Source organism: Oncorhynchus mykiss, chromosome 26 (genome assembly GCF_057628025.1).
Source record: "Oncorhynchus mykiss isolate SJ-2025 chromosome 26, ASM5762802v1, whole genome shotgun sequence".
NCBI classification, from domain to species: domain Eukaryota; kingdom Metazoa; phylum Chordata; class Actinopteri; order Salmoniformes; family Salmonidae; genus Oncorhynchus; species Oncorhynchus mykiss.
The window spans coordinates 32,780,777-32,852,865 of record NC_143047.1 but is presented as its reverse complement, the minus strand read 5'-3'; the positions used below and the strand labels follow the sequence as shown (position 1 = coordinate 32,852,865).

At 44.2% G+C, this 72,089-nt stretch overlaps 3 protein-coding genes across 4 annotated transcripts in view; 2 read left to right on the top strand and 1 right to left on the bottom strand.

Annotated features, from left to right (window-relative positions):
* The window catches only part of LOC110506143 (monoacylglycerol lipase ABHD2), a 23,175-nt gene extending 19,828 nt beyond the window's left edge, over positions 1-3,347 (top strand). The window contains exon 11 of the mRNA XM_036964041.2: positions 1-3,347. This exon is cut by the window's left edge and continues 1,932 nt beyond it. The gene's annotated coding sequence lies outside the window, so the exon portion shown is untranslated.
* A 16,920-nt stretch (positions 3,348-20,267) lies between these two features.
* LOC118944455 (lysM and putative peptidoglycan-binding domain-containing protein 2) lies at positions 20,268-35,998 on the top strand. Its single transcript, XM_036963874.2, has 3 exons — positions 20,268-20,806; positions 22,365-22,714; positions 34,691-35,998. The coding sequence occupies exons 1-3, from the start codon at positions 20,555-20,557 to the stop codon at positions 34,740-34,742; spliced, it is 654 nt and encodes a 217-aa protein (XP_036819769.1). The 5' UTR covers positions 20,268-20,554; the 3' UTR covers positions 34,743-35,998.
* Positions 35,999-36,537: 539 nt separating this feature from the next.
* On the bottom strand, positions 36,538-67,848 carry LOC110526920 (secretogranin-3). Of its 2 annotated transcripts, none has more exons than XM_036963859.2 (12): positions 66,920-67,848; positions 66,077-66,132; positions 65,803-65,845; positions 60,742-60,981; positions 55,410-55,552; positions 54,517-54,675; positions 54,053-54,314; positions 53,488-53,604; positions 48,460-48,543; positions 47,488-47,601; positions 47,290-47,379; positions 36,538-38,113 (listed from the first exon to the last, which is right to left on the bottom strand). In XM_036963859.2, the coding sequence occupies exons 1-12, from the start codon at positions 67,011-67,013 to the stop codon at positions 37,995-37,997; spliced, it is 1,521 nt and encodes a 506-aa protein (XP_036819754.1). In that variant the 5' UTR covers positions 67,014-67,848; the 3' UTR covers positions 36,538-37,994. The 2 variants fall into 2 exon arrangements, with proteins under 2 accessions (XP_036819754.1, XP_036819756.1); XM_036963861.2 differs by having other exon boundaries at positions 60,754-60,981.
* Between the last annotated feature and the right edge of the window lie 4,241 nt (positions 67,849-72,089).

Sequence of the window (72,089 nt, the reverse complement as noted above, 5' to 3'; positions counted from 1 at the left end):
ACGTAGATAACTTGCTGTGATTACTGGTTTATCACCTCTGATGTTGAACCTTTCATTGGCGAGGGCACTGTACAGACATGAACATACAATCATGTAGATGACTGGTATTATAGACCATGTGTTCATGGGACCTGAGCTGTGAGGTGTGCTGAGTAGGATGGCCATAATCATTGTGTTAATGACTTCCAACAGACTCCATTTTGTTGAACCAAAAGTCATCACAGGAAAGTTTTTTTTTTTTTAGTTGAGCAGTGGTCGAATACTGATAGAATATTGGTGGCAGTGTTGAGGTCTACCAGAGAGGAAGTTTATTATACATGGGAATGGCCCAACTTTGTTGCTAGGGAACATTATCTTTCAAAGGGGGAGAGAACTACTTTCCATTTAGTTTTGTCAGGACAGAAGATCTTAGCACACACGTTTGTGTTTGAAGGAATGCTGGAATGTTAATGCTGAAAGATGCTGAGGTGTATGAGAACGATGTGTAGGTGAGAATCTGATGAGGTTTGCAAAGACTCAACCCCGAACTCAAGGGGGAGTGGCGCAGAAGATCAAGTTTAGATGTTATGGCTGAGACGTCATAGCTGTCCGTGTTTCCTCTTCTTCTGATATATAATGGCCATGCATTTTCCCTTCAAAGCCTGCAGAGGCAGCCATTCTGGTGGTGTGTTGTCATGACACGTCCAGTCCAGAGGTCCAGCCAAGTGAACTGCAGGGAGGTAAAGCTGGTGATTCACTGTACATTAGTGGTTTGTCCCAAATGGCACCATATTCCCTATATAGTGCACTACTTTTACCCTGAGCCCTATGGACTCTGGTCAAAAGTAGTGCACTATATAAGGATTAGGGTGCCATTTGGGATGCTATCTAGGCGTATCAGTCTCACCCAACCCATACCTTCTGTGTAGCATAATGAGCTCTTTCAACATCACCTCATGCCAGTCATTTGGCTGGCTGAGTTCTTTCAGCCTTGTAAACCGTCACTCCCTTCTCGAACAGTCAACTGGCATCCAAACACAAGGGTGCCATCTGCAGGCTTGGAGAGCAAACTACAACATCTGTCTTAAATCCAGCCAGTAGGTTACTGTACTGTAGTCCTTTAGACATTATTGATGTTAACTCAGTGAGACCAGATTTTAATACAGCTGTTGAACTGACGTTTATTACCAATGTTTGTTACCAATTTTTAAGGACACTTCACAGTTTTAGTTAAAAGTTCATAGAAAATCAATTAGTCGGTGACTCGTCCAGTCTAACCGATAGTCATGTGGTTCTGAGAGATCCCAGCGAGTAAGATCTGCGTCTCGATACACCAGCATAACAAGCTGTCTTTGCTATGTCTAGAAATCCACTTATCCCCTAACTTTGCACAGAAATGCAGGTTTGGATTGTATCTCTTCAAACTACTTCCAGAATTGAACATTTAGTTTGTTTTTCAGATGTCTTTTTTAAATGTGTTTTGTATTTTGTATTGTTACGGTGACTTATTCTTTTCTTGTATGTGCAGATCAGAGTGAGTGTATATGAATGAATGTAGGTGTGTATGATGAGTCCTAACACCATCTCTGGTTTGGAAAACCAAAACATGTCTTCACTTTTTAAAGATACAAATGAATTAAATGTATACATAGTTCGGTCGTTCCACCAATTCAGTGCCTTTTTAGAATTCAGCTGGTAACATTCTCTCAAAGTGCACATGTTCAACTTAATTCAAAACACTTCCCATCTCAAGAGGTTAAATAAAAAAGTGACTATATTAAGTGTGAAGTAAAGTAATAGGGTTGGTGATCATAAATAAACCATATGGATGGTATGGGAGCCTGTTGTGTACAACCGGGAGGGGCAATTGAATGCAAGCTTTTAAAAAATGAAAGTGTCAACATTTGTAGCCTGTCTATATATGGAGTAACAGGGTTGTCGTGTTCTGCTCGACCCACTCCGTTTCCCACCACAAAACACCAGAACCAGCTCACCTGCTTTTACACTGTGATTTGACTATTAGATATTAGTTTCTTTAGGTTATTATTATAGTTTCACCATTTTAAAACGAGTTCAGTTTACATAAGTAACAGAGTTAACCTTAAAATGAAGGGACTTTCTTTCCCTTGAAATGAATTACAATCTTCAGAAATGACTGCCAAAGCAACTAAATAACTAGGGCTTTACAATGGAGAAATGTTGACCTTAAGTGGGTTAAATTCTCCATGTTCATGGAGGGACATGTCAATTTTTTTTTGTTTGTGCACTTTAGGAAGAAAAAATTGGATTTATTGAATTATCCATGTGATCTATATTAAAGGGCACTTCAATGAATGTAACAGGCTTTTAAAATGCAATATTGTTACACAATTTCTACTTCAAATATCAAAGGGATGCAAAAGGCAGTCATTTGGTGAAACGACCCAGTTATATGTTACTGTATGACGGGGACCAGGGGCCATTTATAAAAGATTAAGGCAATAATCAATAGGGATTTGTTTCTCTCAAGGTGTAAATGCAAACGTGAGGGAAAGATGAGTACAAAAAGGAAAGTGGGAGAACAATCTTATTTATGCAGTTTTGTTTGGACATAGAGAATGGTCTCCAATCCATGTCCGATGTTCTGAGTTGTACATTTTAGGATTGATATGAAACAATGTATTAATCTTAACTTCCGCTTGTTGACCCTAATTGTGTAAGTGTGACTGACTATGGTCTTGCAGGTCCTGCTTTTGAGAAACAACCCTTTGAGACTGGATGAGGTCACCAGACTGAGATCAGAGGCCAAATGTAATTAATGTCTTAGAGTAGGAGTGCTGATCTAGGAACAGTTTTGGCTTTTAGATCAAAATACATAATTGGCTATATGGACATTCAGGACCTAGATCAGCACTCCTACATCCCCAGGGGTTTATTCCATTGGCTGAAATGTCCAGAACGATGCTCATAGAAAAGTAGTGCATAGAACCAACATGGTTCTCCATTCCAGAAGAAAGAAAGCCCCGGAAATGCTATGCAATCCATTTCTATCTGAAACGTTCTGACCATGCCGCGCTGGTGAACACACCTAGATATGGGGAATGGAGCCCTTTCCACCAATAAGAACACAGTGATCCATGACATCATCAAATGTTCACTAACATTCTAGAGCTTTATTCTTGTGTTTACAATCCGTTTCATTGTACGAAGATGTTAGCTGTTTTGGAAGGGTGGTGGATGTGGAAATGTTATTTTGGTGCACTGATATAATCATACAGTATGAATTCAGATCACTGGTGTGTTTTTGTAAAGAAAACCAATGGTGTGTGTGATGTACTAATAAAACAAATATGGTTGTGTTCCAAAAATAAATTATTTTCTTGTAAAAAGTTTTTTTCTTGTTATTGTCTTCATGAGCAACTGGTGATCCTCATGTTCAGTGCCTTCAGAAAGTATTCACACCCCTTAACTTTTTACATATTTTGTTGTTACAAAGTTAAATTAAAATGGATTTAATTGTATTTTTTGTGTGTCAATGATCTAAACAAAATACTAACAATGAAAAATAACATCTTGATTAGATAAGTATTCAACTTGGTAACAATTGACAACCAGCATCATGTCATAAAATGTTCATAAAACTGTCATGACATATATTGTGTTATGTTATGGCTGGTTTTGACACCTACATAAGAGTGTCAAAACCCACAAAACCTACCACACAAGGCAAAACATTCCATTACATCACAGCCTACTTATCAACAGTATGTTTGTTATGTAACATTCTGAAATGTACCATATTAAATTATTGTAATTATGCACACATTGATGTCAGACATGCACCTACCCCAATGCTCTGTTTCTGATGACTGGGATGAATGCAGGAGCAGATTTCAGGAGCAGGACGAGACCCCTTCATTTTGACTGATGCCTGACATAAGGGCATGTACGTGACAGGCCTATCTAGCTTATATGATTATGATGTCATAATGCTTCATGACAGTGTCATAAAGTGTATTATCTTAGTCCAAGTGACACAGTATAGTCTTAATGCTTCATGACAGTGTCATAAAGTGTATTCTCTACAAGTTATTTAAAATGTTATGAAAACATGACTGTAAAGAATTCATTACAACAAAGAACTTAAGAAACAAACCTTCAAAGAAAGTAAACTATTTGGCAAGGAAAAAACACATTTGAATAAATGTGGTTTTTGACACCCTTATGTAGGTGTCATAACCAGCCATAGAATAACACAATATATATATTTTTTTACATTATTTAATAAATATATACAGTGCATTCAGAAAGTATTCAGACCCCTTAACTTTTTCCACATTTTGTTAAGTTACAGCCTTATTCTAAAATTTATTAAATTGTTTTCCCCCCATCAATCTACACACAATACCCCATAAGGTCAAAGCAAAAACAAGATTTAGAAATTTTTGCAAATGTATTAAAAATAAAAAACAGAAATCACATTTATATAAGTATTCAGACCCGTTACTCAGTACTTTGTTGAAACACCTTTGGCAGCGATTACAGCCTTGAGTCTTGGGTGTGATGCTACAAGCTTGGCACACCTGTATTTGGGTAGTTTCTCCCATTCTCCTCTGCAGATCATCTTAAGCTCTGTCAGGTTGGATGGGGAGTGTTGCTGCATAGCTATTTTCAGGTCTCTCCAGAGATGTTCAAGTCCGGGCTCTGTTTGGGCCACTCAAGGACATTCAGAGACTTGTCCCGAAGCCACTCCTGCGTTGTCTTGGCTGTGTGCTTCGGGTTGTTGTCCTGTTGGAAGGTGAACCTTCGCCCCAGTCTGAGGTCCTGAGAGCTCTGGAACAGGTTTTCATCAAATCAAATTTGAGATCAAGGATCTCTCTGTACTTTGCTCCGTTCATCTTTGCCTTGATCCTGACTAGTCTCCCAGTCCCTGGCTGTGAAAAACATCCCCACAGCATGATGCTGGCACCACCATGCTTCACCGTAGGGATGGTGCCAGGTTTCCTCCAGACGTGGCATTCAGACTAAATAAATCTTGGTTTCGTCAGACCAGAGAATCTTGTTTCTCATGGTCTGAGAGTTTTTAGGTCTCATAGCAAAGGGTATGAATACTTATGTAAATAAGGTATTTCTGTTTTAGTTTATTTATACATTTGCAAAAATGTAAATAAAAACTATTTTCGCTTTGTTATTATGGAGTATTGTGTGTAGATTTCTGAAGATGTTTTATTTATTTAATACATTTTAGAATAAAGCTGTAACATAACAAAATGTGGCAAAAGTCAAGGGGTCTGAATACTTTCCGAAGGTACTGTATGTGTGTGTATACAGTGGGGCAAAAAAGTATTTAGTCAGCCACCAATTGTGCAAGTTCTCCCACTTAAAAAGATGAGAGGCCTGTAATTTTCATCATAGGTACACTTCAACTATGACAGACAAAATGAGAAAAAAAATCCAGAAAATCACATTGTAGGATTTTTTATGAATTTATTTGCAAATTATGGTGGAAAATAAGTATTTGGTCAATAACAAAAGTTTATCTCAATACTTTGTTATATACCCTTTGTTGGCAATGACAGAGGTCAAACGTTTTCTGTAAGTCTTCACAAGGTTTTCACACACTGTTGCTGGTATTTTGGCCCATTCCTCCATGCAGATCTCCTCTAGAGCACCTGTTTGAACTTGTTTGACCTGTTTGACTTTCAACTCCCTCCAAAGATTTTCTATGGTGTTGAGATCTGGAGACTGGCTAGGCCACTCCAGGACCTTGAAATGCTTCTTACGAAGCCACTCCTTCGTTGCCCGGGCGGTGTGTTTGGGATCATTGTCATGCTGAAAGACCCAGCCACGTTTCATCTTCAATGCCCTTGCTGATGGAAGGAGGTTTTCACTCAAAATCTCACGATACATGGCCCCATTCATTCTTTCCTTTACAGGGATCAGTCGTCCTGGTCCCTTTGCAGAAAAACAGCCCCAAAGCATGATGTTTCCACCCCCATGCTTCACAGTAGGTATGGTGTTCTTTGGATGCAACTCAGCATTCTTTGTCCTCCAAACACGACAAGTTGAGTTTTTACCAAAAAGTTAGATTTTGGTTTCATCTGACCATATGACATTCTCCCAATCATCTTCTGGATCATCCAAATGCTCTCTAGCAAACTTCAGACGGGCCTGGACATGTACTGGCTTAAGCAGGGGGACACGTCTGGCACTACAGGATTTGAGTCCCTGGCGGCGTAGTGTGTTACTGATGGTAGGCTTTGTTACTTTGGTCCCAGCTCTCTGCAGGTCATTCACTAGGTCCCCCCGTGTGGTTCTGGGATTTTTTGCTCACCGTTCTTGTGATCATTTTGACCCCACGGGGTGAGATCTTGCGTGGAGCCCCAGATCGAGGGAGATTATCAGTGGTCTTGTATGTCTTCCATTTCCTAATAATTGCTCCCACAGTTGATTTCTTCAAACCAAGCTGCTTACCTATTGCAGATTCAGTCTTCCCAGCCTGGTGCAGGTCTACAATTTTGTTTCTGGTGTCCTTTGACAGCTCTTTGGTCTTGGCCATAGTGGAGTGTGACTGTTTGAGGCTGTGGACAGGTGTCTTTTATACTGATAACAAGTTCAAACAGGTGCCATTAATACAGGTAATGAGTGGAGGACAGAGGAACCTCTTAAAGAAGAAGTTACAGGTCTGTGAGAGCCAGACATCTTGCTTGTTTGTAGGTGACTAAATACTTTTTTGCCCCACTGTATATATATATATCAGCCGCACCAAATATTTTCTCAACTATATTTTCTTAAAACTGCATAGTTGTTTAAGGGCTTGTAAGTAAGCATTTCACGGTAAGGTCTACACCTGTTGTATTCAGCACATGTGACACATTTTAACAGGTGTAAATATAACACCATCATGACCCATATGACATTATGACAAAAGTGTTATGACGCTGGGTTTCAAGTAAAGTGTTAACCAAATGTTTAATCTGGAACTTATTTAGTCTTGCCATAACAAATGGGTTGAATACTTATTGACTCAAGACATTTCAGCTTTTCATATTTAATGAATACATTTTTTAAAATCTAAATGATGGAGTACAGTGTGTTAGGACAGTGACAAAGCATCTCACTTTAATCCATTTGAAGACTGTAACACACCAAAATGTGGAAAAGTCAAGGGGTGTGAATCCTTTTTGAAGGCACTGCCTGGCTCACCAGCCCTGTGTCAACTTCCAGCTGAAAAGTATTCACTGTTTCTAGAGAAATATTTAGAAACAGACATTGGGTGACACTCAGACAGTACGGTTAATGATCACAGGCCATTTTGGTTTTTAAAACGTTTCTGTATGTAGACTGTAGAGGAGCAAGGCACAGATGTATAGAGGACTCTAGTGTCCAAAATGCCTGTTTTACCATGAACAGCAGCATTAAGGACTTTCACCATTTTGAAGGAGTAAAGTAGTGCAATTTGGTCCTGGACTTCCTGACGGGCTGACCTCGGTGGTGAAGGTAGGTCCTACAGTCCAGTCACCTATGACTGCGTGGCCATGTACCATGTGTCTCCAACACAATCAGAAAGTTTGCAGATGACACAACAGTGGTAGGACTGATGACCAAAATCAATGAGAGCCTATAGGGAGGAGGTGTGAGACCTGCTGGAGTGGTTCCAGGGAAATAACCTCTCCCTCAACGTCAGAACGAAGGTGCTGATCATGGACTTCAGGAGAGAGTAGAGAGCAAGCCCCCATCCACACTGACAGGTCGGCAGTGGATAGGGTGAACACTTCAAGTTCCTCAGCATACACAAGAAATTCGGCTTGGCCCCTAAGACCCCCACAAACTTCTACAGATGCATCATTGAGAGCATCCTGTCGGGCTGTATCACCACCTGGTACGGCAATTTGCCTACAACTGCAGGGCTCTCCAGAGTCACACTGCCTGCCCGCCAGGACATTTACAGCACCCGGTGTAACAGGACGGTCAATAAGATCATCAAGGACCTCAGTCACCTGAGCCACGGCCTGTTCCCCCCGCTACCATCTACAAGGCGAAGACAGTACAGATGCATCAACGCTGGAACCAAGAGACTGAAAAACAGCTTCTATCTCCAGGCAATCAGACTGTTAAATAGTCACCATTAGGCTTCCGCCCAGTACTCTGCCCTGAACTTAGTCACTTTTACTAGCCGGCTACCACCCAGTACTCTTCCCTGCACCTTAGAAACTGCTGCCTTATCTACATAGTCATTGAACACTGGTCACTTTAATCATGTTTACATACTGTTTTTACCCACTTTCATACTGTATGTATATACTGTATTCTAGTCATGGCTCATCCTATATAACTACTGCTGTACACTCATGTTCTATTCATATACTGTCCATACTGTCTATGCACTGTCTATGCACTGTCTATGCACTGTCTATGGTTGCAAAGGGTTGGAAACTTTCCAGTAAATTTCCAGAATTCTTCCATGGGAATTTCAGCCCTGGAATTTTGGGAATTTTGCTCAAATTCATTAAAATAGTTAGCTTATAACAGTGAACCTTTTTTGTGGGATACACATAAGGCAATTCTAGGTATTGGGATATATTTTGGTTAAACTATCCCCAATTCAATGGAATTACAACCTTCTGCATGCACAGTGCATTCTTCCATCACATGTACAGTGCATTCTTCCATCACATGCACAGTGCATTCTTCCATCACATGTACAGTGCATTCTTCCATCACATGCACAGTGCATTCTTCCATCACATGTACAGTGCATTCTTCCATCACATGCACAGTGCATTCTTCCATCACATGTACAGCTGATTCTCATCTTGCACACTAATGAGATGCTATTGAAACCACACTACTACACTGTCTGAGCCAAGGACTACATGCTTACTGGTAAGTTTTGATTACAATACTGGTTGGGGTGAATATATTGATTACAGTACTGGGTGGGGTGAATATATTGATTACAGTACTGGGTGGGGTGAATATATTGATTACAGTACTGGGTGGGGTGAATATATTGATTACAGTACTGGGTGGGGTGAATATATTGATTACAGTACTGGGTGGGGTAAATATATTGATTACAGTACTGGGTGGGGTGAATATATTGATTACAGTACTGGGTGGGGTGAATATATTGATTACAGTACTGGGTGGGGTAAATATATTGATTACAGTACTGGGTGGGGTGAATATATTGATTACAGTACTGGGTGGGGTGAATATATTGATTACAGTACTGGGTGGGGTGAATATATTGATTACAGTACTGGGTGGGGTGAATATATTGATTACAGTACTGGGTGGGGTGAATATATTGATTACAGTACTGGGTGGGGTGAATATATTGATTACAGTACTGGGTGGGGTGAATATATTGATTACAGTACTGGGTGGGGTCAATATATTGATTACAGTACTGGGTGGGGTAAATATATTGATTACAGTACTGGGTGGGGTGAATATATTGATTACTGTACTGGGTGGGGTGAATATATTGATTACAGTACTGGGTGGGGTGAATATATTGATTACAGTACTGGGTGGGGTGAATATATTGATTACAGTACTGGGTGGGGTGAATATATTGATTACAGTACTGGGTGGGGTGAATATATTGATTACAGTACTGGGTGGGGTAAATATATTGATTACAGTACTGGTGGGGTGAATATATTGATTACAGTACTGGGTGGGGTGAATATATTGATTACAGTACTGGGTGGGGTGAATATATTGATTACAGTACTGGGTGGGGTGAATATATTGATTACAGTACTGGGTGGGGTGAATATATTGATTACAGTACTGGGTGGGGTGAATATATTGATTACAGTACTGGGTGGGGTGAATATATTGATTACTGTACTGGGTGGGGTGAATATATTGATTACAGTACTGGGTGAGGTAAATATATTGATTACAGTACTGGGTGGGGTGAATATATTGATTACAGTACTGGGTGGGGTAAATATATTGATTACAGTACTGGGTGGGGTGAATATTTTGATTACAGTACTGGGTGGGGTGAATATATTGATTACAGTACTGGGTGGGGTGAATATATTGATTACAGTACTGGGTGGGGTGATTATATTGATTACAGTACTGGGTGGGGTGAATATATTGATTACAGTACTGGGTGGGGTGAATATATTGATTACAGTACTGGGTGGGGTGAATATATTGATTACAGTACTGGGTGGGGTGAATATATTGATTACAGTACTGGGTGGGGTGAATATATTGATTACTGTACTGGGTGGGGTGAATATATTGATTACAGTACTGGGTGGGGTGATTATATTGATTACAGTACTGGGTGGGGTGAATATATTGATTACAGTACTGGGTGGGGTGAATATATTGATTACAGTACTGGGTGGGGTGAATATATTGATTACAGTACTGGGTGGGGTGAATATATTGATTACAGTACTGGGTGGGGTGAATATATTGATTACAGTACTGGGTGGGGTCAATATATTGATTACAGTACTGGGTGGGGTGAATATATTGATTACAGTACTGGGTGGGGTGAATATATTGATTACAGTACTGGGTGGGGTGAATATATTGATTACAGTACTGGGTGGGGTGAATATATTGATTACAGTACTGGGTGGGGTGAATATATTGATTACTGTACTGGGTGGGGTGAATATATTGATTACAGTACTGGGTGGGGTGATTATATTGATTACAGTACTGGGTGGGGTGAATATATTGATTACAGTACTGGGTGGGGTGAATATATTGATTACAGTACTGGGTGGGGTGAATATATTGATTACAGTACTGGGTGGGGTGAATATATTGATTACAGTACTGGGTGGGGTGAATATATTGATTACAGTACTGGGTGGGGTGAATATAGTTTATATGACATGAGTTTTTGTTAACTAGTAAATAGTAGCCTACAGCAAAGTGTGTTTAAATCATTTCTAACTTGTTAACAATTTCTGCTAGTTAATCTTTGCTACCATGTGGGTTTTAGCTTGCTTGAGCCTGCTAACTGAGGAGTGTTAATTCACCTGTTTCCATACATGTTTCATTTTAAAACATTTATCTTACAAAGGAGTTGTTTAATTATTTTTTTGTTTACAAAAAAAATGATAATCTTTACAGGAACAGGCACAATTTGATGTGTGGAGACATTTCACTGCAGTTAATGTAGAAGGAAAAGCTGTGTACATTTGCATATATGTGAAGAATGCAACAAAGATGCAGAATCATCTGGTCAAGTGCAATAAGTTCCCTCAGCACTCACAACAAGCAACCTCTGACAAAAGTCCCTCTACTTCTATTCAAGGTGAAAATGATGAATCAGACACCTTATCGATAGCAACAGCTCATGGTCCTCCTGGAATCAGACGTTTTTTGACTCAATAGAGGAATGTAGTCAGAAAAATGCTGATGAATATCTTGCTCGAGCTGTGTATGCAACTGGTTCCCCTCTGATGCTCACAGCCAATGTGTATTGGAAGAGATTTCTGAATGTTCTTCGCCCAGCATACACCCCTTCAACCAGACATGCTTCATCTACTCATTTGATGGATGCAGAGTTCAACAGAGTTCAAGTGAAGGTCAAGCAAATCATAGAGAAAGCAGACTGCATTGCAATAATCTCTGATGGGTGGTCGAATGTTCGTGGGCAAGGAATAATTAATCACATCATCTCCACCCCTCAACCAGTATTCTACAAGAGCACAGACACAAGAGACAACAGACACACCGGTCTGTACACTGCAGATGAGCGAAACTGGTCCTTGTTTGGGAACACACACACCAAAGCACGCAACAGGCTGACCTACAAGGGTTGAAAAATTGGTACCTGAAAAGGAACCATCCTCAACAAGGTTGGAAAGTGACAGTGAAGATGAGGCCTCAGAGTCTGATGTTCAAGAGGTGGACATTGTGGAGGTCCAAGGAAGCCTGAGGAAGACAACCAAAGCTTTAGTTTCTAGACTATCATTTTACAGATGTATGTTGAAAACTTTTTTTGGGAGATGCGATGGTGTAACAGTTCTCCTCGTCATCTGAGGAAGAGTAGTCAAGATCGGACCAATGCGCAGCGTGGTATGTGTCCATGTTAATATTTAATAAATCAACTGCACACTGAATAACAAAACAGCAAAGTGAAAGACAGAAACGAAACAGTTCTGTATGGTGCAGACACACAACAGAAAATAATCACACACAAAACACAAGTGGGAAAAGGCTACCTAAGTATGATTCTCAATGAGAGACAACAAACGACACCTGCCTCTGATTGAGAACCATACTAGGCCAAACACGTAGAAAATATAACATAGAAAAAAGAACATAGACAACCCACCCCAACTCACGTCCTGACCAACCTAACACAAAGACTTAGACAACCCACCCCAACTCACGCCCTGACCAACCTAACACAAAGACATAGACAACCCACCCCAACTCACGCCCTGACCAACCTAACACAAAGACATAAAGAAGAATCTAAGGTCAGAACGTGACAGATGGATCATTCAATATTTCCTTTCTTTTGTTGTCCAGTGAAATCATCCCATGTGAAGAGTCAACTCATTTAATTAAAGTTCAGTTCGTAACTAAATTGTTTTAAAAATTTATTTTGGAAGGATTTAATCATTTGCAATTATGTCTACTTATGATAAGGTAAAATGTTTATGTTTCTGTCTCCATATGATATGGTAAATATATCCAATGCAAAAAAACAATTACATTTAATTGGTATTAATATTAATTTGCATATATTACCATTAATTCCCATATATTCCTGTTAATTCCCATATATTCCTGTTAAGTCCCACAGAAAGTTTCCACCTCTGAATATTCCCTAAAATGTGCAACCCTAACACCATTATATACGTACACTGAGTGTACAAAACAATACAAACACCTAATATTGAGTTGCACCGCCTTTTTTCAGAACAGCCTCAATTCGTCGGGTCATGGACTCTACAAGGTTTCGAAAGTGTTCCACAGGGATGCTGGTCCATGTTGACTCCAATGCTTCCCAATGTTGTGTCAAGTTATCTGGATATCCATTAGGTGGTGGACCATTCTTGATACACACTGGAAACTGCTGAGCGTGAAAGACCCAGCAGCGTTGCAGTTCTTGACACAAACTGGTGCACCTGACACCTACTACCATACCCCGTTCAAAGGCACTTAAATATTTTGCCTTGTCCATTAACCCTCTGAATGGCACACATACACAATCCATGTCTCAATTTTCTCAAGGCTTAAAAATCCTTCTTTAACCTGTCTCCTCCCCTTCATCTACACTGATTAAAGTGGATTTAACAAGTGACATCAATAAGGGATCACAGCTTTCACCTGGATTCACCTGGTCAGTCTGTCATGGAAAGAGCAGGTGTTCTTAATGTTTTGTACACTCGTGTATATATTTATATTCCGGACTCTGACATTCCTCATTCTGATATTTCTTCATTCCTTTCTCTTAATGTTTTGGATTTGTGTGTATTGTTTTGTGTTGTTAGGTATTACTGAACTGTTGGAGTTAGAAACATAAGCATTTTGCTGCACCTGCCGCAACATCTGCTAAATATGTGTAAGCAACCAATAACATTTTATTTTATTTGAACTGGGTGGGACTTCCTATGGTTTAAGGAAGGATCAAACAATTCCATCCACGTCATCAGGAGGGATCAGCCAATTAATTATACTTGTTCAAACACACTCCAGATGGCAGTGGATCAGCAGCGCCACCTGCCGACAGAAAAGAGAACAGCAGTCGTGAATAAATAAAGATGCAACATCAGTATGTCACCAGCAGGGGTCAGGAGAGGCTAAGGGAGGCTGAGGGGAGAGAGAAAGAAAAAGAGAGAAAGATAGGAGGGGGAGTTAATGCAGCAGGTGTTATGGTCTCACAGTTTTAAATGTCACCCACATCTCTTATTTCGCTATCTGTTTAACGACCCTGCTCTGTTTGTCCTTTACACAATCACAGCAGTACACAGAGGAGGGAGGGGAGAGGGGAGGTAGAGGAGAGAGAGAGAACAGCTGTCTTTGCATCTTTATCCTTCTAAACAGACAGAGATGGACTGATAAGGACACAATACCCTGTCTTCCTCTGTGATGTCTATTTTTTCTACCCTTATATTTTCTTGACCCTCCTCTAGCTTGGAGCTGACATAGTGTGTCAAGTTTCAATGTCACGTGCACAAGTACAGTGAAATGCCTTTCTTGCAAGCTCTAACCCCCCAAATGCTGTAATCAATAACAATGTAATAGTCAAAATAACAAGGTAGAACAAAAACACACAAGATAAGAAATAGGAAGAACACGATAAAGTAAGTAAGCTAACTATAGTGAACAGTGATGAAAGGGATCCTGTCACAGTAATGAGGATACAGGTGTATCAGCCCAGATTGACTCTTCTGTTTACAAACTTCTGTCATAATCAATACATATGACTGGAGAGGAGATCCTTTCTGACCGCAGGAGGCTATTTAGTGATCAGATTCATTGATTATGTTTCATTTCTGGTGTTATGAGACTTTAATTCTACATATAAACCTCTGGACATGTTAAGATGGTGCCGAAGAGGATGGCTGACGTTTTACATGCTAGTAACCAACTGTGTTATCTTGTTAGTTTTTTTGAGTTATTTGTAACTTATTTTGTAACTGATTTTGTACATTATGTTGCTGCTTATGACTGGAAATAACTTGTGTGTCTTTTTGTCAGCAACAGCTAGTGTGCAACGTCTAATATTAAAGAAGTCTCGAGGTATTGCTCGCCTGAGGTAGAGTACCTTATGATAAGCTATAGACCACACTGTCTACCTAGAGAGTTCTCATCTGTATTATTCGTAGCCATCTATTTACCACCACAGACCGATGCTGGCACTAAGACAGCACTCAACCAAACAATAAAATGCTCATCCAGAAGCGCCGTTTCTAGTGGCCGGGGACTTTAATGCAGGCAAACTTAAATCAGTTTTAACACATTTTTACCTGCATGTCACATGTCGAATCAAATCAAATCAAAGTTTATTTGTTACGTGCGCTGAATACAACAGGTGTAGGTAGACCATACAGTGAAATGTTTACTTACAGGCTCTAACCAATAGTGCAAAAAAAGGTACTTGGTGAACAATAGATAGGTAAAGAAATAAAACAACAGTAAAAAGACAGGCTATATACAGTAGCGAGGCTGTAAAAGTAGCGAGGCTACATACAGACACCGGTTAGTCAGGCTGATTGAGGTAGTATGTACATATGGTTAAAGTGACTATGCACATATGATGAACAGAGAGTAGCAGTGGTGTAAAAGAGGGGTTGGCGGGTGGTGGGTGGGACACCAGAGGGAAAAGAATTCTCGACCAGCTTCACTCCACACACAGAGATGCATACGAAGCTCTCCCCCGTCCTCCATTTGGAAAATCTGACCATAATTATATCCTCTTGATTCCTGCTTACAAGCAAAAACTATAGCAGGAAGTACCAGTGACTCGCTCAATAAAAAAGTGGTCAGATGATGCAAATGCTCCGCTACAGGACTGTTTTGCTGGCACAGACTGGAATATGTTCCGGGATTCATCCAATGGCATTAAGGAATACACCACTTCAGTCATCGGCTTCATCAATAAGTGCATCGACAATGTCGTCCCCACAGTGACCCTACTTACATAACCACAAGCAACATCCGCATCGAGCTATGGGCTAGAGCTGCCGCTTTCAAGTAGCGGGACACTAATCCGGACGCTTATAAGAAATCCCGCTATGCCCTCAGACGAACCATCAAACAAGAAAAGCGTCAATACAGGATTAAGATTAAGAAACAGGCTCTGACGCTCGTCGGATGTGGCAGGGCTTGAAAACTATTACGGACTACAAAGGGAAACCCAGACGTGAGCTGTGCAGTGACGAGAACCAGATGAGCTATTTTATGCTTGCTTCGAGGCAAGCAACACTGAAGCATGCACGAGAGCACCAGCTGTTCTGGATGACTTTGTGATAACGCTCTTGGTGGCCGATGTGAGCAAGACCTTTAGACAGGTCAACATTCACAAAGCAGCGGGGCAGATGGATTACCAGGACGTGTACTCAAAGCATGTGCGGACCAACTGGTAAGTGTCTTCACTGACATATTCAACCTCTCCCTGACCGAGTCTGTAATACCTACATGTTTCAAGCAGACCACCATAGCCCCTGTGCCCAAGGAAGCGAAGGTAACCTGCCTAAAATATTACCGCCCTGTAGCACTCACGTCGGTAGCCATGAAATGCTTTGAAAGGCTGGTCATGGCTCACATCAACAGCATCCACCTGGACACCTTAGACCCATTCCAATTCGCATACCGCCCCAAAAGATCCCAATCTCAATCGCACTCCACACTGCCCTTTCCCACCTGGACAAAAGGAACACCTATGTGAGAATACTGTTCATTGACCACAGCTCAGCGTTCAACACCATAGTGCCCACGAAGCTCATCACTAAGCTAAGGACCCTGGGACTAAACACCTCCCTCTGCAACTGGATCCTGGACTTCCTGACGGGCCGAACCCACAATCTTGAGATTGTGATTTTGATTGGACCCTTTTATGAGCTAAAAGTGTGGGGATTGGTCAAAATTGCGAAAAATTTGGTCAAAATTGCTCTCGCATAATTCCGTGCTGATTGCAGAATCCTGGAGGGACCGAAATAGGGCTATCTTCTGTATACCACCCCTACCTTGTCACAACACAACTGATTAGCTTGAACGCATTAAGAAGGAAAGAAATTCCACAACTGAACCTTTAACAAGGCACACCTGTTAATTGAAATTGCAATCCAGGTAACTAACTCATGAAACTGGTTGAGAGAATGCCAAAAGAGTGCAAAGCTGTCATCAAGACAAAGGGTGGCTACTTTGTAGAATCTCAAATATAAAATAAATTTTGATTTGTTTAACACTTTTTTGGTTACTACATGATTCCATGTGTTATTTCATAGTTTTGATGTCTTCACTATTATTCTACAATGTAGAAAATAGTAAAAATAAAGAAAAACACTTGAATGAGTAGGTGTGGCCAAACTTTTGACTGGTACTGTATGTATCTCTAATGTGGTCATACAGTACATTTGGCAGGAGGTTAGGAAGTGTAGCTCAGTTTCCACCTCATTTTGTGGGCAGTGGGCACATAGCCTGTCTTCTCTCGAGAACCAGGTCTACTTATGGCAGCCTCTCTCAATAGTAAGGCTATGCTCACTGAGTCTGCAAATAGTCAAGGATTTTCAGTGGTCAGTGGTCTCTTTCTCTCTCTCTTTGCTCTCTCTCTCTGCGCTCTACTCTCTCTGCGCTCTACTCTCTCTCGCTCTGCTGTCTCTCTCCCCCTTCATCTCTCTCTCTCTGCCCATCTGCCCTTACATGTGTGTTAATGATGTGATTTCCATTAGTTGAATTTCAGAGAGAAAAGAATGTTACAAAACCATAATCTCCATATAATTACATGAATTAATCATACAGGATTCATGAATCTATTTCTCCTCTTGTTTCCCACTTGTACTGCAATATTTGTTTTTGAGTAAATTACATTTCAATATGGTGATGCATTCAGAGAAATGTGTGCATGTGTTTGTGTGCATACGCTTTCTCTCGCTCTCATTCTCCCTCTCTTTCTCTCTCTTTTTCTCTCTGTTTCTTTTTCTCTCTCTTCTTGTCCTTTCACCACCCTACTTGTTGTTACAGTTTCCCCATCCACACAATTATATAGAACAGTCAATTATAGCATCTTTATGCCCCAATCTCTCCATCTTTCTCTCCCCCTCTCTCTTTCCATCTCTCTCCCCTCTCTCTTTCCATCTCTCTCCCCCTCTCTCTTTCCATCTCTCTCACCCTCTCTCTTTCCATCTCTCTCCCCCCTCTCCCTTTCCATCTTTCACTCCCCCCTCTCTCTTTCCATCTCTCTCCCTGCTCTCTCTGATCTCTCTCTCCCTTCATCTATCTATCGCTCTGCTCTCTCTCCCTCTCCCCTTCATCTCTCTCTTTCCCTCTGCTCTCTCTATCCCCTTCATCTCTCTCTCTCTCTCTCTTTCTCTACCCTTCATATCTATTTTACTCTGCTCTGCTCTGTCTATCTCTCTCCCTTCATCTCTCTCTCTCTCTCTCTGTTCATCTGCCCATACATGTGTTTTAATGATGTGATTTCCATTAGTTAAATGTCAGAGAAAAAAGGACATGACAGAAGTATAATCTCCATCTAATGATATGAATTAATCATACAGGGCTCTTGATTCTATTCCTCCACTTTTGTTCCCTCAGTAACACAACATTTGTTTTTGAGCAAATTACATTTCAATATGGTGATGCATTCAGAGAAATGTGTGTGTGTGTACGTGTGTGTGTGTGTGTGTGTCTGTGTGTATGTATGACACATCAGCACTTGCTGGTCGTTGTGTCCCTGTGTAATCTCTGCATCTGAGACCTTGTCATCGCTACAGTACTCTCAGCTTGTCCAACATGAGCATAACAGTGACTACAATAGAATAGGAAAGTTTTACTGACTATGACTGTGATATGTGGTTGATGTTCTGGGTCTCTTCAGTATACAATAACAGAGTAGATACTGTTTAATGGTACAGACTGTTTAATGTTGATACTATACAATACAACTTTATTGTCCATATCTAACAGTGAACAATGGACATTTGTTTTCTGTTTTTTTCTCTTCCATTTAGCAGATAGCACACATCACACTGACCCACTGACCTCTCAGGGGAGGACTGGTCATAGGGCATTTCAGTTAATAATTACATAAATTGGTTACTACACCCAATAGTGTGTGGCAACAGCTGCTTGGGTTTTCCCCAATGAGGAAGAGAGAGTGGCCCTACTACCCAGAAGTGGTTGGTTGTCATGGGAATGTGTTTGTTTTCGGAACATGTCTGCTATAAAGACACATATACACTTCCTCTCAGGGGAGGACTGGTCATAACGACATTTCAGGTAAATGCCAGGTGGACTGGTCCATTTTTAGCCCTGTGGGCCTGTCTAAATTTGTGTTTTTGCGCAAAATTATCATTGTTTAACTAATATGGGGGCCTCGAGATAAAAAAGTGGTCCGGTTTCTGGTCCCAATCTGTCCCTGCTTCCTCTTCATGTCATCTGAGAAGAGACAGACTAGAGCAATCCTCTCTATGAGAGACTCTCCCAAACCAGCGTCCACTCCTCTCTATGAGAGACTCTCCCAAACCACCGTCCACTCCTCTCTATGAGAGACTCTCCCAAACCACCGTACACTTCTCTCTATGAGAGACTCTCCCAAACCACCGTACACTTCTCTCTATGAGAGACTCTCCCAAACCACGTCCACTCCTCTCTATGAGAGACTCTCCCAAACCAAAATCTCTATTGATGGAAAAAGTACAAAAACAAGATAGCACATCTTAAGTTCTTCTTAAAAATCCAGTCAATAAGAATTTGATATGTAACACTTGTGGTGGTCACTGGGTTTGTCCTCTCTCTCTCTCTTTCTCTCTCTTTCTCTCTCTCTTTCTCTCTCTCTCTCTCTCTCTCTTTCTCTCTCTCACTTTCTCTCTCTCTCTTTCTCTCTCTCTCTTTCTCTCTCTTTCTCTCTCTCTTTCTCTCTTTCTATCTTTCTCTCTCTCTCTCTCTCTCTCTCTCTCTCACAAGTTTCAAAAGAATAGACACATTTCAAATATTACGGCTATTTACAGTGTTGTAATAGTTAATAGTCAATTCAATTGAAGAGGCTTTATTGGCATGGAAAACATATGTTTACAAGTGAAATGAATAAACAAAAGTGAAATAATTACACACACTCACAAGGAATCACATTGGTGACGTGGGTTGCTGAATGTTCTTTCCACATGAAGATGATTTCTCCCTACCTCTACCCCCCCCCCCCCCCTGTCCCTCCTCCCTGCCCCTTTGTCCCTGGTCGTTGTTACATTCCACAGACACACAGCTCACAGGGACATGAAACTTACCATGAAGGATGACCAGGCAATAGCAACAGCCCCAGGCTGGTAGGTAGGCCCACAAACCACTGTTGTGTCCTTGAGCAAGGCACTTAACCCCAAAATTGCTCTCCATCCATGGATGCTATTCTAATCAAATCGGCAATAAAGTATATATTCACTCTATTTCACAATGGTTTGGTGTGAACATATATTTTTAAAGTAGACTGACATTATTTTCTATCAGATAGGCCTACTGTAAAACAACATCTGCATTGTTGGGCCCTAGCTAGCAGTATGCCAGAACTGTGCTCTGAAATGACACTGGTGACGTCACAAGCTTGGAGCGGAAAAGACACGCTGGAGTGCGTATCCAATTGCATTGCCCCAAATTCACACGGCGCGTTTCACGTTGTTTTTTTTTTTTACGTCTGCGACGTAAGTAAGTCACGACTGTCTGTCTGTTGCATCAAACAGCGAACGGCTCGGTTTTGCCTGACCTGAAATATGCCACATTCACACAGGATCGACATGTGTCACCAAACTAGAAATGGCAATCTTCCCGCAGCCTGACTGAGTAAGCTAGCCAGCCACTTGGCTACCTCCTAGCCCAGGTTAGCTGAGTGCAGTCGGCGCATCACGAACCAACAAGCAGCTACCGAGAGAAGATGGCGGAGTACTCGCCTGTCCTGCCGATGAGGGATGGTGGAGCGAGGTTTGGTATCGGACAGCCCATCTTTCCCCGGTCCCGGTCCGGTTCAGAATCCGATAGTGAACTGTCTCAGAGTCTGGCCCGAACCAAGATCCGGTCTTACGGGAGTACGGCTAGCGTAGCGGCTTCTCTCGGCGAGAAATACATAGAGCATCGTGTCACAGACAGCGACACTTTGCAGGGCATAGCCCTCAAATACGAAGTAACGGTAAGGTTATTATTACCGGCACACAAACACGTCTTGTGTGTTATGGTTGTGGATATTAAAATGTGAAATCTCATTCACCGCGCATTTGTTTTGATCAACTGTCATGCATGCGAGCATTTTTTGGGACCACCTATTTGCTACGCTGTCATCATGGTCGCGTGTATAATAAAACCAGGGCTTGCAAGATTAACCTAGCATAGATCTCCTACACGATTAAATTATGCTTAGATCCACACATTTATGACTTACTCTCATGATACCTGAATGCAACGGACGGACTGGGCAGGCTTCGAACCAGAAACTTCAGTATCAGATTTCATCCCATTCAAGGCCTGAGCGTCCCTGCTCCACATTAGCTACATTGTTACTGTTACATTGTTGCATTAGCAACATGGTCATCATGACTCATAACAGAATGTGCTACAGTGTAGCAATCTTGGCTACACAAAGGGTAATGTGATCTCGTGTGAGCAACTTCAGCCACATGCAGTGTTTGGCATTCATCTTTCCCATCTCTGTAGCTCACTGTCACTGATGACCATTGTGGACTACTCCAGTCCTGAAGGAGCACAGTGTGCTGGCTTTCCTTTCATCTGGTGTGTTAGTGTTGTGGTGAAACAGACGCTTGCACACACTGTGTCCCCCCAGGACTGGAGTAGCCCATCCCAGCCCTGGGGGCTTCTAGGAATGTCTGTCTTCCTGAAGATCTGAGTACATTGCTCATCTCTCACCCAATAACAACATGTGTTACTACCTACATTTCTATCAGTATTGATACTGTTGTTACTGTCTTGTGTTATTACAATCTTGTTAGTATAGCTATTTATGTTACGGCTGCTTTGTGACTGCAGTTATTAGTACTGATGTTATTGTTTTGTTAACCTGTTATTAGTACTGTTATTGTTTTGTTAACCTGTTATTAGTACTGTTATTGTTTTGTTATACCATGTTATTAGTACTGTTATTGTTTTGTTAACCTGTTATTAGTACTGTTATTGTTTTGTTATACCATGTTATTAGTACTGTTATTGTTTTGTTAACATGTTATTAGTACTGTTATTGTTTTGTTTTACCATGTTATTAGTACTGTTATTGTTTTGTTATACCATGTTATTAGTACTGTTATTGTTTTGTTAACCTATTATTAGTACTGTTATTGTTTTGTTAACCTGTTATTAGTACTGTTATTGTTAACCTGTTATTAATACTGTTATTGTTTTGTTATACCATGTTATTAGTACTGTTATTGTTTTGTTATACCATGTTATTAGTACTGTTATTGTTTTGTTAACCTGTTATTAGTACTGTTATTGTTAACATGTTATTAGTACTGTTATTGTTTTGTTATACCATGTTATTAGTACTGTTATTGTTTTGTTATACCATGTTATTAGTACTGTTATTGTTTTGTTATACCATGTTATTAGTACTGTTATTGTTTTGTTATACCATGTTATTAGTACTGTTATTGTTTTGTTAACCTGTTATTAGTACTGTTATTGTTTTGTTATACCATGTTATTAATGTGTTATTACCATTATGTCACATATGATTCCAGATGGAGCAGATCAAGAGGACTAACAAGATGTTCAGTAACGACTGTATCTTCCTGCGTAACACCCTCAACATCCCTGTGGTCTCAGAGAAGACCTCTCCCTTCAACGGCCTGTCTCTAGAGTCCCCCGACGGAGATCCCCAGGACCAGGACTTCAACCCCCTTTGTGTGGGGCAGGACAGGGACACTGAGGAGGACCCCTCGCCACCTCTGGCCCCTGGGGATAAGGACAGTAGTAGTTATAAACGGCCCCAGCCGGAAGAGCTGTCGGCTCAAGACTTCCTGCACAGACTGGACTTGCAGATTAAACAGTCAAAGCAGGCAGCACGCAGGCTCAAAGAAGAGGAAGTGAGGTAAGAGTTGGAATACGCCAATGTGGTGATGGCCAGTCACATGGGTTTCGTCCAAAATGGCACCTCACTCCATATTTACTACATAACTTTTTTAACATGGCCAATTTATTTATTTGTATTTAACCTTTATTTAACTAGGCAAGTCAGTTAAGAACAGATTCTTATTTACAGTGACGGCCTAACCCGGCCAAACCCTAACACGGACAACGCTGGGCCAATTGTGCACCACCCTATGGGACTCCCAATCACGGCCGGTTTTAATACAGCCTGGAATCGAACCAGGGTCTATAGGCTCTCGGGAGCCTATAGTGCGCTACTTTTGACCATAGCCCTATGTTCGGAATAGAGTGCCATTTGAAATAGTGCCCTATATAGGTAATAGTGTGCAATGTCAGATTTGCCCCTGGCACACTCAGTGAACCACATTGGTTGTCAACTCAGTTGTTCAGTTCATTCACCTTATCCCTTCTGCATATCACAAGACTTGTTCGCCTGCTAAGATAATACCAATGAATCAGCTTGGGGTAGGTAACACAAATCCTCAAGTCTAACAAAGTGGTAGGAGCTAGCAGTGGTTTTCAGACTAGAAATTCAGACTAGCAGTTGTCCTTTAGCCAACTCTTGTCTTCGTTAAAAGTTGCTTCGTCCAGGTGCATCACTCAAACCAGCAGTCAAATCAGCAGACTGCCTGTGAGCGAGACGTCGAGTCAGAAAGCTGCCTGTGGAAGTGTGACGTCCTGCTTACGCAGATGCAGGTGACGGATGCCTGTCGGATTCTGAGTTCCCCCTGGCCAGTGCCCCTCTCTCCTGGCCTGCGATTGGACCCTAGGGGAGTAGGGTCCGTCTAGGGGAGTAGGGTCCGTCTAGGGGAGTAGGGTCCGTCTAGTGGAGTAGGGTCTCTCTAGGAGGACAGGGTCCGTCTAGGGGAGTAGGGTCCATCTAGGGGGATAGGGTCCGCATAGGGGAGTAGGGTCCGCATAGGGGAGTAGGGTCCGTCTAGGGGAGTAGGGTCCGTCTAGGGGAGTAGGGTCCGTCTAGGGGAGTAGGGTCCGTCTAGGGGAGTAGGGTCCGTCTAGTGGAGTAGGGTCCGTCTAGGGGAGTAGGGTCCGTCTAGTGGAGTAGGGTCCGTCTAGTGGAGTAGGGTCCATCTAGGGGAGTAGGGTCCGTCTAGGGGAGTAGGGTCCGTCTAGGGGAGTAGGGTCCGTCTAGGGGAGTAGGGTCCGTCTAGGTTCTCTCTCGGGGGGTAGGGTCTCTCTAGTGGAGTAGGGTCCGTCTAGTGGAGTAGGGTCCGTCTAGTGGAGTAGGGTCCGTCTAGGGGAGTAGGGTCCGTCTAGGTTCTCTCTCGGGGAGTATGGTCCGTCAAGGGGAGTATGGTCCGTCTAGGGGAGTAGGGTCCGCCTAGGTTCTCTCTCGGGGAGTATGGTCCGTCTAGGGGAGTATGGTCCGTCTAGGGGAGTAGGGTCCGTCTAGGGGAGTAGGGTCCGTCTAGTGGAGTAGGGTCCGTCTAGTGGAGTAGGGTCCGTCTAGGGGAGTAGGGTCTCTCTCGGTAGGGTCTCTCTAGTGGAGTATGGTCCGTCTAGGGGAGTAGGGTCCGTCTAGTGGAGTAGGGTCCGTCTAGTGGAGTAGGGTCCGTCTAGGTTCTCTCTCGGGGGGGTAGGGTCTCTCTAGTGGGGTAGGGTCCGTCTAGGGGAGTAGGGTCCGTCTAGGGGAGTAGGGTCTCTCTAGTGGAGTAGGGTCCGTCTAGGGGAGTAGGGTCTCTCTAGGGGAGTAGGGTCCGTCTAGGGGAGTAGGGTCCGTCTAGGGGAGTAGGGTCCGTCTAATGGAGTAGGGTCTCTCTCGGGGGGTAGGGTCTCTCTAGTGGAGTATGGTCCGTCTAGGGGAGTAGGGTCCGTCTAGGGTCTCTCTCGGGGGGTAGGGTCTATTTGGAATTCAGCATAAGTCAGGCCTGAGCTTGTCTCGCTGACTATGCGTGCTGAGACACAGTCACGTCTGTGAAGATCGGCAAGTTGGCTGGCACACTAACGCACGCACTCTCTCCACACATACACCCGCACACATACTATTTAAGTTCGAGGAACTGCCAAGTCAGTCCTGAGTCACGCTGGCAGCAGCTGCGGTCTCTCCCTGGCTTGGCCAGGGGCTGTATCCACAAAGTGTCTCAGAGTAGGAGTGCTGATCTGGGATCAGTTTAGCCTTTTAGATCACAGGGAATAAGGCTTACCATATGCTTCCCAGTTGAAACAGTTCCTGCATATATTGTGACTACATGTTGTATCATTCTGTTAGTTTTGGTGTTCTGCAGATTTTTTTCATCTGTTTGAACACACAGCATTTTTTCTTCTGTAGCTGAAGTCTACGATCCTTCGTCTGTGATTGGTCAGCAGTGCTGATTCTTCAATTAAGTGTTTGTTGTCATTCGATGACAGGGAACTAGTTTTCATGCACATTTTGTTCACTTGAGAAATACTGTATCTTAGATGTAAAATTGTGCGACTGAGACCTCGGCAAAAACGTCAACTAAGAAATCTGTAATTAATTTAATCTTAATTCCGACTATTTTGAGGAAGTGTACTTGCTGCTACAGTGTGTGTACTTGCTGCTACAGTGTCTCAAGAGGGACAAATGGTAATATTGATGCTTTTCTTGTTTTTAAAGCGAAGGTATTTTAAGGGAGTATGCAAGAACAGACGTTCACTTGGCCTAGCTGAGTTCTGCTAGGAGCAAACCCAACCTATGTATTTGGACGCCTTTAGATTGCCTGTAAAGGGGAACTGACCCTATAGCACCATGCCTACTCTGAGAACGTTGATACCTACGGCCCCAGAGGGTTGATACCTACTGCCCCGGAGGGTTGATACCTACTGCCCCGGAGGGTTGATACAGTGCCTTGCAAAAGTATTCGGCCCCCTTGAACTTTGCGACATTTTGCCACATTTCAGGCTTCAAACATAAAGATATAAAACTGTATTTTTTTGTGAAGAATCAACAACAAGTGGGACACAATCATGAAGTGGAACGACATTTATTGGATATTTCAAACTTTTTTAACAAATCAAAAAATGATAAATTGGGTGTGCAAAATTATTCAGCCCCCTTAAGTTAATACTTTGTAGCGCCACCTTTTGCTGCGATTACAGCTGTAAGTCGCTTGGGGTATGTCTCTATCAGTTTTGCACATCGAGAGACTGACATTTTTTCCCATTCCTCCTTGCAAAACAGCTCGAGCTCAGTGAGGTTGGATGGAGAGCATTTGTGAACAGCAGTTTTCAGTTCTTTCCACAGATTCTCGATTGGATTCAGGTCTGGACTTTGACTTGGCCATTCTAACACCTGGATATGTTTATTTTTGAACCATTCCGTTGTAGATTGTGCTTTATGTTTTGGATCATTGTCTTGCTGGAAGACAAATCTCCGTCCCAGTCTCAGGTCTTTTGCAGACTCCATCAGGTTTTCTTCCAGAATGGTCCTGTATTTGTCTCCATCCATCTTCCCATCAATTTTAACCATTTTCCCTGTCCCTGCTGAAGAAAAGCAGGCCCAAACCATGGTGCTGCCACCACCATGTTTGACTTTTGCTTTTACGCCAAACATAACGTTTTGCATTGTTGCCAAAAAGTTCAATTTTGGTTTCATCTGACCAGAGCACCTTCTTCCACATGTTTGGTGTGTCTTTTAAACAACACTTTTTATGGATATCTTTAAGAAATGGCTTTCTTCTTGCCACTCTTCCATAAAGGCCAGATTTGTGCAATATACGACTGATTGTTGTCCTATGGACAGAGTCTCCCACCTCAGCTGTAGATCTCTGCAGTTCATCCAGAGTAATCATGGGCCTCTTGGCTGCATCTCTGATCAGTTTTCTCCTTGTATGAGCTGAAAGTTTAGAGGGACGGCCAGGTCTTGGTAGATTTGCAGTGGTCTGATACTCCTTCCATTTCAATATTATCGCTTGCACAGTGCTCCTTGAGATGTTTAAAGCTTGGGAAATCTTTTTGTATCTAAATCCGGCTTTAAACTTCTTCACAACAGTATCTCGGACCTGCCTGGTGTGTTCCTTGTTCTTCATGATGCTCTCTGCACTTTTAACAGACCTCTGAGACTATCACAGTGCAGGTGCATTTATACGGAGACTTGATTACACACAGGTGGATTGTAGTTATCATCATTAGTCATTTAGGTCAACATTGGATCATTCAGAGATCCTCACTGAACTTCTGGAGAGAGTTTGCTGCACTGAAAGTAAAGGGGCTGAATAATTTTGCACACCCAATTTTTCAGTTTTTGATTTGTTAAAAAAGTTTGAAATATCCAATAAATGTCGTTCCACTTCATGATTGTGTCCCACTTGTTGTTGATTCTTCACAAAAAAATACAGTTTTATATCTTTATGTTTGAAGCCTGAAATGTGGCAAAACGTCGCAAAGTTCAAGGGGGCCGAATACTTTTGCAAGGCACTGTTTCAACCCTCCGGGGCAGTAGGTATCAACCCTCCGGGGCAGTAGGTATCAACCCTCTGGGGCCGTAGGTATCAACGTTCTCAGAGTAGGCATGGTGCTATAGGGTCAGTTCCCCTTTACAGGCAATCTAAAGGCGTCCAAATACATAGGTTGGGTTTGCTCCTAGCAGAACTCAGCTAGGCCAAGTGAACGTCTGTTCTTGCATACTCCCTTAAAATACCTTCGCTTTAAAAACAAGAAAAGCATCAATATTACCATTTGTCCCTCTTGAGACACTGTAGCAGCAAGTACACACACTGTAGCAGCAAGTACACTTCCTCAAAATAGTCGGAATTAAGATTAAATTAATTACAGATTTCTTAGTTGACGTTTTTGCCGAGGTCTCAGTCGCACAATTTTACATCTAAGATACAGTATTTCTCAAGTGAACAAAATGTGCATGAAAACTAGTTCCCTGTCATCGAATGACAACAAACACTTAATTGAAGAATCAGCACTGCTGACCAATCACAGACGAAGGATCGTAGACTTCAGCTACAGAAGAAAAAACGCTGTGTGTTCAAACAGATGAAAAAAATCTGCAGAACACCAAAACTAACAGAATGATACAACATGTAGTCACAATATATGCAGGAACTGTTTCAACTGGGAAGCATATGGTAAGCCTTATTCCCTGTGATCTAAAAGGCTAAACTGATCCTAGATCAGCACTCCTACTCTGAGACACTTTGTGGATACAGCCCCTGGCCAAGCCAGGGAGAGACCGCAGCTGCTGCCAGCGTGACTCAGGACTGACTTGGCAGTTCCTCGAACTTAAATAGTATGTGTGCGGGTGTGTGTGTGGAGAGAGTGCGTGCGTTAGTGTGCCAGCCAACTTGCCGATCTTCACAGACGTGACTGTGTCTCAGCACGCATAGTCAGCGAGACAAGCTCAGGCCTGACTTATGCTGAATTCCAAATAGACCCTACCCCCCGAGAGAGACCCTAGACGGACCCTACTCCCCTAGACGGACCATACTCCACTAGAGAGACCCTACTCCCCGAGAGAGACCCTACTCCATTAGACGGACCCTACTCCCCTAGACGGACCCTACTCCCCTAGACGGACCCTACTCCACTAGAGAGACCCTAGACGGACCCTACTCCCCTAGACGGACCATACTCCACTAGAGAGACCCTACCGAGAGAGACCCTACTCCCCTAGACGGACCCTACTCCACTAGACGGACCCTACTCCACTAGACGGACCCTACTCCCCTAGACGGACCATACCCCCCGAGAGAGACCCTACCCCCCGAGAGAGACCCTACTCCACTAGACGGACCCTACTCCACTAGACGGACCCTACTCCCCTAGACGGACCCTACTCCCCTAGACGGACCATACTCCACTAGAGAGACCCTACCCCCCGAGAGAGAACCTAGACGGACCCTACTCCCCTAGACGGACCATACTCCACTAGAGAGACCCTACCGATACCTACTGCCCCGGAGGGTCGATACCTACTGCCCCGGTGGGTCGATACCTACGGCCCCGGAGGGTCGATACCTACGGCCCCGGAGGGCCGATACCTACGGCCCCGGAGGGCCGATACCTACGGCCCCGGAGGGCCGATACCTACGGCCCCAGGTCTCTAAGGAGACCATAACCTGATCAACTTACAGCTGGGCAGCATTATGGTTCAGTGCTCTGTGATTTAACAGCTATGTTACAGGATTTAGAGGAAATGTCATGGTTTCCTTGAAGTGAAACTGGTTTAAACGGGCAATCTGGGATTAGAAAACAACAAGCCGTCACCCTGACACTTGTTTTGGTTAACAGTTGAGGGATGCGGCTGGAGAAATGTAACCACTCTCAAAATGTTTCATACAGAGCTATGGATGAAGGAGAAATCTAGTTTTAATATAGTTTTGAAGCTATGGAGTAAAGCAAGCTTTACATGATCTGAGACCTGGTAGTGAAAACTGGGTTAGATGTTCTGCAGCTGAGTACAGTTCTAGTTGGTAACAGGCAGTCTGTGCTGTCACTCTGAGACACACACACCTGCTGGTCTAATTGGATTGTGGGTTGCCGTGGTGCCTGAGGGAGTCTGAATAATGGATGAACAATGCTCTGGGAGCAGTATGGTGCTCAGGACACAGCAGCAGGCTGACCTAATCACTAATATCTAATGGTTACGGTGAAAGAAGCTTCCTCTCCTTGTCACCTCCACCTCTCCTTCATCTCTACCTCTCCTTCCTGTCCATCACTCCTTCCTGTCCATCACTCCTTCATCTCCACCTCTCCTTCCTGTCCATCTCTCCTTCCTGTCCACCTCTCCTTCATCTCCACCTCTCCTTCCTGTCCATCACTCCTTCCTGTCCATCACTCCTTCCTGTCCACCTCTCCTTCATCTCCACCTCTCCTTCCTGTCCATCACTCCTTCCTGTCCACCTCTCCTTCATCTCCACATCTCCTTCCTGTCCACCTCTCTTTCATCTCCATCTCTCCTTCCTGTCCATCACTCCTTCCTGTCCATCACTCCTTCCTGTCCACCTCTCCTTCATCTCCACCTCTCCTTCCTGTCCATCACTCCTTCCTGTCCACCTTTCCTTCATCTCCACCTCTCCTTCCTGTCCACCTCTCCTTCATCTCCATCTCTCCTTCCTGTCCATCACTCCTTCCTGTCCACCTCTCCTTCATCTCCACCTCTCCTTCCAGTCTACCTCCTTCCTGTCCACCTCTCCTTCATCTCCACCTCTCCTTCCTGTCCATCACTCCTTCCTGTCCACCTCTCCTTCATCTCCACCTCTCCTTCCTGTCCATCACTCCTTCCTGTCCATCACTCCTTCCTGTCCACCTCTCCTTCATCTCCACCTCTCCTTCCTGTCCATCACTCCTTCCTGTCCACCTCTCCTTCATCTCCACATCTCCTTCCTGTCCACCTCTCTTTCATCTCCATCTCTCCTTCCTGTCCATCACTCCTTCCTGTCCATCACTCCTTCCTGTCCATCACTCCTTCCTGTCCACCTCTCCTTCATCTCCACCTCTCCTTCCTGTCCATCACTCCTTCCTGTCCACCTTTCCTTCATCTCCACCTCTCCTTCCTGTCCACCTCTCCTTCATCTCCATCTCTCCTTCCTGTCCATCACTCCTTCCTGTCCACCTCTCCTTCATCTCCACCTCTCCTTCCTGTCCATCACTTCTTCCTGTCCACATCCTTCATCTCCACCTCTCCTTCCTGTCCATCACTTCTTCCTGTCCACATCCTTCATCTCCACCTCTCCTTCCTGTCCATCACTTCTTCCTGTCCACATCCTTCATCTCCACCTCTCCTTCCTGTCCATCGCTCCTTCCTGTCCACATCCTTCATCTCCACCTCTCCTTCCTGTCTACCTCTTTCCTGTCTACCGCTCCTTCCTGTCCACCTCTCCATCATCTCCACCTCTCTTTCCTGTCTACCTCTTTCCTGTCCACCTCTCCTTCCTGTCCATCTCTCCTTCGTCTCCACCTCTCTTTTATCTCCACCTCTCCTTCCTGTCTACCTCTTTCCTGTCTACCACTCCTTCCTGTCTACCACTCCTTCCTGTCCACCTCTCCATCATCTCCACCTCTCCTTCCTGTCTACCTCTTTCCTGTCTACCGCTCCTTCCTGTCCACCTCTCCATCATCTCCATCTCTCCTTCCTGTCTACCTCTTTCCTGTCTACCTCTTTCCTGTCTACCTCTCCTTCCTCACCACCTCTCCTTCCTGTCCACCTCTTACCTGTCTACCTCTTTCCTGTCTACCTCTTTCCTGTCTACCTCTCCTTCCTGTCCCGCTCTCCTTCCTGTCCACCTCTCCTTCCTGTCTACCTCTCCTTCCTGTCTACCTCTTTCCTGTCTACCTCTCCTTCCTGTCCACCTCTCCTTCCTGTCTACCTCTCCTTCCTCTCCACCTCTCCTTCCTCTCCACCTCTCCTTCCAGTCTACCTCCTTCCTGTCCACCTCTCCTTCCTGTCTACCTCTCTTTCCTGTCTACCTCTTTCCTGTCTACCTCTCCTTCCTCTCCACCTCTCCTTCCTGTCCACCTCTTACCTGTCTACCTCTTTCCTGTCTACCTCTCCTTCATCGCCACCTCTCCTTCCTGTCCCTCTCTCCTTCCTGTCTACCTCTCCTTCCTGTCCACCTCTTTCATCTCTACCTCTCCTTCCTCTCCACCTCTCTTTCCTCTCCACCTCTTTCACCTCGACCTCTCTTTCAACTCGACCTCTTTCACCTCGACCTCTCCTTCCTGTCCACTCTCTTTCATCTCCACCTCTCTTTCACCTCCATCTCTCTTTCACCTCCACCTCTCTTTCACCCCCACCTCTTTCACCCCCACCTCTCTTTCACCCCCACCTCTCTTTCACCCCCACCTCTCTTTCCTCTCCACCTCTCTTTCCTCTCCACCTCTCTTTCCTCTCCACCTCTCTTTCCTCTCCACCTCTCTTTCACCTCCACCTCTCTTTCACCCCCACCTCTCTTTCACCCCCACCTCTCTTTCACCCCCACCTCTCTTTCACCTTCACCTCTCTTTCACCTCCACCTCTCTTTCACCCCCACCTCTCTTTCACCCCCACCTCTCTTTCACCCCCACCTCTCTTTCACCCCCACCTCTCTTTCACCTTCACCTCTCTTTCACCTCCACCTCTCTTTCACCTCCACCTCTCTTTCACCTCCACCTCTCTTTCACCCCCACCTCTCTTTCACCCCCACCTCTCTTTCACCTTCACCTCTCTTTCACCTCCACCTCTCTTTCACCCCCACCTCTCTTTCACCCCCACCTCTCTTTCCTCTCCACCTCTCTTTCCTCTCCGTCTCTCTTTCCTCTCTGTCTCTCTTTCCTCTCCACCTCTCTTTCACCTCCACCTCTCTTTCCTCTCATCTCTCTTTCCTCTCATCTCTCTTTCCTCTCCACCTCTCTTTCCTCTCCACCTCTCTTTCCTCTCCACCTCTTTCCTCTCACCTCTCTTTCCTCTCATCTCTCTTTCCTCTCCACCTCTCTTTCCTCTCATCTCTCTTTCCTCTCATCTCTCTTTCCTCTCCACCTCTCTTTCCTCTCCACCTCTCTTTCCTCTCCACCTCTCTTTCCTCTCCACCTCTCTTTCCTCTCCACCTCTCTTTCCTCTCCATCTCTCTTTCCTCTCATCTCTCTTTCACCTCCACCTCTCTTTCCTCTCCACCTCTCTTTCCTCTCCACCTCTCCTCCCTGTCCATTTATCTGAAAACAGTCTAGGGGGAAAATTGCTTGGGTATTAGTTAGAAATGTCTGTGTTGGTAATTTGGGGTTTATGGTCCAAGCTCTACTGTAGACTATTGAGATGCATCCCTATTAGGTCACATAGGAGGCCTCAACCCTCTGCAGACTGATCTATCAGCTAATTATAGATCTGCCAGGAAAGAGAGAGGAGGAGAAGGCGTCGGAGTGTGTATCAGGGAAGCAAGGACTAAATGAAGAAGGAGAGGAAAGAAAGCCAGGAAGAAAAAAGGATGTATGTTTGGCAGAAAGAAGGGAGAGAAGATGGAAGGTGCTAAGGAGTGATGGAGAGAAGATGGAAGGGGCTAAGGAGTGATGGAGAGAAGATGGAAGGGGATAAGGAGTGATGGAGAGAAGATGGAAGGTGGTAAGGAGTGATGGAGAGAAGGTGGTAAGGAGTGATTGAGAGAAGATGGAAGGGGCTAAGGAGTGATGGAGAGAAGATGGAAGGGGCTAAGGAGTGATGGAGAGAAGATGTAAGGGGCTAAGGAGTGATGGAGAGAAGATGGAAGGTGGTATGGAGTGATGGAGAGAAGATGGAAGGGGCTAAGGAGTGATGGAGAGAAGATGGAAGGGGCTAAGGAGTGATGGAGAGAAGATGTAAGGGGCTAAGGAGTGATGGAGAGAAGATGGAAGGGGCTAAGGAGTGATGGAGAGAAGATGGAAGGCGCTAAGGAGTGATGGAGAGAAGATGGAAGGGGCTAAGGAGTGATGGAGAGAAGATGGAAGGGGCTAAGGAGTGATGGAGAGAAGATGGAAGGGGCTAAGGAGTGATGGAGAGAAGATGGAAGGTGGTAAGGAGTGATGGAGAGAATCTGACAATTTTTGTTGTTGTTGTAATAATGACAATTACAACAATACTGAATGAACACTTATTTTAACTTAATATAATACATCAATAAAATCAATTTAGCCTCAAGTAAATAATGAAACATGTTCAATTTGGTTTAAATAATGCAAAAACAAAGTGTTGGAGAAGAAAGTAAAAGTGCAATATGTGCTATGTAAAAAAGGTAACGTTTCAGTTCCTTGCTCAGAACATGAGAACATATGAAAGTTGGTGGTTCCTTTAAACATGAGTCTTCAATATTCCCAGGTAAGAAGTTTTAGGTTGTAGTTATTATAGGAATTATAGGACTATTTCCCTCTATACCATTTGTATTTCATTAACCTTTGACTATTGGATGTTCTTATAGGCACTTTAGTATTGCCAGTGTAACAGTATAGCTTCTGTCCCTCTCCTTGCTCCTCCCTGGGCTCGAAACAGCAACACAACGACAACAGCCATCATCGAAGTAGCGTTACCCATGCGGAGCAAGAGAAACAACCACCCCAAGGCTCAGAGCGAGTGACGTTTGAAACACTATTAGCGGACGCTAACTAGCCAGCCATTTCACTTCGGTTACACCAGCCTCATCTCGGGAGTTGATATGTTTGAAGTCATAAACAGCGCAATGCTTGACGCACAACGAAGAGCTTCTGGCAAAACTCACGAAAGTGCTGTTTGAATGAATGTTTACGCGCCTGCTTCTGCCTACCACCGCTCAGTCAGATACTTAGATACTTGTATGCTCAGTCAGATTATATGCAACGCAGGACACGCTAGATAATATCTAGTAATATCATCAACCATGTGTAGTTAACTAGTGATTATGATTGTTTTTAATAAGATAAGTTTAATGCTAGCTAGCAACTTACCTTGGCTTACTGCATTCGCGTAACAGGCAGTCTCCTTGTGGAGTGCAACGAGAGAGAGGCAGGTCGTTATTGCGTTGGACTAGTTAACTGTAGGGTTGCAAGATTGGATCCCCCGAGCCGACAAGGTGAAAATCTGTCGTTCTGCCCCTGAACAAGGCAATTATGGATATTTTTTTATTTTTTTAGAAGCAAGTCAGTTAAAATAACAAATTCTTATTTTCAATGATGGCCTAGGAACAGAGGGTTAACTGCCTGTTCAGGGGCAGAACGACAGATTTGTACCTTGTCAGCTCGGGGATTCGAACTTGCAACCTTCCGGTTATTAGTCCAACGCTCTAACTACTAGGCTACCCTGCCTGCGTGCGTGCACGCGTGCGTGTGTGTGGGGATGAGTGTATATCTGTGTGTGGATGAGTTTATATCTGTGGATGAGTTGGTGTGAGTGTGGATGAGTGTATATCTGTGGGCGTGAGTGTGGATGAGATGCGGAAAGTCTGCATGTGGTCAGTCCAGTTTAAGTGTGTTGATGTGTGTGTGCTAACGTGTGTGTTCTGTTTGTTCACAGGGACAGTGAAGAGGAATACACACTTCCTGTTTCATCATACCAGGAGATCTAAAGGACACAGTCGTTTACCTGAAGCCCTGATTAACACCCATCCACCCATCAATCCTTCCTACCTTTCCCTTCCTGTATCTCTTTTACCAAACCATCACACTGTCATGTCTAAGTGTTTCAACTGAGGATTCATCCTTTGCCTTTTTAATATTAGTGTCATTATCATACGTTTTATTATTAGTATTCTTCTGGTTTTGTACTGTTCAACTGCTGTCAATCATCTGAACAGCAGGTAGTCTGTTACTATGACACTCATCCACTCACTACAAGTCTACATGCTGCTGCTGTACAGAATAACTCTCTGGTCTGTGTATACCACACACACACATGCATACACAGGAAACACACAGGTGTGTGTGTGTTTGGGCGATTAGTTCGATACTGGCTTTTACCCTAACTCTGATGATCCAATCCCTCCTAGAATAGCATCAGTCCACCAGATGGATGGAGAAGCCTCCAGTATTACCTCCTCTTCCTCCTCCTCCTCCTGTCTTCCTCCTCTTTTCCTCCTCCTCCTTCTCTTCCTCCTCCTCCTCTCCTCTCTTCTTCCTCCTCTCCTCCTCTTTTCCTCCTCTTCCTCCTCCTCCTCCTCCTCTGCTCCTCCTCCTCAGTGTTTGAAACTAGGCTGCTTCCATAATGGCAGCCTATTTATACCCCACATTGTGTGCATCCCAAATGGCTCCCTATTCCCTATGTAGTGCACTACTTTTGACCAGGGCCCGTAGGGTTCACTACTTTTGACCAGGGCCCGTAGGGTTCACTACTTTTGACCAGGGCCCGTAGGGTTCACTACTTTTGACCAGGGCCCGTAGGGTTCACTACTTTTGACCAGGGCCCGTACGGTTTTGGTCAAGAGTAGTGTATAACATAGGGAATAGGGTACCATTTTGGATGTATCCCTCGACTGAATTCTCAACCAGAAGCTGTGGATGGAGCTGTGGATGGGAGGGGTGATGGAGCTGTGGATGGGAGGGGTGATGGAGCTGTGGATGGGAGGGGTGGTGGAGCTGTGGATGGGAGGGGTGGTGGAGCTGTGGATGGGAGGGGTGGTGGAGCTGTGGATGGGAGGGGTGGTGGTGTTTTGTTTACCTGTTTTGAAGCATTCATTGGTGACATAAAAGGGAAAGCTCTTTTTGAAGTGTGAATGTGCTGTTGTTTTTAAGTGTGTGAAATACTGTACAAATTAAACCATGGCTGAGATTTAATGTGCTTTTTTTTTCTTGATTTGAGGATGAATAAATGCAACTTTAAAACAGACTTCTCTTGGTTGCCTACTTGTTTTTGTTGATGATAAATGTTGTTGTACATCTTACTGAGTTCCGCTCCTCTAGTCTCGTGTGGCATCCTTCCAAATCTCATCTTGTTGACTGGATGATAAGGTGAGAAGCCTGGGCCTCTGAGGCTACCCACCCCTCTGATAGTTGAATGTTTCAAGAAAGAAGAGTTGAACAGCTTTATGTGTTTCCATAGGATCAGAGAGGATAGATGTAACTATACGGGGAATCATCTGGAATGTGACTCAATATTAAGAAAGTTATGCCTTTCTTCTTGATATCTTCTAGTAGCATCAGCTCTCTCTCTCCATCAATAACCATATTGGCTGAAAACCCTGCCTCTTAATGTCAGGTAGCAACACGAGGAACTACATTGTCTCACACAAAGTTTGCATCCCAAATAGCACCCTATTACATATTAAGGCCCATAAGGCTCTGGTCAGAAGTCGTGCACTTTATAGGGAATAGGGTGCCATTTGGGATGAAGCCTTTGATATTCTCTTTATCGGAGTCAACTACACATTAAGAAAGGCAATGTTTTAATTGCTTTTACATTTTTGGAAAAAACATCACAAATATTTACATTTAAAAATACTTAATTTTGTGTCTAGAGTGGTAGTATACATGTTGAATATACTCAGACATATTGAAGCTGGGGACAGATCTAGGATCAGCTTGTCCTCCCACAATCCTAACCTTTACCATTAGTGGGGAAAATGTACACCTGATCCACGATCAGCATCTAGAGGCAACTTCCCACTACTACCCATTTTGCAGAAATCAGATAGAGGGAAATGACACAAACAGGGCCCCCTGGAGGGCCCCAAAGGAGTTACCCCAGAACAAAGAGGAGAGGATGGACATACAGGGCTGAAATGATACTGGACAACACAGCTGTTTTTGGTTGAGTTAAAAGCCTTAATACAATAGATCTTACATTGATGCTGGATTGAAAAAATAAGAATTAGAATATGATAGGACAGATTACATAGAATGAATACATTTAGATATATGTGTACTTGTTGCAAAAGTCTATTGCAAAGACATACATATTACCTGCAATTGATGAGAAAGCTAAAGTTGGAACTCTACTATCAGACCTATCTCTGTGCCAAATGGCACCCTACTTCCTATATAGTGCACTATTTTTAACCAGAGCCCTATGGGGCCTTGTCAAAAATAATGCACTAAATAGGGAATAGTATGCCATTTGGGACACAACCTTTCCACTAGGCAAAGACATCAATTCAACGTCTATTCCAAATTGGTTCAACGTAATGACGTGGAAACAACGTTGAGTCAACCAGTGTGTGTCCATTGGGATGGTTGAACACTCATTCCCCCTCAGTAGGTCAACATTTCACTCCTCAAGGTAGTCAAAGCTGTCATCTAGTAAGTAGATCAGTCAGTCAATTGATTTGACAGAATAACTATTGAATTTCCCAATCGAGTCAGTGCCATTCAGTGACATCGGACTATTGCTGATTGTTTTCTAGCAGTATAGTTGAATATATACTTTCAGTGATATTATTACCATTATTGCATTCCAGCTTTCTGGAAATGTCAAATACAATATGTTTTTGCCTAAATGGTTTATTTTTAATACATAAAGGTCATACCTTTCCTCTCATAGAGGCCGAATCCTAACCTGAGATCCACTCACTTTACTCAAACTTTCACACCAAACTCCCACTGACATCAAGGTAAGAATTCACACCAAACTCCCACTGACATCAAGGTAAGAATTCACACCAAAATCAGTCAGTTACTTTCAGGGATCATCATGTCAAGTTTGGATTCTGCTCATTGTGAGTGAGTCGTAAAGCCAGGAGTTTTTCCAAACCATGTTTCCAGAACAGGAACAACTCTAGGCCCTATTTATAGGTTTATCAATCGTCATACATTTCCAGTGGGTTTTTTGAAGGTTGGTCGTAGGTGTTTGAAGGTTGGTTGTTGGTTATTTTAAGGTTGGTTGAAGGTTACAGGCTGCCGTAGATCCTCTTGATGGTCTCTCCCTCACCCTTCTCAATGATGCCCTTGTCAATGTAGGAGTCCACTTGTTGGTCCATGAAGTCCCTCAATTTGGACAGGTCGTAATCTGGAATAAAATACACAAGAATAGAGACAGATTACAATCTAATCTGGAAAAATGTGAACTAGGATTGTGTAAATCCTGAAACGAAACGTAGGCTGAAAATAATTAGCATGTCACATAATAGGAAAAGACACTGCATTCACACAGATTTGTCTGAAGTGCACAGTTCGGTTTTGACATCTTAAACCCAAATATATCATACTTTAACTATAACAATGATTTATTGATTTAAATGGTTATGCAACATCATGAGTAAGCTCTGGCCATCGTCTTTCAGTTTGAAAAAGTGTATTTCTACTGGTGTGGTGTTTAAGCAGCCGTAGATGAGAGACAGGTGCTTTCACAACAAGTAGTTCTGTTGGTGTTCAAACAATCATTCATCTGATAAAGGATCAGCATCCTATCAAGATACTATAGACTATACAGGTAAGTGTACATAGAAGGGGTGGGAGCTGGGAGGAGGTAGGAGGAGTATGGCGGAGGGAGGAGGAGTGTGGAGGAGGGAGGAGTGTGGAGGAGGAGTGTGGAGGAGAGAGGAGGAGTGTGGAGGAGGAAGGAGGAGTGTGGAGGAGAGAGGAGGAGTGTGGAGGAGGGAGGAGGAGTGTGGAGTAGGGAGGAGGAGTGTGGAGGAGAGAGGAGGAGTGTGGAGGAGGGAGGAGGAGTGTGGAGTGTGGAGGAGGGAGGAGGAATGTGGAGGAGAGAGGAGGAGTGTGGAGGAGGGAGGAGGAGGGAGGAGTGTGCAGGAGGGAGGAGGAGTGTGGAGGAGGGAGGAGGAGTGTGGAGGAGTGTGGAGGAGGGAGGAGGAGTGTGGAGGAGGGAGGAGGAGTGTGGAGGAGGGAGGAGGAGTGTGGAGGAGGGAGGAGGAGTGTGGAGTGTGGAGGAGGGAGGAGGAGTGTGGAGTGTGGAGGAGGGAGGAGGAGTGTGGAAGAGGGAGGAGGAGTGTGGAAGAGGGAGGAGGAGTGTGGAGGAAGAGTGTGGAGGAGGGAGGAGGAGTGTGGAGCAGAAAGGAGGAGTGTGGAGGAGGGAGGAGGAGTGTGGAGGAGGGAGGAGGAGTGTGGAGGAGGGAGGAGGACTGTGGAGGAGTGAGGAGGACTGTGGAGGAGGGAGGAGGACTGTGGAGGAGGAGGGAGGAGTGTGGAGGAGGGAGGAATGTGGAGGAGGAGGGAGGAGTGTGGAGGAGGGAGGAGTGTGGAGGAGAAAGGAGGAGTGTGGAGGAGGAAGGAGGAGTGTGGAGGAGGGAGGCGGAGTGTGGAAGAGAAAGGATGAGTGTGGAGGAGAAAGGAGGAGTGTGGAGGAGGGAGGAGGAGTGTGGAGGAGAAAGGAGGAGTGTGGAGGAGAAAGGAGGAGTGTGGAGGAGAAAGGAGGTGTGTGGAGGAGGGAGGAGGAGTGTGGAGGAGGAGGGAGGAGTGTGGAGGAGGAGGGAGGAATGTGGAGGAGGGAGGAATGTGGAGGAGGGAGGAGGAGTGTGGAGGAGGAGGGAGGAGTGTGGAGGAGGGAGGAGTGTGTAGGAGGGAGGTGTGGAGGAGGGAGGAGTGTGGGGGAGGGAGGAGTGTGGAGGAGGGAGGAGTAGTGTGGAGGAGTGAGGAGGAGGTTGTGATAATGATGGTGATATGGAGTCAAGCAGAGAGAACAGTCCATCTGTTCCTCTGGCTACAGTATGTACTGACAGAGAAGTGTCCATCTGTTCCTCTGGCTACAGTATGTACTGACAGAGAAGTGTCCATCTGTTCCTCTAGCTACAGTATGTACTGACAGAGAAGTGTCCATCTGTTCCTCTAGCTACAGTATGTACTGACAGTAAAGTGTCCATCTGTTCCCCTAGCTACAGTATGTACTGGCAGAGAAGTGTCCATCTGTTCCTCTAGCTACAGTATGTACTGACAGAAAGCCACCCTGTACCACTGCCTAGAACAAACACAACACACATGTACGCTAGCATGCACATACAGTACACACACACACACACACACACACACATCTCTAATGGAAGGAGCTGGGCCAGGGTAAATACAGTAAGTGGTGTGTTACCCAGGCAACCACTCTGTTTCCATGACTGTGTAATGTTGTCCCTCAGCTGTATTGAACAGAGAGAGAGAGAGAGAGAGAGAGAAAGAGAGAGAGAGAGAGGGGGATTGAGAGAGAGAGAGAGAAAGAGAGAGAGGGAGAGAGGGACAAGAGGGAGAGAGGGATAGAGAGAGAGAGGGAGAGAGGGAGGGAGAGAGAAACAGAGAGAGAGAGGGAGAGAGAGCGAGAGAGAGAGAGAGAGAGAGAGCGAGAGAGAGAGAGAAACAGAGAGAGGGAGAGAGGGAGAGGGAGAGAGGGAGAGAGAGAGAGAGGGAGAGAGGGAGAGAGAGACAGATAAAGAGACAGACAAAACAAACCTAATGGGTTTTAAATAAAAGCCTGCGTGGAGCTGATATTTCCATAATTCATTATAATGTCACTCAATAAATTGTGTTTACAATATACAAATGATACAGAAACAGATCAGAACATCCTCTCTAATATCTGTGGCTAATCTAAATGCTCTCTTATACACTATAGGCTGCTTTCCCAGACACAGATTAAGCCTGGTCCTGGACTAAAAATGACTTCAATGGAGAATCTCCATTGAAGTCCAGACCTGGGCCAGCCTTCAGCTGCTTGGGAAACCGGACCGATATGTACTGGGTGTGCACCAGTACACCATTTACAAACCGTTCCCTACACATTACAAACCGTTCCCTACACATTACAATCCGTTCCCTACACATTACAAACCATTCCCTACACATTACAAACCGTTCCCTACACATTACAAACCATTCCCTACACATTACAAACCGTTCCCTACACATTACAATCCGTTCCCTACACATTACAAACTGTTCCCTACACATTACAAACTGTTCCCTACACATTACAAACCATTCCCTACACATTACAAACCGTTCCCTACACATTACAAACCGTTCCCTACACATTACAAGCTGTTCCCTACACATTACAAACCATTCCCTTCACATTACAAACCGTTCCCTACACATTACAAACCGTTCCCTACACATTACAAACCGTTCCCTACACATTACAAACCATTCACAACACATTACAAACCGTTCCCTACACATTACAAACCGTTCCCTACACATTACAAACCGTTCCCTACACATTACAAACCGTTCCCTACACATTACAAACCGTTCCCAACACATTACAAACCGTTCCCTACACATTACAAACTGTTCCCTACACATTACAAACTGTTCCCTACACATTACAAACCGTTCCCTACACATTACAAACCGTTCCCTACACATTACAAACCGTTCCCTACACATTACAAACCGTTCCCTACACATTACAAACCGTTCCCTACACATTACAAACCGTTCCCTACACATTACAAACCGTTCCCTACACATTACAAACTGTTCCCTACACATTACAAACTGTTCCCTACACATTACAAACTGTTCCCTACACATTACAAACCGTTCCCTACACATTACAAACCGTTCCCTACACATTACAAACTGTTCCATACACATTACAAAGTGTTCACGGGACTTTTGAGTGACTTCACATCTCATTTCCATAAGTGATCATATCTGGGTGAATAGATCTTCTGGTGAATAACCCAACAGTGTCAGTACCTGAGGGAAGCTCACTGGCATACTCAAACAGGAAGTGGAACCTGTTTCCTACTGTGTGTGTGATAGTGTGTGTTTTCCTCTATGAGTAGCTCCATGTTGACAGGGCCCTGACTCTCTCTATTACCTCCCCATCAGATGTCTCCTCTCTGCCATCAGTAAGGACGAGAGGCCCTTCTCTTCCCAGACACCCACCGGACTGCCTGATTGGCATACTAATCAACCACAATGGGTACAGAGAGGAGACCTGCACTTCACACACACACAGTGGCAATGCCCTACGTAGGGCAGGTGGGACGAGGCCCCACCAAAATAATGGAGATTTTCATGCAATTCTGTTATTTCATGTCACAACAATAAACTGCATCATATCAGTTAGAAAACAATTTTATGGGCCTCCTGACTGGCGAGGCGGTCTAAGGCACTGCATCGCAGTGCTAGATGCGTCACTACAGACCTGGATTCGAGGTTATATCACAACCGGCTGTGATCGGGAGTACCATGGGGCGGTGCACAATTGGCCCAGCGTCATCCGGGTTAGGGGAGGGTTTGGCCCAGCGTTATCCGGGTTAGGGGAGGGTTTGGCCTGGGGGCTTTACTTGGCTCATCGCGCTCTAGCGACTCCTTGTGGTGGGCCGGGCACCTGCAGGCTGACCTCAGTCGTCAGTTGAACGGTGTTTCCTCCGACACATTGGTGCGGCTGGCTTCCAGGTTAAGTGGGCGGGTGTTAAGAAGTGTAGTCTGGCGCGTTATGTTTCAGAGGACGCATGACTCGACATTCACCTCCCGAGCCTGTTGGGGAGTTGCAGCGATGAGACAAGATTGGGGAGAAAAGGGGGGTAACATACAGTGCCTTGCGAAAGTATTCGGCCCCCTTGAACTTTGCGACATTTCAGGCTTCAAACATAAAGATATAAAACTGTATTTTTTTGTGAAGAATCAACCACAAGTGGGACACAATCATGAAGTGGAACGACATTTATTGGATATTTCAAACTTTTTTAACAAATCAAAAACTGAAAAATTGGGTGTGCAAAATTATTCAGCCCCCTTAAGTTAATACTTTGTAGCGCCACCTTTTGCTGCGATTACAGCTGTAAGTCGCTTGGGGTATGTCTCTATCAGTTTTGCACATCGAGAGACGGACATTTTTCCCCATTCCTCCTTGCAAAACAGCTCGAGCTCAGTGAGGTTGGATGGAGAGCATTTGTGAGCAGCAGTTTTCAGTTCTTTCCACAGATTCTCGATTGGATTCAGGTCTGGACTTTGACTTGTCCATTCTAACACCTGGATATGTTTATTTTTGAACCATTCCATTGTAGATTTTGCTTTATGTTTTGGATCATTGTCTTGTTGGAAGACAAATCTCTGTCCCAGTCTCAGGTCTTTTGCAGACTCCATCAGGTTTTCTTCCAGAATGGTCCTGTATTTGGCTCCATCCATCTTCCCATCAATTTTAACCATCTTCCCTGTCCCTGCTGAAGAAAAGCAGGCCCAAACCATGATGCTGCCACCACCATGTTTGACAGTGGGGATGGTGTGTTCAGGGTGATGAGCTGTGTTGCTTTTACGCCAAACATAACGTTTTGCATTGTTGCCAAAAAGTTCAATTTTGGTTTCATCTGACCAGAGCACCTTCTTCCACATGTTTGGTGTGTCTCCCAGGTGGCTTGTGGCAAACTTTAAACGACACTTTTTATGGATATCTTTAAGAAATGGCTTTCTTCTTGCCACTCTTCCATAAAGGCCAGATTTGTGCAATATACGACTGATTGTTGTCCTATGGACAGAGTCTCCCACCTCAGCTGTAGATCTCTGCAGTTCATCCAGAGTGATCATGGGCCTCTTGGCTGCATCTCTGATCAGTCTTCTCCTTGTATGAGCTGAAAGTTTAGAGGGACGGCCAGGTCTTGGTAGATTTGCAGTGGTCTGATACTCCTTCCATTTCAATATTATCGCTTGCACAGTGCTCCTTGGGATGTTTAAAGCTTGGGAAATATTTTTGTATCCAAATTCGGCTTTAAACTTATTCACCACAGTATCTCGGACCTGCCTGGTGTGTTCCTTGTTCTTCATGATGCTCTCTGCGCTTTTAACGGACCTCTGAGACTATCACAGTGCAGGTGCATTTATACGGAGATTTGATTACACACAGGTGGATTGTATTTATCATCATTAGTCAAACATTGGATCATTCAGAGATCCTCACTGAACTTCTGGAGAGAGTTTGCTGCACTGAAAGTAAAGGGGCTGAATAATTTTGCACGCCCAATTTTTCAGTTTTTGATTTGTTAAAAAAGTTTGAAATATCCAATAAATGTCGTTCCACTTCATGATTGTGTCCCACTTGTTGTTGATTCTTCACAAAAAAATACAGTTTTATATCTTTATGTTTGAAGCCTGAAATGTGGCAAAAGGTCGCAAAGTTCAAGGGGGCCGAATACTTTCGCAAGGCACTGTATATATATATATATATATATATATATATATATATATATATATATATATATATATATATATATATATATTTTTTTTTTACTTTCCCATGTATTGTCACTTTCCCATTGTATTGTCACTTTCCCATTGTATTGTCACTTTCGCATGTATTGTCACTTTCCCATGTATTGTCACTTTCCCATGTATTGTCACTTTCCCATGTATTGTCACTTTCCCATGTATTGTCACTTTCCCATGTATTGTCACTTTCCCATTGTATTGTCACTTTCCCATGTATTGTCACTTTCCCATGTATTGTCACTTTCCCATGTATTGTCACTTTCCCATGTATTGTCACTTTCCCATGTATTGTCACTTTCCCATGTATTGTCACTTTCCCATGTATTGTCACTTTCCCATGTATTGTCACTTTCCCATGTATTGTCACTTTCCCATTGTATTGTCACTTTCCCATGTATTGTCACTTTCCCATTGTATTGTCACTTTCCCATGTATTGTCACTTTCCCATGTATTGTCACTTTCCCATGTATTGTCACTTTCCCATGTATTGTCACTTTCCCATGTATTGTCACTTTCCCATGTATTGTCACTTTCCCATTGTATTGTCACTTTCCCATGTATTGTCACTTTCCCATGTATTGTCACTTTCCCATTGTATTGTCACTTTCCCATGTATTGTCACTTTCCCATGTATTGTCACTTTCCCATGTATTGTCACTTTCCCATGTATTGTCACTTTCCCATTGTATTGTCACTTTCCCATGTATTGTCACTTTCCCATTGTATTGTCACTTTCCCATGTATTGTCACTTTCCCATGTATTGTCACTTTCCCATGTATTGTCACTTTCCCATGTATTGTCACTTTCCCATGTATTGTCACTTTCCCATGTATTGTCACTTTCCCATTGTATTGTCACTTTCCCATGTATTGTCACTTTCCCATGTATTGTCACTTTCCCATTGTATTGTCACTTTCCCATGTATTGTCACTTTCCCATGTATTGTCACTTTCCCATGTATTGTCACTTTCCCATTGTATTGTCACTTTCCCATGTATTGTCACTTTCCCATGTATTGTCACTTTCCCATGTATTGTCACTTTCCCATGTATTGTCACTTTCCCATGTATTGTCACTTTCCCATGTATTGTCACTTTCCCATGTATTGTCACTTTCCCATGTATTGTCACTTTCCCATGTATTGTCACTTTCCCATGTATTGTCACTTTCCCATGTATTGTCACTTTCCCATGTATTGTCACTTTCCCATGTATTGTCACTTTCCCATGTATTGTCACTTTCCCATGTATTGTCACTTTCCCATGTATTGTCACTTTCCCATGTATTGTCACTTTCCCATGTATTGTTGTTTTGGTACATTTTTGTTCAGTAAGGCAGCTCCAAAATGCAGCTATTTCAGTCTCGCTGAGAGGAGAGAGAAGAGACAGGGTAGATAGGAGAGAGGATATAGGAGAGAAAGTAGAGAGTGGAGAGAGAGAGTGAAGAGAGAGAAGAGAGAGGAGAGAGAGAGGAGAGAGGGAGGACCTGCACTAAACACACACAGCCAAAATAACAGAGAGAGGAGAGAGAGGAGAGAGAGGATAGAGGAGAGAGAGAGAGAAAGAGAGAGAGCGAGAGAGAGAGAGACAGAGACAGAGATAGGATAGAGGAGAGAGAAAAAGAGAGAGAAGGACCTGCAAAGACACAGCCAAAAGAAGAGAGTATACTGTATATATAGAGAGGAGATGTATCAAGCGTCTCAGGGTGGGAGTACTTTTTCCCTGTCCATGTAATCGTATTCTTTGTGATCTAAAAGGCAGAACTGATCCCTAATCAGAACTCCTACTCTTAGGTGATTGATAAATACGGTCCCTGGACAGTACACTCAGGAGAGAGAAAATACACTCACCATAAGAATATCCTAAACATATCTATAACTAATTATACCTCCAATATAACAACAAACTATATCTAAGTGTCTGTCTTTATGGCTGTACAATAGACAGTTGATTGGTTATTTAGGAGGTCCCAGTGGTCCTCCACACCAGACAGTTGGACTGGGCTGGTCTCATACCAATGCAATCTACTCAATTAACCACCAATGGGAACTGACGGAACACTTGGCTGACCGAATCTGCTTCACTCTTATTGACCAGTGGATGTCTACAGGATTACATTAAGTAAATGAAACAATGGCTGATAGTTGCAGTGTCATAACCAGGAAATTCTCTGGTCTGGGTCCTCTGCTGTGAGGGTTGATGAGGGTAACTGGGAGTAGATACACACACACGCACACATGCACACACACACATCACAGTAATTAGGGCAGCAGACTCATCAAGTCTGTGTCCCAGTTCCAAATGGCATTCTAGTCCCTATGGAATGCACTACTTTTGACCAGGGCCCATAGGGTAGTGCCAGTAGTGCACTATATAGGGAATAATGTGCCATTTGGGATGCATGCCAAGCCTTATCCATATTCATGAGGTGTGGGGGTAACGCAACGCATCACCCACCAAGCTTATTTTAATTGCAAATCCAGCTGGACAAAGCAGACTTTAATTGAACTATTCTTCAGTGTGTCGCTACAGACTTATCTGTGACCAGACACAGTTTGCAGTAGGAGGGGCGGGCGGGTGTGTGTGTATGTGTGAGTGTGTGTGTGTACTAATGTTGGAACGTTAGCTGAAACTGTACACTGAACAAAGGGACTGTTTGGGTCCTACAGAGATTGTATAGATTCTCCAGACAGACTCTACGAACAGCATAATGGACAGCAGCCAGCCCTGTTGACTCCAACACCAATCCTATACCAGACAGACAAGAATCTGTCTGTCTGTCTCTCTCAATTCAAGGGGCTTTATTAGCATGGGAAACGTGTTTACATTGCCAAAGCAAGTGAAATAAACAATAAACAAAAGTGAGCAGACACAAAACAATATCAACAAAAAATGATTAGAATTACTCAAAAAGTTTTAAAATATAGACAAGTGTTATATTATCACCTATGTACGGCATTTTAGAAATGTGCCTCTCTCTCTCTCTCTCTCTCTATGTGTATATATATATATATATATAGTTGTCTTACCGTCTTTGCCCTCGTCTTTGTTGTGTTTCTTCAGCCACTCAATGTTCTTCCTGATGGCTTCCAAGTAGATCTCAGACTTGCCTGGGTGATCTATAACAGAGAGGGAGGTAACAGTTTGAAATGTTCATTCAAATTGTTCAACTGAAATGGTTACTCTGGTAACATGTTCGCTGCAAACACAATCCTTCTTGAACTGGCCTCTGGTCTCAGTGGACGGCGCTTCTTCCTTGGTTGAGTCTTTCAGGTTCTCATACTCCTTCTGCATCTTGGCCGCCTCTGCCTTGGTGTTGTCATCGTCCTCTGGGGTCTTCCCTGCAACACAGGCACAACAACAGACAGTTACCACCAACCAAACTCAACCCGACTGAACCCAACTCAACTCAACCCCACCCCACCCCACTACACCCAACCCAACCACACCCAACACAACCACACCACACACAACCTAACCCACCACACCACACCCGACCCAACCTAATCCCACCCAACCCAACCCAACCTAACCTAACCTAACCAAACCAAACCTCACCCAACCCCACCCCAACCCAACCCAACCCAATCCAACCACACCCAACACAACCACACCACACACAACCTAACCTAACCCCACCACACCACGGCCAACCACACCCAACCCAACCTAATCCCACCCAACCTAACCTAACTCCACCACACCCAACCCAACCCAACCCCACCCCCCCACACCCAACCCAAACCCCACCACACACAACCCAACCACACCACACCCAACAACACCCAACCCTTAAAGGGGAAGTTCAGTATTACACAACCTGTCTGAGCAAAGTACCTTAACCTTACATTTACCTTTACCATAACCATCCATAAAAATAAACACATCCAGAAGGGAATAATGAAAAGTACAGTGACTGTAGATTTACCTGACACTAGTCACAGAACCACCGCAAGGTCAATCAGGTGGAATGATATGAAAATAGTGACTGGGTGATATTTACCTGTAGGAGGGATGATGCCAGGGATCCCCACTGACTGGGTGATATTTACCTGTATGAGGGATGATGCTAGGGATCCCCACTGACTGGGTGATATTTACCTGTAGGAGGGATGATGCCAGGGATCCCCACTGACTGGGTGATATTTACCTGTAGCAGGGATGATGCCAGGGATCCCCACTGACTGGGTGATATTTACCTGTAGGAGGGATGATGCCAGGGATCCCCAGTGTTTTCCCCAGCTTATTCTTGGTCTGCAGAGCGATCATAGCATCCAGGTTCTCTACAGGAGCATAGACATATAGAGGTTAGACAGGTCTCCACAACACCACTCATTCTGTGTACAATCTATATTTTCTATTTATACGTTCCACTTTTTCCTTCCTTCTAGCTCTCCCCTGCTCTACCTCTCACCTCTTTTCCCACAGCACTACCCATTATTTACTATATTATCCATTTCTGTTCCTCTCTTTCTTTCCTATCTCTTCTACACTCCCCTTTCTCTACCGTTCCCTCTCTCTTTCCTCTTTTTCATTGAGGAACACCACTCATTATACTATGAGGGTCCTGATTCCAGAACACCACTCATTATAATATGAGGGTCCTGATTCCAGAACACCACTCATTATACTATGAGGGTCCTGATTCCAGAACACCCCTCATTATACTATGAGGGTCCTGATTCCAGAACACCAGTCATTATACTATGAGGGTTCTGATTCCAGAACACCACTCATTATACTATGAGGGTCCTGATTCCAGAACACCACTCATTATACTATGAGGGTCCTGATTCCAGAACACCAGTCATTATACTATGAGGGTTCTGATTCCAGAACACCACTCATTATACTATGAGGGTCCTGATTCCAGAACACCACTCATTATACTATGAGGGTCCTGATTCCAGAACACCACTCATTATACTATGAGGGTCCTGATTCCAGAACACCAGTCATTATACTATGAGGGTACTGATTCCAGAACATTATACTATGAGGGTACTGATTCTATCATTATACTATGAGGGTACTGATTCCAGAACACCAGTCATTCATTATACTATGAGGGTTCTGATTCCAGAACACCAGTCATTAGAATATGAGGGTTCTGATTCCAAAACACCACTCATTATACTATGAGGGTTCTGATTCCAGACTCATTATACTATGAGGGTCCTGATTCCAGAACACCAGTCATTATACTATGAGGGTACTGATTCCAGAACACCAGTCATTATACTATGAGGGTCCTGATTCCAGAACGCCACTCATTATACTATGAGGGTTCTGATTCCAGAACACCACTCATTATACTATGAGGGTCCTGATTCCAGAACACCAGTCATTATACTGTGAGGGCCCTGATTCCAGAACACCACTCATTATACTATGAGGGTCCTGATTCCAGAACACCACTCATTATACTATGAGGGTTCTGATTCCAGAACACCACTCATTATACTATGAGGGTCCTGATTCCAGAACACCACTCATTATACTATGAGGGTCCTGATTCCAGAACACCACTCATTATACTATGAGGGCCCTGATTCCAGAACACCACTCATTATACTATGAGGGCCCTGATTCCAGAACACCACTCATTATACTATGAGGGTCCTGATTCCAGAACACCACTCATTATACTGTGAGGGTCCTGATTCCAGAACACCAGTTATTATAATATGAGGGTTCTGATCCATGTTTTGAACAGACTCTGCATGTCTAGGAGCCAGCTGAACTGTCTAGTTGGTACTGAAGACAGCTGTGCTGTTCTGTGAAACTGCCAGTTCAGAGAGCTTTCTCATTGTCTCTTTCACTTCCATCCTCTCACTCCCTCTCCCTCCCTCTCTACTGTAGAGATGACGCCGTGTCCTGCTGTTTGTGACCTTTACCCCCTCCCTCCCTCTATCTCTATCTTTCTTGCTCTCTCACTATTTCTTTATCCCTTATCTCCCTAAGGCAGATCAGTTGTGTGTAATAGAGGTGACTCATCCCTATCCACAATCTCGGGTCACTGAGGACACAATGGCCCGTTGCATGGCAACCCGAAATTCCATCCCCACGTCTCCGCGGAACCTAAACATAATGTCGTCGGGGTTGCCAAGGAAACCCCTGTCTATTATGTCATGTATTCAATTTAGTCGTTATTATCGTTGTGTGTTACACTTACACTTATCTTTGTCCTATTGTCTAAACGATACTAGTCACTGAGCCACCATGAAGTCAATCAAGTGGAAGGATATGAAAAGGACATGTCACTCCATAGCAACACATGTAGATACATCGCAACATGACGTACCAGAGTAAAGTAGAGCCATATATAGCTGGAGGTCTCAACATATAACTGGTGATTTTCTGACGAACATTAGCGGTGTAATGAATGTAAAGAGGTCTTCATAAATGTTGTGATGACAGTAAATGAGGTGGTATCTGAGTATTGGTGATGTTGGTGCTGTGTGAGGTTCTCAGCAGGAAGTCAATAGGAAGTATTAATTGGTTATGTTAAATCTTGTATGTATGGAACTGGTTGGTCAGGAGCTGTTATTGTGGTGGGGCACGCACACACACACGCACAAACCCACACACAGACTCACGCACGAACCCCCCCCCCCCCCACACACACACACACACAATCTAGATTATCCTCACTTTTACAGCTTTATGAGGGTCACGCACACACGCAAACACACACACACACACACACACACACACACACACACACACACATACACACAAACAGACACGCAAACAAACTATCTACCTAGCATTACAAATCACTGAAAGAAAACTTAAATGTCTGTCCGTCTGTAGTAGGTAAATCACAGAATGTCACAGAAAGGTAAGAAAAAGATGGAAACCCCCAGAACATCACTATGCTTCAAGTGTATGTCTGAGCACAGTGGTGTGTGTGTGTGTGTATGTGTGTATGTGTGTGTGTGTGCGTGTGCGTGTGCGTGTGCGTGTGCGTGTGCGTGTGCGTGCGTGTGTGTGCGCGCGCGTGTGTGTGTGCGTGCGTGACCCTCATAAAGCTGTAAAAGTGAGGGTCATCCCTGTGACATTATCTGTCTGAAAAGAAGCACAATGCTCCACTGGACAAACAGATCCACCCCCCCCCCCCCCCCCCCCCCCCACCACCAGTCACCTCCTGGATATAACCTGTACTATACATAACAAAACAGATAACACCCCCCCCCACCTACCCACCACCAGTCACATCCTGGATATAAACTGTACTATAGATAATAAACTGTGTCTTACCAAGGTAGTATATACATGTTATTATATAGATAATAAACTGTGTCTTATCAAGGTAGTATATACATGTTATTATATAGATAATAAACTGTGTCTTACCAAGGTAGTATATACATGTTATTATATAGATAATAAACTGTGTCTTACCAAGATAGTATATACATGTTATTATATAGATAATAAACTGTGTCTTATCAAGGTAGTATATACATGTTATTATATAGATAATAAATGGTGTCTTACCAAGGTAGTATATACATGTTAATATATAGATAATAAACTGTGTCTTACCAAGGTAGTATATACATGTTATTATATAGATAATAAACTGTGTCTTACCAAGGTAGTATATACATGTTATTAAATCGTTCTGTTAGGTGACCTAAACTGGGATATGCTTAACACACCGGCAGTCCTACAATCTAAGCTAGATGCCCTCAATCTCACACAAATCATCAAGGAACCCACCAGGTACAACCCTAAATCCGTAAACATGGGCACCCTCATAGACATTATCCTGACCAACTTGCCCTCCAAATACACCTCCGCTGTTTTCAATCAGGATCTCAGCGATCACTGTCTCATTGCCTGTATCTGCTATGGGTCCGCGGTCAAACGACCACCCCTCATCACTGTCAAACGCTCCCTAAAACACTTCTGCGAGCAGGCCTTTCTAATCGACCTGGCCCGGGTATCCTTGAAGGATATTGACCTCATCTCATCAGTCGAGGATGCCTGGTCATTCTTTAAAAGTAATTTCCTCACCATCTTAGATAAGCATGCCCCTTTCAAAAAATGTAGAACTAAGAACAGATATAGCCCTTGGTTCACTCCAGACCTGACTGCCCTTGACCAGCACAAACATATCCTGTGGCGGACTGCCATAGCATCGAATAGTCCCCACGATATGCAACGTAGCACACGTTCCAGCAGGTATATCTCACTGATCATCCCCAAAGCCAACACCTCATTTGGCCACCTTTCCTTCCAGTTCTCTGCTGCCAGTGACTGGAACGAATTGCAAAAATTGCTGAAGTTGGAGACTTTTATTTCCCTCACCCACTTTAAACATCAACTATCTGAGCAGCTAACCAATCACTGCAGCTGTACATAGTCCATCTGTAAATAGCCCACCCAATCTACCTACCTCATCCCCATACTGTTTTTTGTTTTATTTACTTTTCTGCTCTTTTGCACACCAGTATCTCTACTTGCACATCATCATCTGCTCATTTATCACTCCTGTGTTAATCTGCTAAATTGTAATTATTCGCTCCTATGGCCTATTTATTGCCTACCTCAATATGCCTTTTGCACACACTGTATATAGACTTCCTTTTCTCTACTTTGTCACTGACTTGTTTGTGTTATTGGCTTGTTTATTGTGTACTCCATGTGTAACTCTGTGTTGTTGTCTGTGTCACGCTGCTTTGCTTTATCTTTTCAGGTCGCAGTTGCAAATGAGAACTTGATCTCAACTAGCCTACCTGGTTAAATAAAGGTGAAATAAAAATAGATAATAAACTGTGTCTTACCAAGGTAGTATATACATGTTATTATATAGATAATAAACTGTGTCTTATCAAGGTAGTATATACATGTTATTATATAGATAATAAACTGTGTCTTACCAAGGTAGTATATACATGTTATTATATAGATAATAAACTGTGTCTTACCAAGGTAGTATATACATGTTATTATATAGATAATAAACTGTGTCTTACCAAGGTAGTATATACATGTTATTATATAGATAATAAACTGTGTCTTACCAAGGTAGTATATACATGTTATTATATAGATAATAAACTGTGTCTTACCAAGGTAGTATATACATGTTATTATATAGATAATAAACTGTGTCTTACCAAGGTAGTATATACATGTTATTATATAGATAATAAACTGTGTCTTACCAAGGTGGTATATACATGTTATTATATAGATAATAAACTGTGTCTTGCCAAGGTAGGAGACTCCCTCTTCAGGTGTGATGGTTCCATATTTCACCATCATCTTGACAAAGTCAATCAGAGTCTTCATGATAGTGATCAGAGTCTCTCTCTCCTGGGCGTCTTGCTCTGGAAACATCACACACACACACACACACGCACACACACAGGTGTTTATTTGTTTGTGTGTGCATGTGATGTGTGTGTGTGTGTGTGTGAGAGAGAGAGCTTGCATGCTTGGATATGTTTGTGTGTGTGTGCATGTGCATGTGCATGCGTGTGTGCGTGTATGCACGTGTGTGCATGTGTGTGTATGTGTGCATGTGTGTGTGTGTGTGTATGTGTGTGCGTGTGTATGTGTGTGTATATATATATATGTGTGTGTTTGTGTGTGTGTGTGTGGATATGTGTGTGCGTGTGTGTGTATGTGTGTGTATGTGTGTGTGTGCGTGCGTGTGTGTATGTGTGTGCGTGTGTGCGTGTGTGCGCGTGTGTGTGTGTGCGTGTGTACGTGTGTGCATGTGTGTATGTGTGTGTGTGTGTGTGTGTGTGTGTGTGTGTGTGTGTGTATTCCTACCTGAGTCTAGACTCTTTAGCAGACGGTAGAAGTTGGGGAAGTACTGAAGGTCCTGAAGACCATCCTCTGGGCTCAACTCGTTTCCCTCATCTCTCTCTCCTTCACTCCTCTCCTCCTCCTCCCCTTCTCCCTCACTCTCTCTATCCCAGGTGTTATCCACTGTGTCATCCCCCTCTCCTCTGTCCACGTCGTCATCAATGGCCGCCTGATCTTCATCATCATCTTCTTCATCGTACCGACGGTTGGGGGAACCAGTAACATCCTGGGAGGAGAGAGGAAGAGAGTGAGACAGCCCCATCATCACCATCATCACCATTGTCATCGTCACCATCGTCATCACCATCATCATCATCATCCTCATCACATCAGTGTCTGATGGGAGGCATGCAGAGATTTTCATGCTAAGAATCCAAAAATGCTCAAATGTTAAATGTAATTGAATTTAGCCTTCTCCCAGATTGTACCATGCTAGCGTCGGGATTCTGGTCATCCTGGTCACCCCGGGTCACGGGATAGTCCTCTCCCAGGTCCTCGATCTCATTGTTCTTTGCGTTCTTAGTGATGAGGTCCTGAAGAGCTTCGGCTACCTCGTACTCCAGACTGTCTGCCTGGCTGTCTGTTATCTAGTGGAGGGACGGAGGGTGAGAGGGAGGGAGGGATAGAGAGAGAGAGAGCGAGAGAGAGAGGGAGAGGGAAAGAGAGAGAGAGGGAGAGAGTGGGAGAGAAAGAGAGAGACAGAGACAGAGAGAGAGAGAGAGAGAGACACAGAGAGAGAGAGAGAGAGAGAGAGAGGGGGGGGGGAGCGAGACAGAGAGGGAAAGAGAGAGGAGAGAGGGAGAGAGAAAGAGAGAGAGAGAGAGAGAAAGCGAGAGAGAGGGAGAGAGTGGGAGAGAAAGAGAGAGAGACAGAGAGAGAGAGAGAGGGAGAGAGAGAAAGAAAAGGTAAGTGCATCACTCACTATAAGAGGGGAATTCCATTAATCAACCCCACTGTGAACTGTTAATCATGGTCTCTGACTCACACAACTACACAACTACACACAAACACCAGAAACAGGCTGGACAAAGGAAAGTTCAGGATATACCAGTTGGGCTCATCCATCTAAATTGGGTTTTCTTTTGGCATAATTATTATTATTTGACTAATAATGGGGGCCTTGAGGGAAACAATGTGCTATGTTAGTAATGCCCAGGCGGATTTATGGTCCCAGTCTGTCCCTGACTTGCATAGTGTCCATCAGGATTGGGATCATTAAATGTTTTATCCAGTCAATTCAAGCAGTAAACAAAAAAATGTCATTCCAATTCCATTTGGGAGCCATTTCTGTGTTGTGTCTTTACCAGACAGCTGGACCTACCAGGCCCAGTCTGAGCAGCTTGGAGACGATCCTGTCAAATACACCTCTGTCGTCCTCCTCGTATATCTTAGTAGCGATCTTCTGGACGATGTCTTCAGCCGTTAGAGGGGTACCATCCACCTGCCTGAAGCTCTCTGGGTCATCTGCAATCACAACCAAGGACACAACAATGTAACAACACTTGTGTGGTTGTGTGTCCCACTGGGTGTAGCATAGATCATACTCACACACACACACACACACACACATTGTAAATGGTCCAACAGCAACAACTCTCTAGTAATGAAACAGACAATAACTTAACCATGTTCAGCTGAATGGTCAATACGTTAACATCACAGAACCTACTTACCTTAGTTTCACTACAGTACAGTACAGTACAGTACACTACAGAGAATCTGGTCTAACTGATGAGGTGCCTTTGTTTCACTACAGTATTGGCTGCTATTAGCTGCTGCCAAGGCAGCAGATACTCTTCCTGAGGTCCGGCAGAATTAAGGCAGTTATACAATTTAAAAAACATTATAAAACATTTGTTACAGAATTCAAAACAAACTAAGTGTGTGCCCTCAGGCCTATACTCCACTACCACATATCCATAACACAAAATCCAAGTGTACGTTCGTGTATAGTGCGTATGTTATCATGTGTGTGTATTCATGTGTCTGTGCTGTGCCCATGTCTGTGTTACTTGACAGAGCCCGCCGTTCCACAAGGTGTATTTTTACCTGCTTTTTAAATCTGATTCTACTGCTTGCATCAGTTACAGTACACTACAGTAGAGTACAGTAGAGTACAGTACACTAGAGTACAGTAGAGTACAGTACACTAAAGTACAGTAGAGTACAGTACAGTACACTAGAGTACAGTATAGTATAGTACACTACAGTACACTAGAGTACAGTAGAGTACAGTACACAAGAGTACAGCACAGTACACCAGAGTACAGTAGAGTACAGTACACTAGAGTACAGTAGAGTACAGCACAGTACACTAGAGTACAGTACAGTACAGTACACTAGAGTGCAGTAGAGTACAGCACAGTACACTAGAGTACAGTAGAGTACAATACAGTACAGTAGAGTATGGTAGAGTACAGCACAGTACACTAGAGTACAGTAGAGTACTATGCAGTACAGTACACTAGAGTACAGTAGAGTACAGTACACTAGAGCACAGTACAGTAAAGTACAGTACACTAGAGTACAGTGCAGTAGAGTACAGTGCAGTAGAGTACAGTAGAGTACAGAACAGTAGAGTACAGTAGAGTACAGCACAGTACAGTACAGTAGAATACAGTACAATAGAGTACAGTAGAATACAGTGCAGTAGTTGAGTACAGTAGAGTAGAGTACAGTAGAATACAGTACAGTAGAGTACAGTAGCATAGAGTACAGTACAATAGCAGAGTACAGTAGAATACAGTGCAGTATAGTTGAGTACAGTACAGTACAGTGCAGTAGAGTACAGTATAGTATAGTACAATACAGTACAGTAGAGTACATTAGCATAGAGTACAGTACAGTAGAGCAGAGTACATTACAGTATAGTAGAGTACAGTACAGTAGAGTATAGTAGAGTAAAGTACAGTACTTTAGAGTACAGTAGAGTGCAGTACAGTAGAGTGCAGTAGAGTTGAGTACAGTACAGTATAATACAGTACACAGCTGTAGAGTACAGTACAGTAGAGTTGATTACAGTATAGTAGAATACAGTACAGTACAGTGAAGTGGAGTACAGTACAGTCGAGTTGAGTACAGTACAGTACAGTAGAATACAGTGCAGTAGAGTACAGTACAGTACAGTACAGTACAGTACAGTAGAGTTGAGTAAAGTACAGTAAAGTACAGTACAGTACAGTGCAGTACAGTAGAGTACAGTACAGTTCAGTAGAATACAGTGCAGTATAGTTGAGTACAGTACAGTACAGTACAGTGCAGTAGAGTACAGTATAGTATAGTACAGTACAGTACAGTAGAGTACATTAGCGTAGAGTACAGTACAGTAGAGCAGAGTACATTACAGTATAGTAGAGTACAGTACAGTAGAGTATAGTAGAGTAAAGTACAGTACTTTAGAGTACAGTAGAGTGCAGTACAGTAGAGTGCAGTAGAGTTGAGTACAGTACAGTATAATACAGTACACAGCTGTAGAGTACAGTACAGTAGAGTTGATTACAGTATAGTAGAATACAGTACAGTACAGTGAAGTGGAGTACAGTACAGTCGAGTTGAGTACAGTACAGTAGAATACAGTGCAGTAGAGTACAGTACAGTACAGTACAGTACAGTACAGTACAGTAGAGTTGAGTAAAGTACAGTAAAGTACAGTACAGTACAGTACAGTGCAGTACAGTAGAGTACAGTACAGTTCAGTAGAGTACAGTAGAGTACAGTAGCATAGAGTACAGTAGAATACAGTGCAGTAGAGTTGAGTACAGTATAGTACAGTACAGTGCAGTAGAGTTTAATACAGTACAGGGCTGTAGAGTACAGTACAGTAGAGTTGATTACAGTACAGTAGAGTACAGTACAGTGCAGTAGAGTACAGTACAGTACAGTACAGTGCAATAGAGCACAGTACAGTAGAGTTGAGTACAATACAGTTCAGTACAGTGCAGTAAAGTACAGTACAGTGCAGTACAGTGCAATAGAGTACAGTACAGTAGAGTACAGTACAGTACAGTAGAGTTGATTACAGTACAGTAGAGTACAGTACAGTGCAGTAAAGTACAGTACAGTGCAGTACAGTGTAGTAGAGTACAGTACAGTGCAGTAGAGTACAGTACAGTACAGAACAGTACATCGGCAGTCATGCAAACACACATACAATCACGCACACAGACACACATAAATATTGAAAGAATTAAACATATATGAGCGGTGTTAGACTGAATGTGTCGTGTCACACAAAGCAATCAATTATTCTCCTGAATAACTCCCTCCGACCATATGGGGATGTTTTTCATACACTAAGAATATAACCTTGACCCAGATCCTGAGAGGAGAGACTTGGCGTCAGACCATAATGCCTCTATTCACTTTATAGTGCGCTACTCTTGACTAGGGCTCATAGGGCTCTGGTCAAAAGTAGTGCACTACATAGGAAATAGGTTGCCATTTGGGACACAGCCCATCAGTTCCTCTGAGAGGATCAAGAGGAGCCACCTGATTGAATAGTTCACATGAATCCTTCCTTATAGAAACCATGTACTGGGGCCTTTGCTTTCACCTGCCCAGCCATGTTAGATCAGTGATTAGGTCAAGGAAGGGAAGAAGGAAGGATTCAAGATGTATTTGAACAAGACCCTTTTCTTTTTTATGGTACCTGACATTTGACCCCAAGTCTAATACAGCAGTTAACTGTTTCCCTGGAACTAGGTCGAGATGAAATACTGGGTCTGTGAGAGACAGGGGCTGTGTCCCAAATAGCACACTATTCCCTATATAGTGCCCTAGTGGTGAACTAGTAGTCCACTATATAGAGGATAGGGTGCCATTTGTGATGTACTAAGTGTCTATAGTATCTTGTAGGGATGGAGGAAGAGGATTTAAGGCTTGTAGCTTAGCCTTAGCACTTCCACTGTCTCATCCGACCGCCTGAGGAGAGACAATCCCCCCTCTCTCTCTCTCTCTCTCACAGCAGCGCAGGGCCTCAGACCTGACCTCCCTAGAGGGATCAGACACCCCTATCAGACACACAGGCTCAGAGCCAAAAGGCCCGGACAGGACAGGAACAAAGACAGGGACTCTTTGTCTACCTGGAACTACCAGAACAGCTTTGTTTATAAACATTCTGATTTGCTCTATACGTCAACCATAGTTATATACAGTAGAGACAGTCTGTCCAAGAGTTGGTCCAAGAGGCCATTATTGTAACATTCTGTCCAAGAGTCTGTCCAAGAAGCCATTATTGTAACATTCTGTCTGGTTAGTCTGTCCAAGAGTTGGTCCAAGAGGCCATTAATGTAACATTCTGTCTGGTTAGTCTTTCCAAGAGGCCGTTATTGTAATCAGACTAAAATAGATACCTTGGTACTTGCTGTAGTATAAACAGACTAAACTAAACTCAGCAAAAAAAGAAATGGCCCTTTTTCAGGACCCTGTCTATCAAAGATAATTCCTAAAAATCCAAATAACTTCATAGATCTTATTTTAAAGGGTTTAAACGCTGTTTCCCATGCTTGTTCAATGATCCTTAAACAATTAATGAACATGCACCTGTTAGAATGGTCGTTAAGACACTAACAGCTTACAGACGGTAGTCAATTAAGGTCACAGTTATGAAAACTTAGGACACAAAAGAGGCCTTTCTACTGACTTTGAAAAACACCAACATGAAGATGCCCAGGGTTCCTGTTCATCGCATGAACGTGCTGCAAGGAGGGATGAGGACTGCAGATGTGGTAAGGGCAAAAAATTGCAATGTCTATACTGTGACACGCCCAAGATAGCGCTACAGGGAGACAGGACAGACAGCTAATTGTCCTCGCAGTGGCAGACAACGTGTAACAACACCTGCACAGGATCGGTACGTCCGAACATCACACCTGCGGAATAGGTACAGGATGGCAACAACAACTGGAGTGGGATCGATTTGGAGGTGGATGGTCCGTTATGGTCTGGGGAGGTGTGTCACAGCATCATTGGACTGAGCTGGTTGTCATTGCAGGCAATCTCAACGCTGTGCGTTACAGGGAAGACATCCTCCCTCATGTGATACCTTCCTGCAGGCTCATCCAGACATGACCCTCTAGCATGACAATGCCACCAGCCATACTGCTCGTTCTGTGCGTGATTTCCTGCAAGACAGGAATGTCAGTGTTCTGCCATGGCCAGTGAAGAGCCCGGATCTCAATCCCATTGAGCACGTCTGGGACCTGTTGGATCGGAGGGTGAGGGCTAGGGCCATTCCCATGAGGAAATGTCCGGGAACTTGCAGGTGCCTTGGTAGAAGAGTGGGGTAACATCTCACAGCAAGAACTGGCAAATCTGGTGCAGTCCATGAGGAGGAGATGCACTGCAGGACTTAATGCAGCGGGTGGCCACACCAGATACTGACTGTTACTTTTGATTTTGAACCTCCCTTTGTTCAGGGACACATTATTCAATTTCTGTTAGTCACATGTCCGTGGAACTTTTCAGTTGTTGAATCTTGTTATGTTCATACAAATATTTACACATATTAAGTTTGCTGAAAATAAATGCAGTTGACAGTGAGAGGACATGTATTTTTTTGCTGAGTTTAGATACCTTGGTACTTGCTGTAGTATAAACAGACTAAACTAGATACATTGGTACTTGCTGTAGTATAAACAGACTAAACTAGATACCTTGGTACTTGCCGTTTTCCATCTTTGTTGAGTCATAGTCTTCGACTAGCCGGCGGTTCTTGGTGGAATCTGATTCGTCTGGAAAGTAAGGCTCCTTCTCCAGGCTCTCTCTGACCGGCGTCTCATTGGTCTCTTTTGACCTTTGACCTTCGGCCAGGGACTTGAGCAGAGTGAAGTCATCGTTCTCTTGTTCTGGTTCTGCCTCTTTCACCTCTTTAGGCTCCACAGCAGGTTTGGTGTCTGAGGGGGAGAGGGAAATATTTAAGAGGCTAAATGAAGCTTCTGCCTCTGGGGGTGCTCCTCTTGAGCCAAAATGAGTCCACTCTATGGAGAGAAATATTGTCCAGAAAGGGCACACCTACCTTCACCCATAAATTGTTAGCCTAAAACTGAGGATTTGTGTGTTTTCATCAACTAAACTTCCATAGTGTATCTTTAAATAGAGAAGCCAGCCACCAAACCACCTTGTATCACTCTGCTGTCTTTCCTCTGCAGCTAAACAGTGTTGGGCCTGGCTGGTTTTACACTGCAGCTAAATAGCGTTGGGCCTGGCTGGCTTTCCACTGCAGCTAAGGAGGGTTTGGCCTGGCTGATTTTCCTCTGCAGCTAAGCAGGGTTGGGCCTGGCTGATTTTCCTCTGCAGCTAAACAGGGTTGGGCCTGGCTGGTTTTCCTCTGCAGCTAAGCAGGGTTTGGCCTGGCTGGTTTTCCTCTGCAGCAAAACAGGGTTGGGCCTGGCTGGTTTTCCTCTGCAGCTAAGCAGGGTTGGGCCTGGCTGGTTTCCCTCTACAGCTAAGCAGGGTTTGGCCTGGCTGGTTTCCCTCTGCAGCTAAGCAGGGTTTGGCCTGGCTGGTTTTCCTCTGCAGCTAAGCAGGGTTTGGCCTGGCTGGTTTTCCACTGCAGCTAAGCAGGGTTTGGCCTGGCTGGTTTTCCTCTGCAGCTAAGCAGGGTTTGGCCTGGCTGGTTTTCCACTGCAGCTAAGCAGGGTTTGGCCTGGCTGGTTTTCCACTGCAGCTAAACAGTGTTGGGCCTGGCTGATTTTCCTCTGCAGCTAAACAGTGTTGGGCCTGGCTGGTTTTCCTCTGCAGCTAAACAGTGTTGGGCCTGAGGTGCTTTATGAATACGGAGCCAGAGCCATGGGCTGCAGTAGGTGGTCTTGGAACCGGGGATTTTGTTATGATCCCTATTAGCTGTTGCACATGAAACAGCTACTCTTCCTGGGGTCCACACAAAACATGAAACAGCTACTCTTCCTGGGGTCCACACAAAACATGAAACAGCTACTCTTCCTGGGGTCCATACAAAACATGACACAGCTACTCTTCCTGGGGTCCATACAAAACATGACACAGCTACTCTTCCTGGGGTCCATACAAAACATGAAACAGCTACTCTTCCTGGGGTCCATACAAAACATGACACAGCTACTCTTCCTGGGATCCACACAAAACATGACACAGCTACTCTTCCTGGGGTCCATACAAAACATGAAACAGCTACTCTTCCTGGGGTCCATACAAAACATGACACAGCTACTCTTCCTGGGGTCCACACAAAACATGAAACAGCTACTCTTCCTGGGGTCCATACAAAACATGACACAGCTACTCTTCCTGGGGTCCACACAAAACATGACACAGCTACTCTTCCTGGGGTCCATACAAAACATGACACAGCTACTCTTCCTGGGGTCCACACAAAACATGAAACAGCTACTCTTCCTGGGGTCCATACAAAACATGACACAGCTACTCTTCCTGGGGTCCACACAAAACATGACACAGCTACTCTTCCTGGGGTCCATACAAAACATGACACAGCTACTCTTCCTGGGGTCCACACAAAACATGAAACAGCTACTCTTCCTGGGGTCCATACAAAACATGACACAGTTACTCTTCCTAGGGTCCACACAAAACATGACACAGCTACTCTTCCTGGGGTCCACACAAAACATGACACAACTACTCTTCCTGGGGTCCATACAAAACATGACACAGCTACTCTTCCTGGGGTCCATACAAAACATGACACAGCTACTCTTCCTGGGGTCCATACAAAACATGACACAGCTACTCTTCCTGGGGTCCATACAAAACATGAAACAGCTACTCTTCCTGGGGTCCATACAAAACATGACACAGCTACTCTTCCTGGGATCCACACAAAACATGAAACAGCTACTCTTCCTGAGATCCATACAAAATATGACACAGTTACTCTTCCTAGGGTCCACACAAAACATGAAACAGCTACTCTTCCTGGGGTCCATACAAAACATGACACAGCTACTCTTCCTGGGATCCACACAAAACATGAAACAGCTACTCTTCCTGGGGTCCATACAAAATATGAAACAGCTACTCTTCCTGGGGTCCACCCAAAACATGAAACAGCTACTCTTCCTGGGATCCATACAAAACATGACACAGCTACTCTTCCTGGGATCCACACAAAACATGAAACAGCTACTCTTCCTGGGGTCCATACAAAATATGAAACAGCTACTCTTCCTGGGGTCCATACAAAACATGAAACAGCTACTCTTCCTGGGGTTCACACAAAACATGAAACAGCTACTCTTCCTGGGGTCCACACAAAACATGAAACAGCTACTCTTCCTGGGGTCCACACAAAACATGAAACAGCTACTCTTCCTGGGATCCATACAAAACATGAAACAGCTACTCTTCCTGGGGTCCATACAAAACATGACACAGCTACTCTTCCTGGGGTCCATACAAAACATGACACAGCTACTCTTCCTGGGGTCCATACAAAACATGAAACAGCTACTCTTCCTGGGGTCCATACAAAACATGACACAGCTACTCTTCCTGGGATCCACACAAAACATGACACAGCTACTCTTCCTGGGGTCCATACAAAACATGAAACAGCTACTCTTCCTGGGGTCCATACAAAACATGACACAGCTACTCTTCCTGGGGTCCACACAAAACATGAAACAGCTACTCTTCCTGGGGTCCATACAAAACATGACACAGCTACTCTTCCTGGGGTCCACACAAAACATGACACAGCTACTCTTCCTGGGGTCCATACAAAACATGACACAGCTACTCTTCCTGGGGTCCACACAAAACATGAAACAGCTACTCTTCCTGGGGTCCATACAAAACATGACACAGCTACTCTTCCTGGGGTCCACACAAAACATGACACAGCTACTCTTCCTGGGGTCCATACAAAACATGACACAGCTACTCTTCCTGGGGTCCACACAAAACATGAAACAGCTACTCTTCCTGGGGTCCATACAAAACATGACACAGTTACTCTTCCTAGGGTCCACACAAAACATGACACAGCTACTCTTCCTGGGGTCCACACAAAACATGACACAACTACTCTTCCTGGGGTCCATACAAAACATGACACAGCTACTCTTCCTGGGGTCCATACAAAACATGACACAGCTACTCTTCCTGGGGTCCATACAAAACATGACACAGCTACTCTTCCTGGGGTCCATACAAAACATGAAACAGCTACTCTTCCTGGGGTCCATACAAAACATGACACAGCTACTCTTCCTGGGATCCACACAAAACATGAAACAGCTACTCTTCCTGAGATCCATACAAAATATGACACAGTTACTCTTCCTAGGGTCCACACAAAACATGAAACAGCTACTCTTCCTGGGGTCCATACAAAACATGACACAGCTACTCTTCCTGGGATCCACACAAAACATGAAACAGCTACTCTTCCTGGGGTCCATACAAAATATGAAACAGCTACTCTTCCTGGGGTCCACCCAAAACATGAAACAGCTACTCTTCCTGGGATCCATACAAAACATGACACAGCTACTCTTCCTGGGATCCACACAAAACATGAAACAGCTACTCTTCCTGGGGTCCATACAAAATATGAAACAGCTACTCTTCCTGGGGTCCATACAAAACATGAAACAGCTACTCTTCCTGGGGTTCACACAAAACATGAAACAGCTACTCTTCCTGGGGTCCACACAAAACATGAAACAGCTACTCTTCCTGGGGTCCACACAAAACATGAAACAGCTACTCTTCCTGGGATCCATACAAAACATGAAACAGCTACTCTTCCTGGGGTTCACACAAAACACACAATACGTGTATAGGGTGTCCAATCAAAAACACAATTTTTTATATGTTAACTGTAGATAATTGTCTAAGAAAACCAATGGTCCAAACGTCATGTCTCTATAATAATCCTGTAAAAGGTTATTGGAGTTTTTACCCTTGGAGGACGACTAAAATGAGTGTGACTGAAACAATAGAGGCCAGAGAAAGAGGCCAGGAAATGGCATTGTGTCAGCTAGACTGGATTCTGTGCATGAATTAAGGCTACAGGCGACATGACATCTCACTTTACTGTTGAACTAGTCATCTTTCTTCTCCAATCCGCAGGATATAAAATAATATAGAGCTAAGATGATAACGACATGACGTAGTATTTTCATATTTTAGTATACGCTTTTCATATTCATTCAAAATTATTGTTATTTTTCGAAGATTTCTCACAAAAACAAGCATATCTCTGTGAAATATCAATGAAGCACTGAGCGTATACCAAGCTTTTTTCCCCAAGCCGTTTACAGTGAATTCAGCTTGTGTCGTGTCATGCTAATTTAGCCTTTTGTGACCGATGGAAATAAGTTTCCAGACAACGAACACAAACTGTTAAATACTGTCCGCCCCACAGCTTGGAAACCACTGTGTTAGAGAAAGACCCCACTGAACGATTCAAACATGAATAATCATATTTGTCATGGTAAAAAAATAAAAATAATTACATAAGGAAGTTACATTTTGTTAGCTAAGTGCGTTTTCACCAACTCTTGGTAGTGTGGGTGGACACCCTACACAGTACAGAACAGTTAAAGACAAGAACAACACAAGACCATACTGCATTGAAATAAGATAAAAACAGTTATATATTGTGAAGACATCCAAGAGACAACAAAAATAATTATTCCACACTATTCACATCCATATTAAAATGTATGTAATAACAATATTGATTGATTGCCTGAGAAGTATCCACTTACCTGCAGACTCCACTGCTGCTTTCACATCATCTGCCTCTGCAATCTGTGGAAAAGAACATGAACAGTGTAAACATTTCTCTGTTAATCATCTTCACCATAATAGCTTTGCTTGTTTACTGTTGCTCCAGTCTGGTTTGATATGATGTGGTTGATGTTTGAGAACTCTCCCCTCCACAAAGTCTATTTGACATGATATTAGTCTGGAGATAGCACAGCGGATAGTTTAGGGAGAGAGAGAGAGAAGGAGAGAGAGAGAAAGAAAGAGATAGTTTACCTGCTCCTGGATTGGTCTCTCCTCAGTCAGTCGTCTGTTGTAAACTACAGCTTTATCTGCAGGGAAAATAAAACCACATAATATTAATACTACTAATCACCTTTATTATTATGGTCCGCAGCAATGTCATCGTCATAATCAACATCATCATCCGCATCATCATTGTTATCATCATCCTCATCGTCTTCATCATCATCACCACCATCACCACCATTCACTATCACATCATCTGAGACATCTAAAACGTGTAATTTAGGTAGAAACAAATGTAGGACCAGCTAACCTGACTGTTTCAAATCATAGCCTTAAAAAACTTAAATCAGTTTTAGAATAAACTTTCTCCTATGAACGACAGAGAAAGACATTGACTTGAATTTGAGGGGTCCAACATCATCAGGGTATTTTTAAGATATGCCTGCTTGGTCATGTGGGCCAAGTGTGGTTTTGGTTAATGTGGTTTATTGATGAGAAAGAGGGTAACAGTCTAGGGCTACAGTGAGTCCTAACTCCCGACCCGACGGGACACAGCAGCGTCATAATCGGTTTAACAAACAAAAGATAAACTGCGTTGGAAATAGAACGCAATCGGCCTTACATCGCATGCAAACGACCAACGTCACAAACTATTTGTTTATTTGTTATTTCCTGCTCTATTTTAACTTGAATTGGCTTGTTTTGTATATAATGTTTAAATATATTTTTAAAATGTGAAAAGGGTTATAAATATAGCCTGGCCTAGTTAAAATGTACTTTAAAAGTGGGCTATAGGCCTAGCGAACTAAAACATATTCACACTGAAACCAGTCATCAAAGATGTAGGCTACCAGCAGGCCATGTACTCACCATCCTCGGCAGGTGTGGGAAAAGCAGAAATCTGGGAGACAGTCACAGCAAAAATCCCGAGCAGAAGGAGAACTCCCATTCCTTTGGACGCCATTCTGAAATAAAATATCCACTCAATCGGTGGCTGTAGGCTATTTTCCGCTAGATTACTCCCGGTTATAGCTGTCTTGGGGGTGTTGTGTTGTGTGGATGATCCAACCGACGATAGCGGTCACAAACTGCTGGATGTTTGGACAGCTCTGCTCTTCCTTGCTGGTGGTGCTGAAACTGACAACAGGGCTGCGCTTGGACTCTACCCGCTCTGGTTGTTAGTTGGGCGGGGAGGGGCTCTTCAAATCTCCGCTCTCCTCTGGTGTTGTTGGAGCTGTTAACAACCTGCAGTGCTGAAACCAGGACACTCGCTATAATTAACTAGAGATAGATAAACTGCCAGGCTCGTAGTCTATAAACTCCGTGTGAGCTGTCGTGAACTCACGATATGCCGATAGTAGCTACCCGAAATAACACGATCTCTCTCTCTTGGACGGAACGAAACCGTGAAGGAGGAGAACAAAACGAATGTCCGCCCCTGATCGTGTGTCCTGTCCTGGACGCCTTAGCTTTTTATAGTCGATACTGTGGGCTGTCCCATTTTGCCTCATTGGAATTAGATACATCCATACATACACAACAAGTCAACATGGTTGTGCCCAGAGCAGTGTTGTGTTTCAGATGTTTTCCATGTTCCTCAGCCACAGTTAATCTCCTGCTTTATGAGCCTTATGCTTCAGATGAATATATCTGCTGATTGGATAGATCTGTCTTAATGGGACTAAAGCTTTGAGTAGAGTCAACATGCTGAGCAGTGTGTTATCAGTTGTCCATTGAGGAACAGCACACACACACTTAGTGAAGAACAATTGCTACATGCTCAGGGCATTGTTCTGGGTCTATCTGACTGTCTGTCATATCCCTCAGTGCAGTGGCCCTTATCTCATTCTCTCTCCCCTGCTCTGCCCTTTCACTGTCTCTTCTCTTCTCTTTCAATTTCAATTCAAGAGCTTTATTGGCATGGGAAACTTATGTTTACATACAGGCACCGGTTAGTCGGGCTGATTGAGGTAGTATGTACATGTAGATATGGTTAAAGTGACTATGCATATATGATAAACAGAGAGTAGCAGTAGCATAAAAGAGGGGTTGGCGGGTGGTGGGTGGCGGGACACATGCAGATAGCCTGGTTAGCCAATGTGTGGGGGGCACTGGTTGGTCGGGCCAATTGAGGTAGTATGTACATGAATGTATAGTTAAAGTGACTATGCATATATGATAAACAGAGAGTAGCAGCAGCGTAAAAGAGGGGTTGGGGGGGCACACAATGTAAAAAGTCCGGGTAGCCATTTGATTACCTGTTCAGGAGTCTTAAAACTGTTGGGTAAAAACTGTTGAGAAGCCTTTTTGTCCTAGTCTCTGACCTCCTCCCTATAGGCTGTCTTGTTGTTGTCGGTGATCACTGTTGTGTCGTCTGAAAACTTAATGATGGCGTTGGAGTCGTGCCTGGCCATGCAGTCGTGGGTGAACAGGGAGTACAGGAGGGGACTGTGTTACGGTGCGTGAATGAGGACCCAAAAGCGAATTAACGTAAACAGAGCTTCTTTAATAACAAAACAAACGTAGGCTCAGATGGACCGGCAGATTCCGACAGGACAGGACAAGGTTGCAGCAAACATGACGATAGTCTGGTTCAGGCATGAATAACACAAACAAGATTCCGACAAAGACAGAAGCAGAAACAGAGAGAGATATAGGGACCTAATCAGAGGGAAAAAGGGAACAGGTGGGAAAAGGGGTGAACGAGGTAGTTAGAGAAGACAAGGAACAGCTGGGGGAAAGAGGGGAAGAAAAGGTAACCTAATACGACCAGCAGAGGGAGACAGGGTGAAGAGAAAGAACAGGAACAGGACACAACATGACAATACATGACAGTACCCCCCCACTCACCGAGCGCCTCCTGGCGCACTCGAGGAGGAAACCTGGCGGCAACGGAGGAAATCATCGATCAGCGCACGGTCCAGCACGTCCCGAGAGGGAACCCAACTCCTCTCCTCAGGACCGTACCCCTCCCAATCTACTAGGTACTGATGACCATGGCCCCGAGGACGCATGTCCAAAATCCTACGGACCCTGTAGATGGGTGCGCCCTCGACAAGGATGGGGGGGGGGGGGGGAAGACGAGCGGGGGCGCAAAGAACGGGCTTGACACAGGAGACATGGAAGACCGGGTGGACGCGACGAAGATATCGCGGAAGAAGAAGTCGAACTGCGACAGGATTAATGATCTGAGCAATACGGAACGGACCAATGAACCGCGGGGTCAACTTGCGAGAAGCGGTCTTAAGGGGAAGGTTTTGAGTGGAGAGCCAAACTCTCTGACCGCGACAATATCTAGGACTCTTAGTTCTACGCTTATTAGCAGCCCTCACAGTCTGCGCCCTATAACGGCAAAGTGCAGACCTGACCCTCTTCCAGGTGCGCTCGCAACGTTGGACAAAAGCCTGAGCGGAGGGGACGCTGGACTCGGCGAACTGAGATGAGAACAGCGGAGGCTGGTACCCGAGGCTTCTCTGAAAAGGAGATAGCCCGGTCGCAGACGAAGGAAGCGAGTTGTGGGCGTATTCTGCCCAGGGGAGCTGTTCTGACCAAGACGCAGGGTTGCGAAAAGAAAGACTGCGTAAGATGCGACCAATAGTCTGATTGGCCCGTTCTGCTTGACCGTTAGACTGGGGGTGAAAGCCGGAAGAGAGACTGACGGAAGCCCCAATCAAACGGCAAAACTCCCTCCAAAATTGAGACGTGAATTGCGGACCTCTGTCCGAAACGACGTCTGACGGAAGGCCATGAATTCTGAAAACATTCTCGATGATGATTTGTGCCGTCTCTTTAGCAGAAGGAAGCTTAGCAAGGGGAATAAAATGAGCCGCCTTAGAGAACCTGTCGACAACCGTAAGAATAACAGTCTTCCCCGCTGACGAAGGCAGTCCGGTGACAAAATCTAAGGCGATGTGAGACCACGGTCGAGAGGGAATGGGAAGCGGCCTGAGACGGCCGGCAGGAGGGGAGTTACCGGACTTAGTCTGCGCGCAGACCGAACAAGCAGCCACGAAGCGACGCGTGTCATGCTCCCGGGTGGGCCACCAAAAACGCTGGCGAATGGAAGCAAGCGTACCCCGAACGCCAGGGTGGCCGGCTAACTTGGCAGAGTGAGCCCACTGAAGAACGGCCAGACGAGTAGGAACGGGAACGAAAAGAAGGTTCCTGGGACAAGCGCGCGGCGACGGAGTTTGAGTGAGTGCTTGCTTTACCTGCCTCTCAATTCCCCAGACAGTCAACCCGACAACACGCCCCTCAGGGAGAATCCCCTCGGGGTCAGTGGAGGCTACTGAAGAACTGAAGAGACGAGATAAAGCATCAGGCTTGGTGTTCTTAGAGCCCGGACGATAAGAAATCACGAACTCGAAACGAGCGAAAAACAGCGCCCAGCGCGCCTGACGCGCATTAAGTCGTTTGGCAGAACGGATGTACTCAAGGTTCCTATGGTCAGTCCAAACGACAAAAGGAACGGTCGCCCCCTCCAACCACTGTCGCCATTCGCCTAGGGCTAAGCGGATGGCGAGCAGTTCGCGGTTTCCCACATCATAGTTACGTTCCGACGGCGACAGGCGATGAGAAAAATACGCGCAAGGGTGGACCTTGTCGTCAGAGAGGGAGCGCTGAGAAAGAATGGCTCCCACGCCCACCTCTGACGCGTCAACCTCGACAACGAACTGTCTAGTGACGTCAGGTGTAACAAGGATAGGTGCGGATGTAAAACGATTCTTGAGGAGATCAAAAGCTCCCTGGGCGGAAACGGACCACTTAAAGCACGTCTTGACAGAAGTAAGGGCTGTGAGAGGAGCTGCCACCTGACCGAAATTACGGATGAAACGACGATAGAAGTTCGCGAAGCCGAGAAAGCGCTGCAGCTCGACGCGTGACTTAGGGACGGGCCAATCAATGACAGCTTGGACCTTAGCGGGATCCATCTTAATGCCTTCAGCGGAAATAACAGAACCGAGAAATGTGACGGAGGAGGCATGAAAAGAGCACTTCTCAGCCTTCACAAAAAGACAATTCTCTAAAAGGCGCTGGAGGACACGTCGAACGTGCTGAACATGAATCTGGAGTGACGGTGAAAAAATCAGGATATCGTCAAGGTAAACGAAAACAAAGATGTTCAGCATGTCTCTCAGGACATCATTGACTAATGCCTGAAAGACAGCTGGAGCGTTAGCGAGGCCGAAAGGAAGAACCCGGTATTCAAAGTGCCCTAACGGAGTGTTAAACGCCGTCTTCCACTCGTCCCCCTCCCTGATGCGCACGAGATGGTAAGCGTTACGAAGGTCCAACTTAGTGAAAAACCTGGCTCCCTGCAGGATCTCGAAGGCTGAAGACATAAGAGGAAGCGGATAACGATTCTTCACTGTTATGTCATTCAGCCCTCGATAATCTATGCAGGGGCGCAGGGACCCGTCCTTCTTCTTAACAAAAAAAACCCCCGCTCCGGCGGGAGAGGAGGAGGGGACTATGGTACCGGCGGCAAGAGCTACAGACAAATAATCTTCGAGAGCCTTACGTTCGGGAGCCGACAGAGAGTATAGTCTACCCCGGGGGGGAGTGGTTCCCGGAAGGAGATCAATACTACAATCATACGACCGGTGTGGAGGAAGAGAGGTGGCCCTGGACCGACTGAACACCGTGCGCAGATCGTGATATTCCTCCGGCACCCCTGTCAAATCACCAGGCTCCTCCTGTGAAGAAGAGACAGAGGAAACAGGAGGGATAGCAGACATTAAACATTTCACATGACAAGAGACGTTCCAGGAGAGGATAGAATTACTAGACCAATTAATGGAAGGATTATGACAAACTAGCCAGGGATGGCCCAAAACAACAGGTGTAAAAGGTGAACGAAAAATTAAAAAAGAAATGGTTTCGCTATGATTACCAGAAACAGTGAGGGTTAAAGGTAGCGTCTCACGCTGAATCCTGGGGAGAGGACTACCATCCAGGGCGAACAAGGCCGTGGACTCCCTTAACTGTCTGAGAGGAATGTCATGTTCCCGAGCCCAGGTCTCGTCCATAAAACAGCCCT

Bases quoted from the DNA above. Each gene is read 5' to 3' on its own strand.
- LOC118944455 (XM_036963874.2), top strand. From the start codon at position 20,555: ATGGCGGAGTACTCGCCTGTCCTGCCGATGAGGGATGGTGGAGCGAGG. The intron at 20,807-22,364 runs GTAAGGTTATTA...ATATGATTCCAG, and splicing joins CCCTCAAATACGAAGTAACG to ATGGAGCAGATCAAGAGGAC. The intron at 22,715-34,690 runs GTAAGAGTTGGA...GTTTGTTCACAG, and splicing joins CTCAAAGAAGAGGAAGTGAG to GGACAGTGAAGAGGAATACA.
- LOC110526920 (XM_036963859.2), bottom strand. From the start codon at position 67,013: ATGGCGTCCAAAGGAATGGGAGTTCTCCTTCTGCTCGGGATTTTTGCT. The intron at 48,544-53,487 runs GCAAGACACAGT...ATGCTCCTGTAG, and splicing joins AGAGGGAGTCTCCTACCTTG to AGAACCTGGATGCTATGATC. The intron at 47,602-48,459 runs GTAAATATCACC...CCTGTGTTGCAG, and splicing joins TGGCATCATCCCTCCTACAG to GGAAGACCCCAGAGGACGAT.